The 56,771-nt window shown below is 44.9% G+C and overlaps 1 protein-coding gene across 1 annotated transcript; it reads right to left on the bottom strand.

Moving 5' to 3' along the window:
• Positions 1 to 18,392: 18,392 nt before the first annotated feature.
• Positions 18,393 to 52,675, bottom strand: Dct (dopachrome tautomerase). The gene is made up of 8 exons (XM_051195230.1): positions 52,366 to 52,675; positions 43,843 to 44,142; positions 41,492 to 41,592; positions 38,678 to 38,844; positions 35,639 to 35,818; positions 34,627 to 34,762; positions 22,409 to 22,610; positions 18,393 to 18,641 (listed from the first exon to the last, which is right to left on the bottom strand). Exons 1-8 carry the CDS (start codon positions 52,658 to 52,660, stop codon positions 18,469 to 18,471), a joined length of 1,554 nt encoding a protein of 517 aa, XP_051051187.1. The 5' UTR covers positions 52,661 to 52,675; the 3' UTR covers positions 18,393 to 18,468.
• Between the last annotated feature and the right edge of the window lie 4,096 nt (positions 52,676 to 56,771).

Below are 56,771 nucleotides of genomic sequence, written 5' to 3'. Positions count from 1 at the left end.
GCTGAGGTGGCCAGGAAACACCCAGAATCTCTAAAAGAGGCATTCACCCAATGCATAAATCACTGGGAAAAAAAATCCTTAGCATCTGTTAAATGTCTTTTGCCTCCTAAGCTGCTCAAAACTAATAGAGAGAAAATGCTGGGCATTTCTTAATTAAGCAGCGAGAGATATTGAAGGTGTTAGTATTCAGGCATCTGTACTGGCCTGTCCTTGGGGTCCTGGCAGGACACGCCCTCATCTGCAGCCACTAAGAGCATCAACTGTGCACATTCACTGCGTTCCCTTTTAAAAGTGCCCTGCTCGCCTCCACCCTTCCCCTCTGTGTCTCTCTGTCCCTCTCTCTGTCTTTCTTTCTCTTCTCTCTCCATCCCTCCCTCCCTTCCTCCCCGCCTCTCCTTTCTCCTGCTGCTCCTATCTCTGGAGGCAGGTCTCCCCTATCCCTTTCCCCCTTTTTATGATCCCTTTCCCTAAAAAAAGCAAAACAACAACAACAAAAACCCTCTGCTTGAACCCTGTCATGTGGCATCTTTCTCTTGCGAGCTGTTTTGTTTTGTTTTTATTACAACAGAAGGGGGATTTGACATCACCACCGTGGCAAAGCCAGAAAAAATGAAGATAAACTAAGTACCCCCGTGTCCTAAGACATCTGATAGCCCTTTGGATGGAACCAGTCAGCTTATCCAGCGATCTTTAAGAAGACCGCAGCCTCTAATTCATGTGTGTGAATGTGGGTAGGGGTGGAAGGGGTCCGTGGTAGGGGAGGAGGTGGGTAGTGGGTACACACTATCTGAAAGTGGGGAGAGGCAAGTTGGGGATGGGAGGGTACAGTAGGCGCAGAGGGATGGAAAACAGCGAGGAGGAGAGGGTCAACAGACAATGTAAATAGGAAAGGCCATGAGGAAGCCTGTCACTTGGTAACCCAACAGAAACACAGCAGTGAAGCGTGGGTGTGGGGGGGGGGCGCACATCTCCAGGCCCTTAACCCAATTTCCGATCTACACAGCAGCAAGGAGGAGATGAGAAACTGGGGGCCGTCAGCTGAACCATGCCAAGGGGCCCCTCCTCCTGCCCTTCATTCAAATTTGGAATCAACATTAAGGATGAATTCTAGAACCATCTTCTGCACTGTCAAATACCCCCCCCCCCAGTTTCCTGAAAACTGCATCCACATGGTGCCTTAGCTGTTTTCTTCTTCTCGAAGGATGTGCTAACGATCTATACTGGCCTTTTCTATCAGGCAGGCGGCTTCATGCTCTCCCAAACTGCAGCAACACTAACCTTTGCCCCCCCCCCCCAGCTCAAGGGTCGGTGAGGTTTCCCGTGCAGGAGATCGGAGTTCACCATCCCAAACCGTACCTGAAGGCAGCTAACCAAGGCACTCCAGACGTGGATGGGGCTGTGCTGCATCCATTTTCCCATTGTGTGACTTTGTCTGATGTGCCTTCTGAGAAACAGGCGCTCCTGTGTGTACAGCCTCACAAACAGCACATCTTCTCACAATTTACCTAAGAGCCCAAGTGTCTTCCTTCATTCACAGCCACCCTTCGGCGTTCTCTAGGAGCGCATCCAAGTTCTCTCTTCCAGGTGGAACTGTACTCTTTTCTTAGACCTTTTACACCCGCCCTTTGTCCCTTTAACTGCAAGTCTTGGTGACTGAACTAAACAAATAAAAGGGAGTTCCTCTTTGACATACTCTGGTGAGGATTCTCCTGCCATCCATCCATTCGTGTAATGTGTTGTTAATTTTCAGATCAAACTATGGTGGTCTGAAACAATGCATCAAGTGCTAGCATTAAGTGCAGATTTTTGTTTTGTACTTTTCTTCTTGGTATAATTCACATGAGGTATTCACAGATTCCATACATGAAAATTCGAGTACTTCTTGGAATGTATTTGGGAGATGTGGTACCTTCCCCGGCCCTCAGGCTTGCCCTACCTCCTAAGGTCTAAATCTGAGTGCAGAGCCATGCAGGGAAGCTCGGCTCTGTGAAAGACACATCTTTACAAAGAGATGAGCTCCAGCAGAATCCACGGTGCCCACAGGGAACGTCTGGAAGAAAAAAGAAAATCTCCCGTGAATAAGGTGGGGAGATGTTCAAAGCCAGAAGCAGGAAATGGGAGCAAACAGGATAAGAAAACAGAAGAAAGGGCCCCTCCCTCCCCCAGCTAGAAGCTGCGGGGTCGCCTTGGGGATGAGGAAGGCTGGGCGGTGCTGCTATGTGAACCCTGCAGGGGAGGCTGAGAGTTGAAACTTTAGGGGGAAAAAAGAAGGAAGAAGTCGCCAGGGTACCGATCCCCGGGAGAGCAGCCTGGAGGCACTGAAGCTTCAGCAGAAAGAAGACTCTGAAGGTTGACGTGGGGTAAAAGGAAGAGGCTGCAGCCGGGGCCCAGAAGCGGTTAGTAATTGATCGCTGGCCTCGCGGGCGGACTCGATGGTTACTCTCGGTTCACCCGGGCAAAAGCAATTTAAGGAAGAAAGGGTTGATATGGCATATGTCTCCGGAGTGACAGGGTACATCAGGACGGGGAGGCATGGTGACCGGGAAATCGTGGTTTGCAGGAGCAGGAGAGTGGCTGCTCACATTGTCATACACGCACCAAAGCTGAGAGGAAGAGAGGGTGGAAACTGAGGTGAGGATATCAATCCTCCGCCCGCACTCCCACTTACAGCAAGGCTCCGCCTCCTGAAGGCGGCCGATCCTTCCCAGGCAGCGCCACCAGTTGGGGACCAAGTGTCTTCTGTTTACAAAGGGCTGCAACTGGAAGGTGCGGGCGCTGGAGGACAGACTCTCAAGTCTGCCCAGGCACCCACCGCCACTCACGTGGTGGTAGAAACCCATAATTTGCTTTCAACCAATCGCAACCTGTGGAAGTAAAAAGCGCTGTGCCATTACAGACGTGAAATTGTGTCACATGAGATAGCCTGTCGCTCAAGTCTCTCTTCATCACTGGCTTGAAGTAAGCAAGTAGGCGTGTTGCTAAAAGCCAGTTCCTGAGGCAGTGAGGGCTATCGCCAGGGAATACAGGCGGGAAACTGCATCCCTGGGAGAGACAGGGCAAAGAAGCCTCGTGCTGCCAGTGAGCACGCGAACTCCCTGCGCTGACTCAGATAAGATGCCCCGGCTCCCTGAGACCTTGACTCGGCCTCAAGAAACCCTTATCCTATGCACGGGATGCGGAAAGTGTTTGTTTTTGTCTTGATTGCCCACAAGAACTCGATGGCAAGATGAAGCCGTCACAGGCCGGAGTTAACTGAGAAGCCTCCTCTCCTCTCCTGCACAGTGCCGATGCAGAGGCCAGAGAGACGCGATGCGGGCTGCTGGGGTGAGACGTCATCGGCTGTGAATACTCCTGACTGCAACGCTGACCCGCCAATCAAGATGAGGCCTGTCCTCAAAGCTGAGATCCATGAATTATTTAATATTTACTAGGTACCTTGTGTACTCCAGGCATCTTCGGCATGCTGGACATGTATAAAATTCCATCTTCACGCGGCGTGTGTCATTGCTCATCATCTGCCATCTCAAAAGGCAGAGGGGGCCAAGTGTGCATGGATCTTTCTGGAACAGAGCGAATCCACGCAGCCTGTTGAACTGTGTACGATCATTTCTCAACATCTGCACCTGTGCGCAATGGGAAGTGACGGCTAGAGTAGACTGATAAACCACTAGTGGTTTTATTTTAGTAGTGAGGATCACACTGAAGAGTACATGAACCCCGGGTGGCTAATTCAAGGGGAAAGCTAAGAACGACTTTCTAGGTTGCTTACTAATATAGCAAGTGGGTCATATATTAATTAACTGGGGGAAAAAGAGGAGATATTGTCTTTAGACCTCTTGGCTGCAGATTACTTTTGGAAGTGGGTTTTTAAGTTGGGGCGAGGAGCGTGGGTTCCAAGTGTTGGGTTGGAGATGGTGATGATGGGACACTTCCCACCTCCTTAGCTTTACTAAACTTTTGATACCAGTTGTTACCCGTGCTGGAGTAGGCTTCTGGTAACACCGCTGTCTTTGACTCATTTCTGTTCCAGTATACAACCCCTCACCTATATTCCAAAAGTGATCCTAGTAAAACTTCACCTGTGATGATACCTTGTTTGTACCCTAATAAATAAAGCTTGTCTGAGGATCAGAGTGCAGAGCTAGACACTCCTAACCATAGAGGTCTGGAGATTGTACAGACAGGAAGTGATGTAATGGGGCTGGCCAGTGAGAGGAAGTGATAAGGAGTGAGGAGACAGGCACTCACCTCTTTTTGGCTGGGAAGTTAGAGAGGTCAGGTATGGCTGTGGCTTGATCCTTCGTCCCTCTGATCCTTCAGCATTTCCCTCTGTATCTGACTCTGGGCTTTTATTATTGAGACCGATTAGAACTCGTGTGACATTCACAAAGTTGGACTCTAGAGGCATCTTCGCTTTTGCCTGTTGTTGGTCCCCTGTCTGAGGTGAGTAGACATTTTTCTACATCTCTCTGGAAACAGTACCATCCAGCAATCCCTTGGGCCAGATAGTTGAGCCTAACCTGCGGGTTCTAACACAGTGAGAGACGCAGTCCCCAAAGTAAGATGGATGATGTCCTGTGGAGTGACACCCATGACTGTCCTCTCCTCCACACATCCGTGTGCACACACACATACATGCACATTGGTGCTCAAGCCCCAAGCTCTTATCTTTCTCACACACACAAGTCTCAGTGTGTAACTTCCAGGAGAATATGTCTGACCATAACAACAAAATGTGTAAAAGGCAGCAGGAAACAAAAACACACAGAACAAGTAAATCGCCTCTGGAAGGTTCAAATTATACATGGAAATCTCATTTGGGCCCGTGGGTAAGTGGGGCGGAGATCTTCCTGTCACAGTCTCTCCCTCTGTGACCCAGGCTCTTTCTGCTTCATTCTAGTCATGGCAAAATAAAGACGGGCAAGCTAAGAAAATCCAGGCTCTGATTACCACACACAATCCTCCTACACCCCTGAGCCCAGCGTCAGGGTCCCTTATCAGAGAAGGAACCAGAAACTGGGGTTCTTTGGCTGAACCAGGAAAGTCAATGAAATTAGTAATAAAACAGATGTCGGGCTAAAGTCTGCTCCCACTGAACATGGTACACCCTCCTGATCAACCGCTGCTTAGTAAAAAAAAAAAAAAAAAAAAAAAAAAAACGGAGAAAGCAAGCCTGCTGGTCCCCGGAACTTGACTTTCCAGACACTCAAGAGTAAGAGGGAAGAAAAAAATCTGTCTATCTATATGCATGAATATGCACACACACACACACACACACACACGTTACTCTGTCATTGTTTACAGCTAATCTAATATGGGAGCAGCAGTCTATTAATAACTTTTTGCATGCAAAATAATAAAAACCCACAGCAGTTAGGAATAAAAGTTTTAAACTATGACACAGAAAGTGGCTGAGCTAGAATGTAATTCCCGAGCTCCGCCTGCCTCCCCAGGCAACAGGATGAACCCACCACGCACTCCTGTGCCTCTTCAGAAAAATCCCTCACGTTGTGTTCACTTACTGATTTATTGTTCTTCATATCGTTTTTGAGGAAAAAAAATAAAACCTTAGTATTTATTTCAAAGCAGGGATTACGGTGTCTGGAAATAAATAGGCAAGCAGGCCAAAACCTCTTTTCCCGCTATTCTTCAATAAGTGTCGTTTATGAGTCAGAATTCTCACGCCGTGGAAACAGCCCCACTCACACTAGCTTGAATTTTAGAAAACAAAGAAAATGGAAATTGAAGAGAAGAGTAACTAACCACTACCCCTCGCCCCTGGTTGTTTCGTTCTCTCTGGGGCAGAAAAAGAAGACTTTGTGTGATTTTCCCCAGGAGCCCCAGGCAACATCCCCCCACCCCAGCTTTCTGTCCCAGGCCAAGGGCACAGAACAGAATCCCAGGTCTGAGATGAGCAGTCTCAAGAGATAAGTAGCATCGTGGGCAATCTCAGAGCTCTGGGTCCCTAGGCGGAAGTGGGCGGGGCTTTCTAAAGCACTGTTAGAGGTTGCCTGCTGCTGCTAGAGGAGCTGGAGAGCTAGCTGTTAGTGCATGGTGAGGTGTAGGACTCCTGTTCGGAGGGTGAGACACATATGGGTATCAGAGCACTTCTGCAGCATGCCGGAGGCCACTGGGTACCCAGAATGAAAGAATGCAGAGCTCGTGTTGGGATGATGAGAACGCTCTGGAGCCAGGAGGTGGCGACAGCTATACAGCAGCGTAGGCATAGTTAATGCCACCGAATTGTTCGCTTGAAATGGTTCAAATGTCCTATTTTATATTATCATTGTTTTATCACAAAAGCTCTTTTGAAAAACTAAAAGAAAGATCTCAACATGTTTCACTTCCCCAGGAGCTGAAGTAATAGGGGTCTCCATCCTTCTGGAACAACGTGCCCCCTTGATGGTAGATCTGGGGAGACACCTGAAATACGGAAACGGTGCATATTCCGGGAGAGCGACAGACACCTGCCCACTGCCAGCAGCCAGCAAGGGCTACTCTTCATGCCGGATACTAATGTGACACAGGGTTCAGGACACTGTGTTCCTCTTCCTGGGAGCTCAGAACCCTGATCTTGCTAGAGAATTCATATGGGGAAATAATTAAGACCGAGTCACTTATTAGTAGTTTAGATGGGTTGGACAGGGTTAACCTCCTTACCTGCTGTGGGTTTCAGTTTGAGGGTTGAGAGAAAGGGATTAAGCCAAGTGGTGGGGAAGGGCGGTTGCTAAGAGACAGAAACGGAGTGGCTAGGGCTCCTACAGGAGGCTGTGTTCTGCAACTACACACAGCCGGGGACATACCCAACAGCCTCAGCAACACGGGAGAACACCAGATGTTTGCTTTCCATTGGTGACCACAGGAGCGGGCAGATCGTCCTGTGATGAGGACACTCAGTCACTTTACCATCCCAGCAAAGGGAAATTCCAAGTCCAAGGCAGCCACCTAGCTGTAAGGTGAGTCCGCTGGTGCTCAGGTGTTCTGAGAGACTGCCTGGGAAACAATGGCTTTACATCTCTTGCTGCAGAATGTCTTTTATCACACCAGCTTTTCTGCAGCTAAGCTGGGAAATGCCAACTGTGACAGCTTCTCAGAGAAAGGAACAAATTTGCATGTTCCTGGGTTGTAAGAGCCCTTTGGTTATGGAAGAGGCCTGATAATGCTGTCAAGAACCCCACAGACAGAGTGGCACCCAACTGCACCAGATCCTCTCTCGGTGTAGCTGACAGCAAACATCGCAGTCAGCAGGGGATCAAAGGGTTGGGAAGATCTCAAGTGAAAATGCTGAAAGCACAAAGAAGCCTGTATCGCGCTAAGAAGGCGGCGGGTTGAGGAGGGAAGCGTGCAGAAAGAAAGAAAATGACAGGGACAGCCCATGAAAAGTTACAGGTCTCGGGCTGTAAAACGACTGGGAGAAAAAGGAAATATGCAAGCTCAAATACAGGCTGTTGAACTAGAAGGAAGACCAAGGATTGGGCAATGGTTCTCTTGTTGGTGGATGGATAAAATTCTGACGGGCCAGGAGCCAGGCAGAAAGTATAGGCGGGAAAATAGATAAGGAGAATTCTGGGGAAAGGGGAGAGAGAAGCCATGGAGAGACGCCATGTAGAGGCAGAAGGAGTAACATTACCGGATGAGCCAAGAGCACGTGGGAATAGAAACGGGTTAATAATTAAGAGAGAGACAGCCAGTAGGAAGCCCTAGCCATTGGCCAACAGTTTAATAATTAATATAAGTCTCTGTGTGCTTATTTGGGGCTGATCGGCTGCAGGACCAGGCGGAACAGAAACTGTGTCTGTAGCAGAGCCGGCGGCAGGGACCTTCACAGTCACTAAGGGTGCCATTGCCTTGCTGTTTCGCCATTTGCTTCTATAAATAGCTCCGAAGACGCTGGTGATCATGCTAAGGAGAATAGAGACATTCTAAACACTCATGCCCCTCCCTTCCAAAAGCAGCTGAAGCAAGGGTTCCCAAGAGACTAGAGTTTCCCCAGGAGTATCATACTGAAAGAAGGGAAAGTCTGGAGCCCGGGACTGTCCCCCAGGAAGAGGTGCTGGATGGTTCCGACAACCCACAAGACGGCTTGCAGCAGAGTACCCTAAAGATAGACTTGGCTGTGGGGGTGAGGGCGTTGTCCACTGATCTCTTGGCTCCCCTTCTGGGTTGGGCCACACGGAATAAATTTTCTTTTCCAGGTTTTCACTGTGACTTTGTTTATTTACTGGCTTATTGAGGGCAGATGGCTGACCCTGGCTTGCTCGGGCAGGCAAGGCCCAACCTCTGACATTATTTATGACTCTGGTAACATCTCCAAAGCATGGATTATATTAGCAGAGCATTTTTCAGTGATGTGAAATGCAGCGGTATCTAAATAAGAAGGTAATCCAAAGGACAGCGGGATGTCGGGGCACACCCTGTAAGTACAGCTCTTAGAAGGCTGAGTCATGAGGCTGAGTCATGCATTCAAGGCTAGCCTGGGCTACGTGGCCAGACAGTGTTTCAAATAAAAATGAGTAGAAAGAAGGGGGGAGGGAGAGAGAGAATAGACATGGATAAAGAAGAGAAGAGAAGAGGAGGAAGAAAAGAAGGTGCCAGGTAATTATAATTAAAATAATTTCATAAATAATAGAAATTTACTTAGAAGTGCCACTAGTAAATGGTTGCCTTAGAAGTGAAGTGTTCATAAAATGTTCCAGATAATTCCACGTCTGTGCATCTTTGCAATATGGTATTGCTACAAGCTTTTTGGAGCCAGGGAGTAGAATGCGGTGATCTGAAAGAAAATGGCCCCCAAAGGAGTGCCACTATTAGGTGTGGCTTTGTTGGAGTAGGTGTGAGCTTGTTGAGGCAAGTGTGTCACTGTGGGGTCGGGCATGGCTCAAGCTATGCTCAACTGACGTTCAGTCTACTTCCTGTTGCCTGCTTATCAACATGTAGCAGCCCCTTCCCCAGCGCCACATCTGCCTGCAGACCGCCAGCTCCCACCATGATGATAATGGACTGGCCCTCTGAAACTGTAAGCCAGCCCCAATTAAATGTTTCCTTTACAACAGTCGCCATGGTCGTGGTTGTCTCTTCACAGCAATAGAAACTGTAGGTCTCTGTAAGCATGACCCTGTGAGCCTTCCCACATCACCCTTCCAAGTAACAGATGGCAGTATTTAATAGAAAAATAACTTCCTGGAATTGGACAGGGGCTCGGTGACTGAGTAGAGTGCTGATCTTGCAGAGAACCAGGTCTCAGTCTCCGGTGTCCAGATGGAGGATCCTAACTGTGACTCCAGGAGAGCCAACACCCTCTTCTGAGCTCTATGGGCACTGCATGCACGTGGTGCACATGCAAGCATGCAGGCCAAACACCAGTGCATATAAAACGTGGTGCACACGCTCCCCATGGAGGGATACTCCCTCAACCTAGAGGCAGGAGGGAGGGCCTAGTCCCTACCACAAATGACTTGACAGATTTAGGTGACCCCTCCAGGAAGGCTTCACCCTACATGTGGAGGGGGGGATGAGAGGGTGGGAGAGAGGGAAAGAGGGAGGGAGGGAGGGGGGACTGGGATCCATATGTAAAATAAGAAAAATTTTAAAAATGTGTTATGCATGCATGCATGCAGGCCAAACACCAGTACAAACAAAATGAAAATAAATAAGTCTCTAAAATTAAAAAAAAAGGAAAATTCATTTTCCAAATCTCCAGATTGGATGCACATATATAACTAAATCATGGCCCATAAATATTTTCAAGGAGTGAAAGAATTTTACCACAGCAGCCTGAACTATCGCCCCAAACTTTGGGGGTTTTCTAGCAAATATTTAACACTAAAAGAGATGAAAAATGAAGTTTGACCATAAAATGTATTAAATTCTTTTTTTAAAAGTTAATAAAAAATATTTTTAGAAAAATGGAGTTCTGGGCTGGAGAAATGACTCTGGTTAAGATCACTTCCCAACAACCTGAGTTGGATTACCAGCGCCCTCACGGTGACTCATAACCCTCTGTAATTCTCGTCACAGGGTATCTGAAGCCACCTTCTGACCCTGCCAGGCACCAGGGAAGCATGCGATACACAGACGGACATGCAGACAAAACAGCCATAGACGTCAAAATAGCTTTAAACCTGTTACCAAAATGAAGTTCTGAGAGCGTCCCAGGACGCTTTTCCCTTCGTAAAACTGTGTGTGCTCCATCCATTCCAGTTTCTGACTCCATATAGACTCTTCCAGCATTTCACAGATACCCTCTCCCAGGGTTAAGCAAGTCAGAGAGCAAAGGACCAGAACTGTAGGAACGTTGTGCAATTTCCGAGTCTACCACAAGAGGGCAGGCTTTGCTTTACTGTGAACATGCCCATCTGCTACTGATGTCTGGTCATTGCTGTAACTGCTAACTCAGAAACAGCCAATGGCGAGCAAAGTGAATGAGTCATGTGGTGGGCGACTTTGATGTTATCCTAATAAAGAAAGCCATGACATTGTTTACACGTTATGTCCCAAAGGTCAGACTTGAACTGCTGTGGCAAACTAAACAAAACACCACAAATGGTTGCTGGCTACTGGCTTCTCCCCAGTAACTAATCCTCATAGTAACGGAAAATATACACAACCGGATTGGGGAATTTTTTACCTTTTTGTTTTGTTTTAGGAAACCTTGACATCCACTCTGGCTCACAATTTTCCTGGGCATTTTTGTTTGTTTGTTGTTTTATTTCTTTTAATGACCTTCCAAATCATAATTAAGTTCATAGGAATTAAGTTCTGTTCCAACTGCGTGACATCCAAAGTCAAAGTAGTGTCAGCCTTCTTGTGGGTTACTCCTCAGTAAATTCAACCAATAGAGGATGAAAATTTTACAGGAAAAGAAAGCCCTGTGGTGACAATTATTTCTCTAGTTGTCATCATTACCTAACGAACACCATGCAACATTTACCTACATTTACACCGGGCTAAGAACCATCTAGAGGGGACAAGGCAAGTATGAGAATGTGTGCTCATTATATGACAGTGTGAGTCGTTTATATATAAGGGATTTGAGCATCCATGGATCTGCGGTACACTGAGGACTCAGGGTCATGGGACCCTGCCACAGTTGGTCAGGGACTCTTGTAATCTTTATGGGGTGACACCGCCCAGATTCACAGCATGACCACAGCACTGGGGTGCCTGAGTGAGTGGCATCCTGCGGCTCCGTCCACTGGAGCAAGGCTTCAGACAGTAGACACTGAAAGGCTCCACAGCAAAGTGTGAAGTCTTATAGGAGAGATAAGTGGAGATCTTAATTTTCTACCATGTCTCTGTCATCAGAGGGGTTGGAGAATTGCTGAGGGTAGGAAAACTCATCTAGAAGCCAAACATGGTCAAAGTGTCTTCTCCTGTCAGATTGCGTGGGACCAAATTCCATGTCATGCAGGCAACCTGAAGGGTGAGTTGTGAAACTTCATGGCAGGTTATCATGTTCAATCTAACACATGTTAAAACATACCCCAGGGCTCTGAATGGAAGACCCACTTTGAGGTTTTGCATGCATTCATTCACTCAATCAAAAATATTTACAGGGCACTCAAGATGAGCACAGCTCTGTAGAAATTGGAAGACTTTAAACACAGGTTTCCCCCATTGTGTTGAGCATGGTGATCATCCCCCATGGGACAGAGGCTCTTTTATGCACTTTTCTCAATTAACGGCCTGCATTTTCTGAGCAAGGCAAGATGCTTAGCTATGAAGGCAATGGAGTACTACCAAAGGGTGTACCACCTTACCTCTAACCAAATCAAAATGGGAACTGCATCCCCACCACCTCACAGCCTCTTCTTGGAGACTTGGAGGACTCTTAGCAACCTTGACCCTGACTCTGCCTGCAGAATCAGCAAGTAAACCCCTGCAGTATCTCCTCTCCTGGGACAGTGACGAAGGAGCCACACCACCCCAGGATGGAACTGTGAAGACGAGGCAGGAATACTTCACATGGGAAAAGCTAGACTCTCTCTTTCCACCTGTCCACCAGAGACCCAGAGTCCTACAAACTGACCCAAGAAGCCAACTGTCCGTTTAAGGGCAGGTTTTTTAGAAGTAACTATTATGTATATGATATGTGTCCAAATTTTAATATACTTGAATTGAGTACCCAAAAGATGGAAATTAATGCACACAATTTAGAAATCAGTAAACAACCCCTCCCCCAAGCAAAGCAATAAACTGGAAAACATTTATTTTAACTTTACTCCTTTAAAATCTTTCTACTTGTTTGTAAATATAAGATGATACATACAAGATTATTCATTTAAAGTATTGTAGGTAACTATTAAGTCCTGAGCAGGATAAATTGAGGTCAGAAAATTTTGGATCTGGAAGAGAACTGAATTCACAAAAGGTGTTTGCTACTGGATCTAATTTCACTTTGGAATGGCATCTTCGAAGAGGACTTCCATGGAAACTGGGATTCGGAAACACACGCCTTCCCTTATCCTGAGCCTGTAAGCATATGAAGTGATTTGTCCCTTTTCCATCACTGGGAAGAGTAGCCCTGAAATGCTCAGTGATACTTTCTGCATTAATTTGCATAATATTCAATATAAGTAAATACCAACTCTTGGCTGTGTAAATTTATTCTACCTTTAGAGTTGCTGAAAAGCTTTCCTAATTGATTTATTATGAGGTTAGAAAACTGTATTCCTTTTATAAGAAGTAGAAAATTAGAAAAATATTTCTGTTAGGAAAACACAAACCATAATATTTATTTTTTAAAAAGTTCTGCATACTCTAAATAAAAAGAACCTAAGTGTAAATGGTTTCTATTTATTTCTATATATGATACAAGCTGCTTTAATAAAATCTTATAATATGGCACATGAAAATTCTGATGTGCCTTAAAAGGTAAGATAGTGATGGTTATTTGCCTTATGGAATTATTTACAAATGTTCACCTTTAAAAACCTGATTTCACGTGGTGTTTTTATTATATAATTGATTTATATATAACCTTTCCAGATTGTATCCACCATGCACAATTTTAGTACTTTTCTTTCATTTCAAAAGTGGGAGAAAATGCGTAGGTAACAACCCTGAACGCATGGATGAACCTTGTTTGGGTTTCATAAACAGTGTAAACTGAACGGCAGGATGCCAGTGTGTCCCCGTGACCTTCACTCCACAGAGGATCACCTGGGCTGATTCTGCTGAGTCTCCTCTGGGATCCTCCTCTAACCTTGTGTGACCTGGACTGAATTCCATCCCAGCTGGGCACTGTCCCTTTGTACCATAGCTCCAAGGGTACTGTTTACCTCAAAGCCCTCACCCAAGGCGGCTCCAGAGAGCGCCTGACACGTTCTCTGCTTCCATGAACCCTGTAGAGGGGCCCCTTGGACTGCACATATGTCAAATATTAAACAGATAATTTTCACCTTAAATTTTGTTTTGTTTGGGCGGTGGTGGCGTACAGTTTTAATCACAGTACTGGGGAGGCAGAGGCAGGCAGAGATCTGAGTTCAAGGACGGCCTGATCTACAGAGCGAGTTCCAGGACAGAGAAACCAAAAAGAAAAAAAAGCAGGGGAAGGGGCCTGGAGAGATGGCTCAGTGGTTCAAAGAACTGGCTGCTCTTCCAGTGGTCCTGAGTCCAATTCCCAGCAACTACATGGTGGCTCAGAACTCCTGGGTTTGGGAATTATAGGCATAAGCTCCATGACACCTGGCTCTAACTCTTTTTAAATTTTATTATTCATTTATTTATCCTTATTTATTTGTGTGTAGGCCAGAGGATAACTTTTGAGAGTCAGCTCGTCCCTTCTACCTTGTGTTATGAGGCAGGGTCTCTCTTGATTCTGGCCTGCACTGCAGCTTAATTGGCCCATCAGCTTCTGGCAGCTCTCCATAAAAGAAAGATAAGTCTTAATTGAAATCTACAGACAATCCAGTGAATTGTAAGGGATTACTTTTCTTATATGAGCACCTAATTAAAAAAAAAAAATAGCTAGGCATCAGGGAATTAGACCTCAGGGTCAGATGGGCTCTTACTGAATTGTCTCGTGACAATTGTCGGAATACACAGTTGAGAAATTTTAAACTGTTTTGAGAAGAAATTTTGGAGTTTTCCAGAAAACTTAAATTTAAAAGTGGATCTTTTCAATGAACAACTTTTAATTTATCAATATTTATAACTTAAAAAATGTTTTATTGTAGTAGCAGCTTGCCTTGACAGTGAATTTTTGTGATCCATGACCAGCGAGAGAGAGAGAGAGAAAGAGAGAGACAGAGCCTGCCCAGCACTTCCCTAACTTCCCTTCAAGTCCACACCTGAAGCCACACCCAAAGGGGTGTGGCCACTAATACAAATTCCCTGGTAAGGTGAGATGCTACTTCATTTTATATTATTAGTATTTGGATTTAAACATAAATAAAAGGCTAAAAATTAAGGACACATCTCTGAGCACCAAATACGAAAATCCAGAAACCAGGGTGTTCCTGTCTTACGATTGAGCATGACAATGACCTAAGCAGTCTGACAAAAAAAGAAAAGAAAAAAAGAAGAAACTTGAAGCACTTTTTCAGCTTATAAGTCTCAGCAATCCGGGGGTTGAGAGGCCCAGGACCTCCCGCATGCCAGGAGTTGGCGTTGACATCCTCAGCAGTGGCAAGATTGCCCTTGCTGCAAAACTGCAACAGGAATGATTTGTGGTGGGGGTCACTGCAGCATGGGAACTGTGCTGGGGGTTGAAGCATTGAGGGAGTTGAACACCATTGGCTGGAGACTGCCTCTCCTTACCAAAGGTCTCTTCGTGCTTAGGAATGTATTTCTAGATGCTTTATCTTTGCTAACTTTGTTCGTCTTAAGCTACTTTAATAACCAGAGTCATATAAGAAATGGTTATATTCTGTAATGGTGGACTATAAAAGGACCAGGAAACTCCCCCAAAGTTTTATTCTGATACTAAAAGGAGTGTCAGTTGGGAAACTGTTGTTTTTAAGGCTCAACCCTAACAGAGATAAAGCCATGGTCAAGCGTTTAGACAAAAGCCCCTATTCACTCAGGGCTTCAAGAAAGTTCCTGCTTACCAAAAAGGGAGTCATTCCCCTTATCTCTAGCAAAAGGAACTCATGGCCCATCCGTTAACAAATGGCTATGGTGCCTAATACCTAGTCAAGGGCAATGCTAGCCTCTAGCCCCTGCTCACAAGCTGTACTGAAAGACTTAAACTAGCAAAGAAATGAAATGGAGCCCTAAATGAAATGAAGGGCAGTCTGACCCAGAAAGCTGGCCAAGGCCACTGTGACTTAGTTCCTGGAATTTGCTAACCACCAGCCCTGAGATAGCAGGATACCAAGAATTCACACTGCCCCTCCTTGCAGTGAGTCAGCAGGTGGTAAATAGGGTCCTTAAGAAACAAAGAGACAGCTGCAACTCTGGTTTGCCCAGACAAGATTAATTAGCACACCCTGAGGCCCTAAGGTCTAACAGCAAGACCATCTGGCCTCAAAGGGTCAAGTACTCAACCGACAGAGGGTCCCACCCCCTCCCTAAGCTTGTGGGTTTTGCCTTTAAAAATGCCTGTACCTGGAGAATGAGGCTTCTCTCTGGCCTGCATGCTGGAGGAGCCCGTTTGCGCAAACATTTCCTGTTCATTAAAGCCTCTTGCGTGTTGCATCAACTGGACTGGCCATTGAGTTCTTGGAGGTACGGACCAAAACTGGGAGACTCCTCATTCTGAGGGTCTTACAATACCCAGCAAGTCCTAGTCTTATGAAAGCTAATAATTTATCTTAAACTGTTAAGGCTGATTTAAAATTACAAGTTAATGGTCAGTCATCTTATAAGTGGTCAAATTCTTTAATGTGTTCAGAAATGTACTTGTAGTGATTCAAGGTATCATACTGATTAATTACCAGAAAGAGGTCTATCTAGCCTCATGTGTTTTCAAGATTAAACCTGGGCATGTTTAGCTCAGATATACTTAGTAGATAGTAGCCCTCAAACTTGTCAGAGATCTGATTAGTGGGAAAGAAAGGCTTACTATGACAGAGACCCCTCTACCCCCAGCTCCTAGTAGTTACAGAAGAGAGTATGTTGCCCTTTGTCCCCCAACAGGCTAGAATGTTAGCTCAAAAGGAATCTTCCTGGCACAGGGGATAAAACAGATACCTATAGTGGCTATTGGCTACCAAGGAAGTTCCCTGTTAGAACCAAATAGAACCAGATCTATCAACAGGAAGATTCATTAGCTGAAGGGTTGCACAGTATGATAGGGCACTTAACCAGCTCTTTGTAAAACAGAGGTTACTGTATAGCTTTAAGAGAAAATTGTTCTTATATAAACCACTTAGGAACTATTAGAGATAGTCTGGAGATATATATATATATATTTGCAAAAAAAGAGACCCTGAAATGAAGTAATGAAGTGAATAACTTCTTCTCATTCTCCTTTCCAAGTTCCTTGTAGATAGTAACTGATGTCAGCCATCAGCCATTGGCCTTCTTCTGCTAATTGCTGTTGGTTCTTACATCACTGATGCCTTAACTAATCGATAATTCCTGTCTGGGTACCATTAAGCTGATGGTTCTTAGATCCCAATATAAACAGGTACCCATCACAGAATCAGGGATTTGACTCAGGATACAACTCAAGGGGAGAATGTGAGAACCAAAGGTGCATTTTAAGTTTTAATGACTATGCTTAAGAGATCTATGAGACAAAAATGCCTCTGACCTGTAAGTTCCTTGCCCAAGAACAGACCGCTCCTGAAATGCAGGAGGCTGTTGCTTATGAGAGATAACAAGGCACATGTTTTGTTCTCCCCTAAACAAGTTTGATCTATCTGTACCAGATTTGCTTGATCACAGGTAGGTGGGAAGTGCATAGGCAGGAAGTACATCAGGATTGGACTTGATGGGAAATACTTAAGCCACTGCAAAATTTGATTTGGGGTCATCTTTCTGGGAAACCAGAGATGGACCTGGCCAGAGCCTATCTACCTGGCCAATATTTAATTAAAGCTTGCTTCAAATTTGACTTTAAACTGTGGTGATGATCTCATTCTTGACCAGTGGGGTTAACAGGACATGGTCTGAGTGTACTCCACACCTCCCCAGACTGGGTGTAAGTGTACACCACTCCCTCCCTCCTCTCCCAAAGGCTGGACACATGGTCTGAGTGTAGCCCCACCCCCAGCTTCATGAATTAAAACTAACCCCCATTATGAGGAATTAAGACATCAAAACTTAAACTCTTGTTTTAGAGGTGGGGAAGTAATTAGTGTTAAATAAGGCCATCAGAATGGAGCCCCTGACTGAATTCTGGCGGATTCTATAAAAAGAGGGGCAGAGAGCAGGCAGGCAAACACACACACACACACACACACACACACACACACACACACACACACACACTTCTTCATTCTTGCCTTGTGATTCTCTACAAACAAAACCACCAAATTCAGCACCTTGTCACCTACAGAACAGTGATTGAAAAAAAACAAAAACAAAAAGCTCTTCCTTTCATGAAGGTAACTTGCTTTGTGTGTTTCAATATAGTAGTGAAATGCTGACAAATGTACTCCCCACAATTCATATTACATACATGCAAAGATATTTTGACTGATCTTACCTTGATTTCAAAATATACTTATCTGCAAATTTAAAGGAATTTCACTCAGTGTTTGTGCTGTTGGTGGCGATGATTATGGATGGTGATGGTGTGATAACAATGGTGATGGTGATAATTATGATGGTGATGGTGAGATGATTATGGATGATGATGGTGATAATTATGATGGCGATGGTGTGATAATTATGATGGTGATGGTGATAATTATGATGGTGATGGTGAGATGATTATGGATGGTGATGGTGTGATAACAATGGTGATGGTGATAATTATGATGGTGATGGTGAGATGATTATGGACGGTGATGGTGTGATAATTATGATGGTGATGGTGTGATAATTATGATGGTGATGGTGATAATTATGATGGTGATGGTGTGATGATTATGAATGGTGATGGTGATAATTATGATGGTGATGGTGTGATGATTATGGATGGTGATGGTGTGATGATTATGGATGGTGATGGTGAGATGATTATGGATGGTGATGGTGATAAGTATGATGGTGATGGTGTGATGATTATGGATGGTGATGGTGATAATTATGATGGTGATGGTGTGATGATTATGGGCGGTGATGGGCGGTGATGGTGGTGGCGACAGTGCTTTCAGAACAGGAAGAGCTTCGATCAATATAAGGACTTTTAATCAAAGTCACAGATAACTCATCCCATCACACTTTGGTGATGGTGATAGGCCCAAGCATTAAGCAAAGCAGCAACTACATGTAAGCATCTTTGTCAGGGGTCATCCTCACTACCGAAGAGCACATGCTGGAGACATTCACCCAAAGCAAGATCAGTGAGGGTGACTGCCGAGGTCAGCACTATGGCTTGGCCAACCTCTTGCTAGGGTAGGTGAGGAGAGCACCCTAGGGCTCTTCCGTGTATCTCTTGCTGCCTAGGTGTGTCTCCATTAAGGGTGCATAGCCCTTGCGAAGCCTTCTGTATTGAAGGAAAGCCAGCAGCCCCAAGAGACCGATGAAAGCTCCCAGTGTTCCCGTGACCACTGAGAGGGTTGTGGTCCAAACAGGAGCTTTTTCCACTGAAATAAGAACAGACAAGAAGATTCTTTGATTATAATCCCATCAGCCAAACACTCCTAGTGAAGGGAAAAATATTTGACTTTAACATGCACATTTGTTTGCAAAGCAAAACTGCCCATGCTACCATTTTATCTTCTTGCTGCTCATCATATCCACAACTGTTCCTCGAGGAAGATGGAAGTGTTATCCCATTATTGAAATAAAGCTTGTTAGATTTTGTAAATCTGTTCCAGTAAATGTTTGGATGCAGAACAAAACCTCTAAGGAAATACAGAACTGCTTCTGTGAGTTAGAGATTCATTTGCAGACAAAGAAGCTAAGATGGTCTTTGGGGAACTAACTGTTACATGAACAGCCCTCAGTAGGAAATCCTGCTAATGTCTCTACCCTTGTGATGGATGACAAACGCATGTAAGAGATCAGATGGGCTCTCCTGACAGGGACACTCACCAGCAGAAGCAGAACTCTCTGAATCCACTTGAAGAGTGGTGAATAACATCTAAGCCTCTCCTATGATAGATCTAGTCTTCTACTCGTATGTCATAGCACTGTCCCATGATGTTAACACATTTTCCAGATATACTTAAGGCTGCGTGTCATTTCTTTACAACTCATCAGATGCCATAGAAGCTCATCCCAGCCAGGCCATCTTGTCTTTCCATGCCTGACCCTCATGGGGAGGATAGATTACATTTCTCCTCCTTCTCCAGCCCCACCAAGGGACATGTTCTATGTTGACTGCATCCCTCCGAAAGGAATTTCACTGTCCCAACAGCACTTGTCACTAGTTATAACTTCTTTTCCTTTTCACAGTGTAATGTTTTTATTAATTATTCTGGTGGTACTTCATGCACTGGGTTTTGATATTTACCTTCCACCATTTCTCCTAACTCTTTCTAGGTCGATCTCTCTTTTTACTTAGCCAACCCCAAGTTCTTCTATTATTATTATGATAACCCAAAGCCCAATTTGTGTTATTCATACTCTCCAGCCCAGAGTCATCTACTGGAGCATGATGGACCTATCAGGGTTCACACTCTTGAAGAAAGCTGACTCCCCACCCAGAGCCATCAACTGTGAACAGTGTCTCAGGCACAGGTGAGGACTCATGAAGCTGCCCGTGCAGTGGTAAACTGTAGACTGCCTTGATCTTGTGTGGGTGATTGTGTATGAGCTGGTGACAGATTCTTAAAACAGGAAGTTTTGTCTGTTTGGCGAATGCTTTTAATCCCAGCATTTAGGAGACAGAGGCAGGCAGATCCCGGTGAGTTTGAAGGCAGCCTGATCTACAAAGCACATAGCAAATTCCAGGCCAGCCAGGAACACAATGGGGATCCTGTCTCCAAAGCAAACCACCAAATCACATATTTTTATTCTGCCATTTCTGTAATGAGACAACAAAAAAGATTGTCTCTTACTGTCCAACTACTGCTTGCCATTTAAAACTTATTTTTAAATCGTGGCAACATACATATTGTTGTAATTTAAGAAAAGCAGAAAAGCTGACCTCAAGAGAAAGTTGCCGTGTGACAGGGATCAAGCAGAGGGGTTTTTTTAATTAGGGAAAGGGATCATAAAAGGGGAAAGGGGAGGAGGGAGACCAGCCTCTGGAGACCAGCAGCAGGAGAGAGGAGAAAGGAAAGAGGAGGGGGAGGGGAAGAGAATGGGAGAGGGAGAGGGAGGATGGAGGTGGGCGGGGCCCTTTAAAAGGGGCTCTTAGTGGCTGCAGCTGGGGGCGTATCCTGTCAGAACCCAAGGACACATGCCTGAATACTAACACATATAATATAGACTACCATCATAGCTTTTTTTTTTTATGTAGTTTGGTGGTATTAAAATGCCGTCACCTTTGTATATGACTGTCATCGCCATTGTCTATAAAACATTTCTTGTTTTATGAAACTGAGGTGTTGTAGTCAGCACACGAGTATTCTCACTCCTATAATGCCTGCTGACTCTCTGCCTAGGCCCTGCTGGTGTGGCAAGGTGTGCAAGCAAAAGAACTTCCAATCCACTCTCCGAAGTTACCATTATTTGAACCCGTAGAAGAAACAGACCAACCATAGGCATGCTCTGACAGAAGAAAAGGCATCCAAATCCATGAATTCGTAAGTGCGTGGGAGTTCCACGAAGTGTAAAACTCTAAGACCCATCTGGCTGGAATTGAAGAGTGGTTGTAGGGAAAGACTTAGTGGGTTTTTCAGGGGAAATTAATGGTATTCTGGGGACACGCTCTCTGGCTTCTGAGTGTACCATCGAATCTAGTCTGTTGTGTTGATGCTCTGGAGCATCTGGCTTTTAGGCCAATGGAAACTTCAGAGAAAGCCCCTCCCTGAAGCCTGGAAGAATGGGCAATAAAGATGGCAGGAAGTGTGTACGAGGCATCGGGACACATCCCAGTTCCCCTGTAGTTGGAAGTACTCAGCCTTCCAGCATGCCACACACTCGGGGAAATCACCTGAGGGAAACCAGCGTTCGTTAAGCCACCTGCGCCCTTCCCGGCCATCCTTTTCCTCCTTAGTCTAAAACACCTGCTCAGCTGTTTGGCGTCTACTGGTCCTCTCAAATCCAGCTTTACATCCGTCTCCACAGTCTTTCCCAAGTCCCACACTGCTTTAGGAGGGGATCAGACTGTTTCTCTCCACGACATGCCCGTGGGTACAGATTCATTTGGGGATGGAAGCATTTGTCATTCGGCAGACCTAGAGCTTCTAAATGAAGAAAACTCACAAGAAGGAGCTACTGCCAAAAAGCCCTCCAGGGGAAAGTGTCAGCTACGAAGCTGCACAAACTTGCAAAATAGTCCTAGCTCCCATTACTTCCCCCAAGATTTCCTTCCCATAGTTCACCGCTCCTCAGTGACTGAGCTCTTTGTTCTTTGTCTCTCTCAACGCCATGGTTTCTTGCTCTTGGTTTGAGGCCACTGGCCTCTTTAAGTCTTCCCTTCTGTTCTAGAAAGATATCCTTCTCTACTTTCAACCGGTTGAAATCAGTTTTTCAAATATCTACAGTTTAAAAGCAAGATTAAGAAGGCATGGACTTGACACCTAGCCGCAGCCTCCACTCATCCCAGTCTGAAATGAGACCCAGTGCCGTCCTGGACAGACCCGTCCCTACAGCATTGGCGAGTCGGGGCTCACTGAAAATGCCTGGTGCAGTTGCAAAGTAATTCCACAGTACCAATCAGATAAACAACAGCTGGCCTTCAAAACCATGGTAGTGAATCTTCATGGAGGCTTTGCATTAGTAATAATAATCCTTTAGAATGCAGCATTCTACTACTTCCCACAATGGCTGAGTTTTTGCTACTTTCTGGTCTTTGAATCCTGCAACAAGCTTAAGCTTGTCTCAATAATCGCAACTCTGCCTGTAGATGAGCGCGCCAGTCCCTCCCTACCCATGGGTGAGTAAAAGTCACTTTGATTTTATCAGGTACACATTTCAATGGCTGTGGGGCAGTTTTATGGATCTGATTAGTTCAGATAAAACTGTCAAATTGGGCAGAAGAGTAAGACAGTGTCTCTGTAGAATAAGATCTTTTAGTTTTCCCAAATGATCTGCAGCTAGTCCCTTTCTGATGTTTAATTGGTAGCTTAATGTCTTACCTTGTTAAATCCAAGGTATTCTCGAAAATAGCCAATAAACTTAACTCGGCCTGAATGCTTCAATTAACAGTCTTGCTTGACATTAAAAAGAAAAAGAGAGAGAGAAAGAAAGCACCCTTAGAAGCTGAGTGAGTCACCCACTTAGAAGCTGTATTCCTTACCTGGTAGATCAATGGCATAATCATAGCCAAGTTGGTCTGCAGTTAAGAAGAGTTCCTCGTTAGTCACTGGTGGGAAGAAGGGAACCATATTATACATCCGATTGTGACCAATGGGTGCCAGCTCCTGAGGCCAGGCATCCGTGGGAGGGTTGTTTCTTTTCAGCCACTCATCAAAGATGGCGTCTGTAAAGGAGTGGAGAACCTGCGAGACAGTTGAACATAGCGTTAATCAGCTAACCCTACCGGAGCCTTCCTGACGATGGAGTGTAGTTCTTCACACGGGACCCAACCTAGCCCTGATGATGTGCACTGAAAACACATCTCCCCAAAGGAGACTGTAAATCCTTTGATCAAAACAACAAATGTGAGTTCACCTTGCCGATTTCACACTGATTTGGAGACACCTGAGCTCTTCAGCATGTTGTGCTAATTATTTCAGGAGAAAGGCAAATATGATAAATACAGATTTTACTCAGTGTTCAGATGTCTTAGTTTAGCAAAAAAAAAAAAAAAAAAAAAAAAAAAAGAGGTAGAATTTATCATTATTGTAAAATAAATGAACAATAAAAACATTGCAAATGGGTTTGCAGATATTGCTCAACCTTCACCTACTCATTTTACAAACCTTTCCCTTTAGTTCTTAGTATTGCATAGCAATAAAGAGTCTAAATCTGCTTGAATACACAGAATGCTCTTTTTTATTTTCTCAAAGAAACTGTAAAATCCTTTTCAAACACTGCAATCATTATATGCTTCAAAACATCCCCAGTGCAATCCCCATATGCACAGCCCTGACTTTTTGACAGGGTGTAAAATCAAGAGTTCAGACGATTTTTTAACCAGGTGTAAAAGCAAGAGCTCAGCTGAGACCTCACATCTAGCAGTGAGGCTTTCTCTTCTGCTCCTAGACTGTGAGTTCAGAGAAGGATCAAGGGTAGCACCTGCTCTAGCATCTAGAGATGGTCAAGCTCTGCCTCTGTGAAGAAGAGAGATAGCTGGGAAGAAGCCCAGCTCAGTCACACAGAGACGCCACACAGAGAAGCCAAAGAGAACAAAAGGCTAGCCAGACTACAGCTGTTCCAGTACCTACTGCCGTCACACCAATACATTTGAGATCCTGGCACATACTGGGTTAGTAAAGCCATTCCAGAGTCTCTGTCCAAACTCATAAGAAATCATGAGAAACTAAATGGTCTTGGAAGCTTCAGGCCTACGTGCTGGGTCATCTATAACACCACAGTAGATAGCCAGGGGAGAGAGGAAAGGTCTACACAGCCTGGGACAGACTTAAACTTACTCCAACATGCAGAAAGAAAGCTGTTTTCTGGACCCTAATGTTGGTGTTGGGGGTTGGGGGAGTCAGTAAGATTTAAGACAAGGAGGATGTGGCCATAGAAAGAAATAACTGCCAACATCCCAGGGGACCCCCGTGGGACATCCATCACCACATGTGGCAGTCGGGAGATGGAGATAACGACACGACAACTCTAATAGCTCCCTTTGTGTGGGAAGTTAGTAAATGGTGGCTGTCACTTCAACTAAAGCATCAGTGCTGTTTCTGGTTTCTTGAAACAAAGAATTATGGAGGAAGAATGAAGGGATTTATATTTTATGACTATATGCTGGCTACTATCCTTCTGGCATCATAACTTTGGAGATCTAGTTAATAAAAAGATGAGCATTTAGGAAGGCATATGGCACATAATTAGCACTTAACAAATATACTAATTAACATTGTTAGTGCTCGTTCTATGACAAACACTGCCCTAAGAACTTTACATATAGTAACATATTGAAGCCTCAAAACAGCCGGATTTAATTGATGCTGTTTTCATTAAATGCTCAGGCTACTGTAAAGAAGGACCAAAGCCTGGCTGCCTCAAACACTACAAATGTCCAGTTCTAGAAGACAGAGCTCCAAAATAAGTAGAATAGGTTCCCTCCAGTGATCTGTGTCACTACTTAATTGTGGGTCTCTGCCTTTATCTCCACATAATGTATACTGGTCATATCCAGACTCCTTCTGTTTTTAGAGGCATCAATTACCACTGTTTGAATGTCCCTCTGAAAGTCATGCTGAAATTCTGTTGGCACTGAAGGTAAATAGTCATGAGGGCTCTCCTGGGTTAACACTGTGATTGTGAGGGTGGTTACCATGGAAGCCATTTCCTCATAAAGGAAATGATTTCTGCCTCTTGTCACTCCTTCGTCACATACAGCCTTTCCACAGCCATCATGCTGTGATACAGCACAAAGGCCCATGCCAGGTGCCTGTGCCAAGCTCTTGGACTTTCCAGCCTTCAGAACCATAAACAAAATAAAAATATATTGTTTATAATTCATGCTGACTATAGAATTATGTTACACCAGCGGGAAGTGGACTAAGGCCCCTTGCATATTTAGATTAGGGGCCTACAGTCCTCTAATATGACCTTATCTGAGCTAATTACATGGAAGCAAAGTCATTTGCTGAGTGAATAGGATTTCAGTATTTCAGTGAGGTGTGGGTACAATCTAACCAGGATGTAAGGGGCAGAAGCATGAAGAGATTTGTCCAAAAGTACACAGCATATGAAGAAGTAAGAGTTTGGACCCAGGAAGCCCAGCTATAAAGCCAGAGTCCGTTTTGCAATAAAACACTTACTTTATTTTAAATTCAATGCATGCATCTGTACCTGAGGACCAGTGGTATGAGCATGTGTGCTAGGGTGCCTACAGAGATATGAGAGCCACTGGAGCTGGGACTACAGGGCGATTTGGACCTCGTGACATGGGAGTTTGGGTCTTCTGAGAGAGCAGTATAATCTAGTCACCGTGCATCTCTACATCCCATCCTCGAGCTACAAGGCAATTGTGGACCACTGACATGGGAGTCAGTTACCTTAGTTCTTCTGGGAGAGCAGTATAGTCTAGTCGCCATGCATCACTACATCTCATCCTCATACCTTAAAAGATAAAGCCAGAGTTCTTAAACTACATATTTATCTTTACGTACAATACACTACACTGTTTCAACCACTAATCTAACTCTCAGGACCAACCACAGTAAGAAATTAGTTTTAAGGTATATTCTCGAGTTAGACAAGAAGGAAGAAGTATAGATTTTGACTTAGGTGTTCCTAAGCCAACTATGAGATTTTGTGACCTCTGAGTCCAACTCAAAGAAAACATCGTGATTAGGAAAAAGACAAGAGACTCCCAAGACACAAGGAAGATGAAGTTGTCTGTGCTGTAAGAGTCTAGTAGCTTGGAGACATATGGTAGAACCCTCCCAGTGCGAAGCATATAATTAAAAAAGCAGACAAAACTCCAAAGCAATTTATAATCGGCAGAGATAAAAGAAAGGAGGAAAATAATGAAAGACAATAGGTCCCATAAGGACCATAAAACGTGCAATAAATGCTCTAGTACGAACTACATACAGAGTGCCCAATTTACAGAATGCAATAAAAGATGGAGAGCAGTGCGCTCTGAAAAGATGCAAAGAATATAATAAATGCACTGTGAGTAATAACTTATCCAAGGCTACCAAGAGATGCAGAGTAACTCATACTACGAGTGGTTTTGCTAAAGCCGTGGGCATAGTTCCTCAGCAGGAAGCCTTGTGCTGTTCTTGGAACATTAATTGTATCTTTGTTAGACACAAGTTGAAAATTAACTTGGGCATTATTTCTGTAATGGCCAAATGTTGTTTCAGGGTCAGATATGAGGAACAAAAGTCAAGTAAATATACATTATTACGGACCTCTATCCACTACCTAGGGACATGACAGTATTTTGGTATTAAAAATTTAACAGTTAAGAAATAATATAGCAAACAATTGCACAGCTCTATTCTGCTTTGTTCAAGCAAAATAAGGATGAGCCCAAGTCTCATCTCAGAGGCACTGTTGGAGAGAATGTGAGCACATGGCTGAAGAGCTTTTTAATGTAACCCTTACAGGAGAAAGCAATCAATCAACACATATCCTTCTCACTGGCAAGGAGAATGCATATAAGGGTAAGGCTACTACCGAAGGGGCTGAACTCGGGTGGCTGTAAATTCAGATTCCTGCCATAGTACACAAACCAGAAGACTTTTTGCACTTGGGAAAAGAAGCTATAAACAGCAGAGCTCAGCTGCAAAAGGATGCATACTTTATCAAAGACCAGCACACTGAAGCTTTGCTAACTCCCCGGAAGACATCCTTTGCAATTAGAGAGGCTCTCGTGGTGGAAAGATGTTACTGTTATAGGATCTAGACTCTGAGAAGAGGGGTGAGTTCAGACTGAAACTTGAGACGAGAGGCACAAATAAACAGAAAGCTGTGCCAACCTGATCCAGTGAAGGAATTCCTAAGGGCGCTGCCTTTTCACAGCTATTAAAGGTAGGTATGGCGGGCATGTGCCTTTAGTTCCTGCCCTGGGGAGGCAGAGGCAGGTAGATCTCTGAGTTCTGGGCCAGCCTATTCTACACAGTGAGTTTCAGGTCAGTCAGAGCAACATGAGACGTGTCTCAAAAACAAAAACCATATTTAATCAAACTTGCTATTTCATGGTGGTTTTTTTTTAATCCTTGCCTTGTTCTCACAAGGATTTGAAGCAATATGTAGTAAGGATGCTGTTTTAACATTTCCCTAAATAAGCATAGAATATGCATGAAAGGTTAGCTAGCACCCAGGCTTGTACCGGCATGGTTGAGCTATGCCCCAGGAAATACATGTTAGTGACAGATAAGAAACAGCTTTGTACAGACTGAATCATATGTTCCCTCCCTGGCTCATGGGCTGAATCCCTGTGACTGATTGTGATGGTAGGAAGCTGTAGGTCTTTGCAAGATGGCAGGCCATAAGGGTGGAGTACTTATGAAGGAGACCGTTATAAAGGGAGCGTTTCCTCACTTTCATCCACGTGAAGACACAGCGATGGCAACAGACAGCCTTATGTGAACCCTCACTACAGTCTGATGCTTTGATCTTGGGCTTCCTAGCTTCCAGAGCTATGAGAAATACACGTTGATTGGCTGGACCTGGTCTCTGGTATTTTTGTTATGTCATCCTAAGTGGACTAATGAACAACTGCAGTTTTTAAAAGGACACTAGAGCGTTAAAAGGGTAGGTAAGAGGGCTCGGTGGGTAAGTTCAAAGCCTGTGACCCACATTGTGGAAGGAGAGATCTGACTCCAGCAAGCTGTCATCTGACTACCACACACTACAGGACATGAGCCTGTGGACACACAAAGGAGATAAATAAAATTTAAGGCATACAATGACCGAGGAAGGCATCCACTGCCATCCTATGACCTCCACATGCATGAGCACACACAGAGAAGGAGAGAGGAAGAGAGAGAGAGATTTTCTCTGTCATTTTGAAGAAGTTTTATCAGATAAAAATTAACATTCTCCTGCTTAAATCTGCATAGTGATGAGACTGGAGAGATGGCTCAGTGGTTAAGGACCTTTACAGAGGCCCTTGGTTCATCACCCAGCACCCACATAGCAGCCCACGAGTGCCTGCAACTCCAGCTCCACGTACTCTGGCACCATCTCTTGACCTCCAGGAACACCAAACATGCACATGGTGCACAGACATGCATGCAAATACCCACACGCATACATAAAGAGTGAAAGAGGGAAATCATTATTAAATTGAATGAACATAATAGTTCTATATATAAAATCTATGTATGCATATATACCTATGAATATATTGTATATCATATGTGTAACATACAAGGTAACATAGCATCGTGTAAAGGACACTATAACACTGGAAATTCAGTTGGGAATTCCTGGAGGGGGGAAATGTAAATGTTTATAATTTTGAGAATTTTGAGCAAACAGAAAGGTTAGGTGTAACTGGATTCTGCTATTAATGTATCAGCTTTCAAAGGGGTGGCCATTTCAGCATGCGCCCTAAGTAAAGGCTGAGGAGAGAGAACTATGGTGGTATTAGGATAGAGTCTGACCATTGCTACCCTGGGGCCATTTATTTATTATTTATTTATTTTGCAAAATCATCAAATCCCTAGGAGATGGGAACTGAAGTTGATGTTAGACCATCCCAGATTTTCACATACATTATGGTTTGCCACTAGAGTCACGCATTATCTGGTCAATAAGGAAGTGCATTTAATTCAGTTCTTGGTACCGACTTAGTTCTCAACAGTATGTGTTTATGCTCATAAAAACCGAGTGTTGCAAAGGAATTTAGCATCTGCCAAAATTACAATTTTGCCAGTCGTGGTCAGCCATCCTCCCTGGCACCTCAGCTCTTCCAGAACTTACTCAAACATGATGCGACTTAGCAGGCAGTGACTGAATGTCTGTTACATGAAAGCTACACATTAAATAAGTCGACACCACATTTATGAAATGTAAATACAGTAAAACTAATGGCCCCATCTTTTCAAAAGCCATGAAAAATTATTCAGACATGCCCATCACCAATTAGCCTTCACCATGCTTAGCATGACGTAACAACACTAAATTAGCTCAGCTATAATGAAAGCAAGTGTGATGGAGTCAAGTGAACAATCATTGCAACTGACAAAGGCAACGTTGTTGGAAGAATAACAGAGGGAATCTGTGAGTGGGAAACTCTGCTCAGACACTTTCTACCTGCTGGGCACGCTCCTCAGCTTCACCGCATTGCAAGCCAGGAGTGTAGTTTAGCACAGAGAGCCTTGTGAAGTTAAAATACGATGCATCCACACCTCTAGAAGAAGAGCTGTCACTAAGTAAATGCTTAATAAGAAAACAGCTTCTTAACAGAAAATAAACTGGAGGAAATAAAGGTTTAAAGGGCTGAGCCCAGGACCCCACACCAGGTAGGCATGCACTCTACCAACCTATACCTCCTATCCTTAAAAAATAAAAAGTCACTGAGCATGTGAGGGCCAGGCTAGATGTGGTGTCAGTGACCACACAAGATTTTCATAAGCTAAAAATAAATAAAATGAAAATTGTATAACATGAACATGTTAGATTTCCCATTAAAAACATCAACACAAAGACTCTTGCAATTTGTTGGTCACATAGAGAACAAGTCACTCTCACTAATTCTGATTCTATTGGCTATCTGCGATTTAAAAATACACAGAAGTCATGGTGAAATGGGCATGCAGGTCATATAAAAGCAAATGTAAAGCCGGGTGTGGATGGCACACGCCTTTAATCCCAGCACTCCGGAGGCAGAGGCAGGGAGATCTCTGTGAGTTCGAGGCCAGCCTGATCTACAGAGCTAGCTCCAGGACAGGCTCCAAAGCCACAGAGAAACCCTGACTCAAAACAAAACAAAACAAAAAACAAATGTAAGCAAGATTTTTAAATGCATGGAAAAGATGCTGAGGTTCACTTATAGGAGAAATTCAAGTTAAAACTTCTTCGCCTCCCAAATTAGCAAAGAAGAAAAGGAAAGACAGCGTAGGAACGAAGAACATAAAGACACAGAGAGAGGCCAGTGCAAGGGTGTCTCTAGCACTAGGACTTAGGAGGGACTTGCCTTCTGGGGGCAACTTGGGATTTTTATAAATGTCAACTGCTTTCTTTATCTACTCTTCATCTCTAGAATTCTATCCTGTCTGTTCCCTGTGCCTGTTCTATGTTATTTATCCTAGGATTATTTGTAAAAGCAAGAGATTAGAAACTATTAAATGCCCGCTGTGACTTCAGTGTGTTTTGTCCCCCTTCAAGTTTCGTGTTGACTTTTAATTCCCAATGTAAAAGCATGAGGATATGTTGGGAGCCTTCAGCGGGGGACCTGTGAGCGACCTGCCTGCCTCCCGCGTGGATACCCCTCTCTTCCTGGTACTCAGAGAGTGACCAGCGCCTAGCTCCTAAAGTAAGCTGTTGTTGACGGTGTGCCCCTCAGCTCTCTGCCTCCTCTCTTGAGGAACGCTTTCTTGATGACTGTCTTTGCCATGAGTCGACTCTACACAAGACCCTCAAGTCTAGGAGATATCTGTGCCGTGTTCTCAGACCTCCAGAATATGAGCTAATAAATCTGCCTTGTAGAACCCACCCAGCCAAAGCCTTTCTGGTACTGTCACACACAGCGGACTAAAGCAGTGCCCATCTCTGGGAGACAGATTAAAGTCTGGTAGACAGCAGATCGCCAAGCATCCAGAATAAAGGGGAAAGAGAATCAATCACCCTTCATGAAAGGGTGGGCGCTGGCATGGAACGGAATGAAAAGGGAAGGGAAAGAGGAAGGAGAGAGGAAAGGAAGGGATGAGATGGGGAGAAGAAAAGGTCTACATTTCCATTTAGTTAAATATGTAACCTATTTGCTTCTATATTTGTAAAAGGTATCTAGGAAAACAAACAACAACAAAAACCAGTAACAAGTGGCCGAAAGGTGGTAATGATACCAAAGCTTCGGCTTAGACATTTTAGGGCTCATGACTGCATGTAAACCTGGATTCCATTCCCCCAAAGCACATAAACTGTGTCTTGAAATATAACATTAAATTAGATTTAAAAGTGGTGTACATATACAGTGGAAGACTGTTTAGTTACTTCCTTTTTAACATGGAGTCTCATATAGGCCAGGTTGGCTGTAAAACTAGCCAATGCGTAGCCAGTGATGGCCTAGAACTCCGGACCCTCCTGCCTCTGCCTCCCCAGTACTGAGACTGTGGGCATGCAGCACCACTCATGGCCCATGCTCAATTCTTGAGGGTGATTGTGATCTTTTGTGACAACCTAGGTGATTGGGAACACACGGTGTGAGGCAGCATGAGCTAGGTACAGAGACAAGCCACACCACCCTGTTTAAAGAGCATCCTAGGGCTCTAGCACAGCACTTTCTCAGCAGTTAACTATCATTTAACTTCACAGCGTACCGCCCCACCCTGCCCCGCCCACTTTTCATAATCATTATCCTCATGATGGGACACTGCAGCATGCGGGCAGACATAGTGCTGGAGAGATAGCTGAGATTCCTGCATCTTGAAGGCAACAGGAAGTGAACTGACACACTGGGTGATAGCTAGATCATGTATGAATCCTCAAAGCCGGCCTCCACAGTAACACTTCCTCCAGCAAAACCACACCGCCTTCCTAATAGTGACACTCCCTTTGGGGGCCATTTTCTTTCAAGCTACCACAGCCAGCATGACGGAGATGGCATAAATGGCTGCAGAATTCTCACAGATGAATCCCCACCCGATCAGAAACAGAGACCAGCAGTTCACACTCCTGAAAAACCCATCAGGTATTATCGGTACACACACAAGACAGGAGAAGCAATTTCTAGAAGGAATAATCAACCCATCACCTTTGATCCCAGGATCTCCTAAAGCTGACCCTTGGCCATTCCTGAATCCATCCAGGAGCCCCAGTAATCTATTTAATCCTGGGAGCCTGCATACTTCACACACCGGGCAAGCTGAACAATCGTCGGAAACTTTCACTCACATCTTCTTGTTTGTATAACAGGTCCAGTAAAAGACCATGAGCCACCTTGAAGTCCCTGGGACTTTGAGAACCAGTTGCCTCGCGACATGACTGTCTACACTAGGCTAGAAGACTAGAACAAGATAAGGAATTTCAGTTGAGGTTTGGAAACTCGAACCCAACGAACGCATAATTCTCTAATCCTCTCCCATAGACTACCACAAAATCATTATTATTTTTAATGACAACATTCAAATTATCTCTGGCGTGTCTACAGCAACATCACATGATCCTGAGGTAAAGTTACTTTAATAATTAATAAGTACAGTGTTTTTTTTCCCACTACAAGATCGAGACATGTGACCTGCGGGATGAGAAACAGAGGACCCGTGATGTCCAGCCATACTCTCCAGATTGAACAAGTTGGAGCCAAATCAGGTCAACTTGACGTAAACTCCAATGTCCTTCTACTAATGTCGCATCCCCCCCCCCGCCCCGCCCCAGCTGTCTATGCAGACAAACTTCTAAAAACTGATGAAGCTATGAGTTGATGACTTCACTCAAGTTCGTGTGTTGAAAATCACCCTCACTGATGTGCCTACATTTAGAGATGAGGCCTAAAAGGGGGTAACTAAGGTTTGCTGAGGTCTTAAGGGTGGGATCCTGCTGGGACAGGATTAGCGCCACTCAAGGTTACAGCCACAAGACTCACAAGGAGAGCTTTTGTGGCTTGGATGTGAAATTTCCCCTATAGGGTCTTATGTTTGAGTGCCTAGTTTGCACCTAATGGCACTGTTTAGGAAGATACCATGGAACATTTAGGGGGTGGACCCTTGCTGGAGGAAGTGGCTCACTGGGGTAGGACTTGAGAGTTTATAGGCAGGTTCCACTTCCTGTTTACTATGCTTCCTGTCTGTTGGTGCAGCGTGATTGGAGACCTCTCTTCCTTCCCACCATGCGTTTGCCACCTTGATCATCTGTTCCCCTTGCACTGTAAGCCAAAGTAAACACTTCCTCCCTTCCGGTTGCTTCCGTTTAAGCTAACAACTCAGTAGTGGATTCGTACAAAAACCTGAGCAAGCTACGGTTAATTAATAAAGTTCAACAAATGAATGAAAACTTCAGGAAGAATCTAAATCCCAAATGCTACCAAAAGTTAAAGCACAGAAGGAGACATCTGTTTTCATGATGGATCCTGAATCATCTACCTAAGACACACAGCTCTGAAGAGAGCCCACAAGTATGTAGTGTGAGTTGAGGGCAGCCAGTGTTGCTGTTCTATAAATCTTCTCGGCCAACTTTAACGAGCTGTGCTTGAGAATGAAGAAGCAACCTCAATATCCAGGAGCTGTCCTGCCTGGTACTGTCAGCGAGGCCCGGATGCGCTCTGTCAGACATAAGCATCAGACAGGGCCCTCTGTGGCTGTAATAGATCAGGACCCAGCCAATATAACCCTATAGGCATGTCTGAGCACAGACAAACTACCCAGTGTCTGCTACAAATGACTGCTGCTGATTTACCAATAAACAGTGTCTAGTCTGCCTCCCCTATGCATAAGTGCTTTGAGTACCCAATGATAGAATCACCCTTTCTTCGTGACAGGATTGACCCAGAGTGAAACTCCCATACTCGTTTCCACAAATCATCTGGCACAAACCCAAAGCTTAACAGCCTTTTCCAGTGCCCATTGGCCATGAGTTTCCACCATCCTCCATCCTTTCCCTGTACAGAGCTATAATAATCCAACCCCGTTCATCTGTTGTAAAAGGAAACAGACACCGTATGTTGCAAGCCCTCAGTGGATGCCTGAACCTAGGTAATAGTCAACCTCATATACACTGTATATGCATTCCTATGATGAAATGTAACTTATCACTCAGGAGTAGTAAGAGATTGACAAAACAAATGAAATAAGAGAGCCATAACAACATATTGTAATAAAATTGATATGGCTTTGGACTCTCTCAAAACATCTTGTACCATATTCATCTTTCCTCCTTCTCCAGACCTTGCTTGACCATAGGTAACTAAGCCTATGTTCTGATGCACAGCTATGTGACCAGAGGGCCATCATGATGAGCAGCTGCACACTGTGGCCCCAGCTGGCACCGTCTCCATTTAAGTTGTCTCAGGAGAACTCCTTGGAAGACTAACTTTAAGAACTAGTGTAGCTTGAAATGTTAAAATTGACAACCCCTTGCCAAGTACTCTCAAAATCCCTCTGTTTTAAAGTGAGGCTAAAATTAGATTTCTCAAAGAAATGCATTGCGCTTGGGGTGTCAAGGAGCCAGCAAGTCCCTGAGTAGATGGTGCCAACTCTCTCTAATTGTCTCTTCTCAGGGAAGGATGAAGCCCAAACAAAGTACGTGACACAAAATCTGGCTTTTCTGTCACCACCATGGTGGTGCATTTGTAATTCTCATCCAGCCACATCCCTCTCCCTACCTTCTTCTGGCTAACCAAGCCCTTGTTTCTTACAGGCAACGCTCTGTGAGGGCGGTTTGTGTGCAGTTAACACTCTTCAACACCACTCATTTACCAGTGAAAATAATTCACATCGGTGCTTATGTAAGGCATACACCTTGTTGGATTATTGACAGAATTCTGCTAGCTTGTAAACTACCCTCTAGACTGCAAACTCCTGGTTAAGTTTATCTAAATCCAACCCATCGCCAAAGGATTGGCTTCTGAGTAGGGGCTTCATATGCTACCTACCATTTGCAGAGATCATATTAATGACATAGAATGGAATATCACCAACCCTTCACTGCACCAAAAACCCAATGATCCCGATAGATTACGTGGAGACAGTTTCGTATGATCTGAGTCTCTGAACGTACCACAAACACAGGATCGTTGGCAGCCGAGTGTGGCAAAGCATTTGTTCCATTCAGGAAGGAGTGAACCAAATTGTGGAGGTTCATAACTTGAGAGTCCAGTGTGCCATCTGCCTTGTCAAAACCTTCCAGAGCATTCCTGGGAGAAACCAGAGTGTCAGTGACTTCAGTACAGATTGGCAAGAGTCTCTGAGGTATCCGGCCATCTTCTTCTAGTCTAACACTGGATAAGGATGGGAGAGGCTCAGCTGCTAACTGGCTGAGCTTTCTTTCACTTCACCCCTTCGCAATGATCTTCTAGAAGGGGAAGGAACTCAACAGTGCTGCTCTGCGCCTGCTAGGTTGCATTGTTCTCTTCTGTGCACAGAATAGCTGTTCCGCTTTATTCTTGTTTTCTACTGTTTTCTGTTGAAAGTCAGGGACTGGTTCCCTTCATATTTTTATTGCCGGGACTTTTTGTCCTGCCCAAAATATAGAATTGTATGTTCATACATTTCAGTGAAAGAGCCCGTTGGCTTCGTGGGAAGACACTTATCCTTCTACACACACCCCAGTATTTCCCTTACTCGCCTCTCTTCCCTGTCTGAATTTTCAGTAAATTCTAAATGTCTGTCTACACCTTGACACGGTGATACTCAGAAGTAAGATGACCTTGGAATCACTGAAGAAAATTTTCATGAACTTTTCTTAGTGTTTCCCACCCAGTAAGGATAGATGGGGTCCTAACAATGTACATTCCTTACCAAATGCTAAACATGCCAGTGGTTATGATCCCAGAATCGCATTTTAGAAACCACACTCAGCTCAGATCCCAGGAGAATGCAGTCTGGCAAACCTCCCTCTCCAAAAGTATCTACATTTCAGTTCATAAAAGCAACAAAATTGCAGCTATGAAGCAGCAACAAAAATAATTTTATGGCTGGGGTGGGGGGTCACCACAACATGAGAAACTGTATTAAATTTAGGGTCATAGCAACGGGTGGTTGAGAACCGCTGTAGAAGAGTCAGTGCCTACCTGAAGCTGAAAGTGGAGTTCTGGAAGAATGGTGGGTTGTCAAACGTCTGCAGAGATAGGCAATCTTGCACATTTTTTAAGGTTGGCAATCTCTCACTATTTCTTCCTACTTGGTTTCTTCTTAACAAACCCTCATAGGTTCCATTGCACAGGGTTACCCGGCGATTGTAGTCATCCAAGCTAAGATTTGTAGAATGAGAAGCAATATGCCTTAACTTTGTGGACGGTATCGGAACAAATAGTAAGGGCCATGGTGATTAGTCACTTTACACGGTCAAAACTGGGTGTAAAATTATTACCCTGGAAACTAACCATGGAGAGACATTTCAAAAATGCGGATGCCCAAAACATGACTGCAGGGGTAAATGTGACAATGATTACCATTCCGTTCAAAAAGACAGGGACAGGGTTTACAAGCAGGATGGCAGCCACTGTAATTGTCATTGAGTGTGAAAAGAATTGAAGGGGCGGTATGGTAGTCTCTGCTAAACTGAACCAAGCCAGTTTGGGAGCAATATCTCTAGAGCTGGGAAAAACATTTTAGGTCAACTGGAGACAAACAGGAAGCCAGAAAAGCAGATAAAATTATACAGATAAAATGCAGCACAAAAACACTTTTTAATATTTAAAATGATAAAAGTCTCAAGCCCCTCGGTTTTATAGTCCTACATTGAATCCATACATGTACACACCCGTGCCCACGCACACACATACAAAGTTGTCAATATTATACCCCATAATTCATATAATTACAATAGCTGTGATAATTATTAAATAATTACAATTTAAAAGTCATTAATGTGTAACATATTTATAAATAAATTATGATGTGTAAATAGCAACATTTTTAGTTCTCATACTCATTATGCGAGTACATGCACACATGTGTATAGAAGTATGCAAACCTGAGGGTTATGTTTCCTTGGCAAGGAGCCAACAAACACCATCAACTCTCTTAAGTTGTAACCTCCGTGAGTCTGGGTTTACAGTCTTGCCTGGGATTCCCAGCTTACTATGTGAGTACCAGGATTGGAACTTCGGTTTTTGTGATTTTTCATCAAGTACCCTTAGCTACTATGTCTCCTCTGTAGGGCCATGAAATAAAATGTTTCAACGTGAAAAATGAAAACCATATCTGGGAATTGTGTGAACACAGGTGGGTATTAGTAGTTAGGTGGCAGATTCGAGGCTGAGAGAGAGGGTTCACAACACGTGCTGCTGGTAGCCTGAAGTCTCAGCATCAGAAGATTAATGCATGGACAGAGGTAGATTTTTCAAGACGTTATTGCATGGGCTTCAAAGAGTGAGGGAAAGCAGCTGGCAGGCGAGAGAGTGAGCACACATGCAAAGATGGAGGATGTCAGGACCCAAACACCAGCTAATAAAAGACCTCCAAGGCATCATTTCCAAAGTTTGTTACGGGGAGGCAGTCTGTGAAATGAGTTCTAGATGTCCAAAGTAGTTTTTTTCAAAACACATTTTGAACCCGTATTCTCTAGACTTATGTGATCACAGAAACCTCTTTTCATATCACTTACGAGTAGACAAAGGCATGATGGGAAGTGGTGTTCTATGGTACTGAGTGAAATTGAGCAAAGGTGTCTACAACATCCTACCAGCAGAGGCCTGACCCGAGAGCTTCAGGGTGTGCAGAATAGAGAAGACAGTTTCCTGTGACAGGGCTGGACCCTCAGAACAGCAAATGCCCAGGGACATCACTGGCCAGGGAGGTAGCCCTAGAGTCACTAAACAGTGGAGGATAAGGAGTCAAGGTTGTACAAGTTAAAGCACAGGGATTTGAGAGAGAAGAAATAAATGAAGGAATGCAGAGGAGCCTCTTGGGCAATCTTTTTCAGAGACACAGTTGTTATTCCTTATCCACAATTTTCCTTCCCACAGCTGGTTACCTGCAGTCAGCTCTTGTCTCAAATAACCCTGCAGGGCCCTGAGAAACTAAAGTATTTTGAAAGGAAAAGAGAGACTATGTTCGCATCGCTCTTACTTTAGAACACTATTTTAATCGTACTATTTTATTATTAGTTGTTGTTGTTGATTTCTTACTGTGCCTAATTCATAAATTCGATTTGACCATAAGTAGGAAAAATCAGAGTGCATAGGGTTTGGTACTATCTGTGCTGTCAAGTACCCCATGGGAATCTTGGAATAGATCCCCAAAAGTCAGAGGGGTTAGTGAACTGCACCTGGAAAGGACAACTTTGAAGGAAGAATTCTTCCAGGCCTCTGGGCCACCGATTTGCTCATGTAGCTTAACACTTGAGCCTCCCACATCCAGGAGTCTGTGCTTCTGTCCTGCACAGCTCCTCAGGAACCTGTGAGACAGACACCAACTTTCTTCCAGAGGCCTTGGGAGAGTCATGTGTGGTGCTCCCTCATCTAGAACCTTCCATCTACACACACCCTCCTTGCCTCCCCCACATCTAACCAGGGTCTGTAGCACCCTCTGTCTCAGAACCATCAGCTCCACACCCTGTGGACTTGTCCTGACTCTCTTTTTGGCTTCATGAACACACACACACACACACACACACACACACGCAGGCACACACACATACTTACACACACATGCTTGCACACATACACACACACACACATGCTTGCACACATACACACACCTCTTATAGAACTTCTCAGACTGCTTTGTAACTCATTTACCACAAATTGATCTCTGTAAATGCAGACAGGCTGGATCTTATTCATCCTTGTGTGCCCAGCAAGGTTGCATCACCAAGAATGTGCTTGATGCCCAGCAAGTGTTGGCTGAATGCCAGAACTGCTCCCAAGGGTAAACGCATGTTTCTGGTGTCAACATGATGCCTAAGCACACCAATATCATTTCCGTGAGTCTACTTTTTCACTTGAGAGCTTTGTGAGTTTAAATTCCTGCCTCCCATGAAAAGAAAAAAAAATTTCATGAACATGTAAACATAACTCCATGTACCACAGAGAGAAATATAAAGAAATGTAGTGTCTATCACCCAGAACTGGGGGAAAACGGTCTGGAGAGCTCGGTGGTGTTACCTGTCACACACGATCTCCCAGGTGGAGAATCTTGAATTCTGACTAATCAGGGTTGGGTCATCTTGCCTCGATGCTCCCAGCAGCTCATCTGTGCACACATCACACTCGGTCTTCCCGGTTGCGAAGTTCCAGTAGGGCAAAGCGAAGGACTCATTGCCCAGGAGTCTCTAAAAGCAAGGTATGTGTCACATGCTACACAAACATGAGTAACACAAAGGCTGGCACGCGAATCAGATGGATTTCAAAAGTCAATGTATCTCTGAGAGTTTGGGTTCTAAAGTCAGACAAAAGCATTTGCTGCCACGTTATCAACTGGTGCTACATATTGAATTCCAATATTCAAAAAGGTCAGTTCACTTAGAACATCGGCATGTGTATAATTCCCCAATGATGTTAGTGCTAATGAATTTCTCTGTTTTGGTAACGGTGACAGTTCTTTTGCCCGCTCCACGGACTCCACGTCCACAGCAATGCTATACTAGGTTCGAAAGTTTAGGGGACAAGTTTAGTGTTGCCGTGCATTCTCATTGTTTGGGGAAACAAACTCATTTTCACCTAAAAGCAAAACCTTTTCCCTGTTCTTACTGCGTCAAGGCAGAGAAGACAGTCTCAGATGGTCACATGGCTGGGGCACAAAGCTAATAGGTCGCACTTTGGAAGGCGGCTTTGTACAGCATCTTCATATGAAGGAGATGGTCCATAGAACCACAGCGCTCACCATCCCATATACAACCAGCAAGTTAATGCACTCCAAAAGATAGCATGCGTAAAACAGTAGACTGTAGAAGATTTCCATATAATCAAATAGGCTAAAACATACAAATATTTCTGAAACCAAGTAATTAAAAAAAAAAAACACAGTACAAAAAACAAAAACAAAACAAAATCAAAGAAGTCCCAAAGGCGCCGTAAGAAATATTTCACTGGGGGTGAGGGACTTCGGCAGCTCTCAAAAGAAGGTTTCTTCAAGACTCAGACGTCCATTGTGTCTGCTGTTTCAGTCTGGGGTCTGAAAGACTCTCCACTTAGTGTCTGACTTATTTTCCTGTTAAACAGGAACTGGAATGTGAACTTTGCTCTGTGGTACACTGAGGGCTAGGTGACTGGCGAATAAGATTCACTGAGATTTTAGGATTAGATCGTTACCTGCCATAGAATAGCAAAGTATTAGTGCAATTCTATTGCAGGTATGTAACCTTGGTCTGAAGATTCATCAGTGAACAAGACAGATGTGTTCTCTTGCTCCAATCACAATCGACGGAGAAGCTGGAACTAGGAAGGAGCCTGCAGAGTGCTAATTAGAACAGCTCCCATCAGTCAAACGCTAACTCTGTGTCAAGCCTTCCATGTTTCACCTGCCTTTAATCATGCAGTCTTCCCTAAGTTACAGTAGCCTAGACATGCCACCCCTGAGGTCTCCCGGCTCCTCTCGACTGTCTCCTTTCCTCTGCCCAGAGGGACAGTGCCTCTCTGCTTGGAAAGATCGTATTTCACATGTTATCCAGCCCCCTCCCTTCTTTATTGCTCTGTGTTGGGGAACATGCATGGGATGATCCCAGGCTACCGGCAGAGGACATTTGCTCAGAGCTCTGTGGGGCAAAGGACCTGGAGGAGAGGCCTCTTCAGGGTTTGTGGTTGCACAGCCCAGTATCCTACTAGGGTTTAAAATTAGGAAGCTGATTTCTGCATGGATATCAGCTTTCTCATTAATCAGTCAGGGACTGTGTGTATTTCCTTAAGAAAAAAAAACATTTTATAAAAATCAAAGAAGCAAATGTATACTATCAAAAGTGAACCATCTAAAACCAGTCACGTCCTATCCACTCCGCATGACTGAGCCCACATTTGCCTGTCACATCACCTAGGAAACAGAGTCTCAAGGTAACGTTGACACCTCCTTCACAGTTTTGCCTCCACTCCTACAATTTGTAAAACTGTGAGGTCCAACCATTGGGCTTTTTTGAGAGGGAGATAAGTTGTGAGATGAATGTTACACGGCCATGTATGGAACTGGAAAGCCCAGAGTTGAGTCCATTCTGAGGAAGTCTTTAAAGTTGTGAGCCTCTTGTCTGTCTGTTTAACTAAGCTCACAGGGTTGTTGAAGGACTAGAGACTGATAGAACTACACGATCCAGTAAGACGGTCTCATGGATAACAGCGCCTGTAGCCAAACCTGATAGCCTGAATTCGAAGCTGTGCCTACAAGTTGTCCTCTGACCTGCACACGTATACTCATGCTCAAACACACATAACACACACACACTAAGTGTGATAAACAACTTTGGTTTTTCAAAAGGTAAAAAAAAAGAAGTCAATATATGAAAATACATTCACATATGATCCATATAAATGTGTAAATCTCACATATGCATTTTTGCATATGTGTAAATAAGCACAATGCAATTGTCCTGATTTAACAGAGAGGGAAATCCTACCATTTGCAAAGTAGATGAACCTAGAGGGACATTATTGCCAAGTGAAATGAACCAGGTTTAAAAGAAAAATGCTGCATAATTGCATGCATGTGATATCTGAAAAAGTATTAAATTCATAGGAGGTAGGTCGAATTGGAAAGACAAAAAGCCTGGAGATCTAACGCACAGCAGGAGGGCAAAACTCACAGCACCATCATCCACGGGTAATTTGTCAAAAGAGCATACTTTAGATTCTCGACGCTCACGGAAAGCAAAGCTGTCTGGGCTGCTGAGTGAGGTCGTTTTCTTCACTAGTCATGACTGAAATAAGTATATTACACAGCGTGTATTCCCTACATGCAAACGCTTTGTAGACACTGAATGCAAGGCTTGTACCAACCTGGAGATCTCTTTCCAGCCACAACAAATGGTACCTGTGCCAGGTGACAAACGCAGGCCCTTGGTGTGAGAAATCTATGGCCTTATAGGGGCGTCCTGGACCTAGAACCATTGGGAAACAGAGGTCACAGAAGATTTGAGATGTTAAACCTTGCTGGGGGTGTGTCCACAGTGTTTTAGCTTAAAAACAATATGTCTATTAAAAAGCAACAGTAAGAACGATAATAAAAAAAGGCTTCAAAAGCAATTAACACTTTCACAAAACAGTCTTTCATTTCTCAAAAGTTTGACTTTTTAGCAGAGAACCAGAAACCCAAGTCGTTTTCAGTAGTCAGTGTCCTGTTACCTACTTTAATTTTTTTTCACAATGGTGAATTAAAAATATAATGCTGTCTAAAAATGCCCTTCACTGGGACCTAAATGAAATGGATTTTAAAGATATTTTCTGGCTTGTTCTTTGAAATTGCATAAACTTTTAACAGACACATTACTTAATAATGTAGCAGCTTCAGCCACACTCCATGCTAATGCAGCCTTTATACAACCAAAAAGAACTTGCAAACGAGTTCTGCCTCAGGCATCCACCAGCAGGAACCACCAGTTGACATGCATGGTCACCAAGAGCAGAAGAAAAAAAAACATATGCTGGAAGCAATTTGGTTGGCCACCGGAGCTGCCGATTTTAGCGAGGAGCTTTGAGCAATTAACCCTCCTTGGTGTGTGCTCCATCCTTTCTTAGCAGCTTACGGTGACAGGCGGGAACATCATCTCTCTTTAGTTCTTTCAAAGGTATCTGTGTTAACTCCAGAGAGCCGCATGAATATAAATTGAGTTCCCAGAGAAGACCAGACACTACAGTTTCCCTTTCCTCCTGAGAGGCTACAGTCTCATAAAACAAAAATTCCTTGGAGTAATGACAGGAAAGCGATAAAGGCTCACAGCTGGAGGAGTCGTCCCCCCCCCATCTATCGATAAAGGAAGATGGATGCTTACCTGGAAGGCAGGTTCTAAAAACACTAAAAGCAGAGCTCCTGCTGCTGCTGCTGTCGGCCACTGAGCCTTTTTAGAAAATGTTTTTTGACTATAAAAAAGTTCCAAGTTTTCTATCCCAAAATTATGAGTGACACAATACCAAAAAAACGGGACCCAGTGAGGGGCCCAGTGAGGACTGCACCAGACCAAGTCCACCCTGACCCCAGGGAGGGGACCCAGAGGCAGGGACAGCAGCCAAGTGTGCAGACTGTTACCAGAACTCTCCAGGAACAAAACAATGCCTTCTCCCCAACCCACCAGTAACGGGGGAATGAAGGTGTAGCTGTTTGACTGATGGCATGCATGTCCATCGGCCTCCTGAGCCATATGCCACCCGGTCCCCACGTTTTAGCTTGGGGGGGGGGAGTCCTCAATATTTCACAAGCGTCACTTTTTGTTTCTGTTGTGTGTGTGGGCTGGAGTCACAGGCACTACAGCACATGCCCAAGGGGAGTTCAAGGACAACTTTGTGGGATCCGAGGAGCCGCCCAACATTTTGGAATTGTGCTGTAAAGGAAAGGTTTACGCCAAGCCATAGCAACGTAGAGTTCCCCTCGCCTAGCCTTGTGGGTAATTGTGCCTGAGTTAGATGCTCAAGAAAAGAAAAGTGGTGATATGAGCCCGGTGCTTGTGGCCAGCGAGAAGGTAAAGACACTTGTCATCCATCGTAAGCCTGGACACCTGAGCTCCACCCACGAGACCCGCCTCCAAGTGCAAGGAGAGAGCTGTGGTCATCAGGAGGCGCCTGTCCTTCTGGGAAGCAAACTCAAGTGAACTTCCAGCGCGGAGGACAGTGCGGTGATGGTGTGTGGGTGTGTGTGTGTGTGTGTGTGTGTGTGTGTGTGTGTGTGTGTGTGTAAGGAGCCCGGCATTTCCAGTGCAGACACTGAATTTCTGAACAAGGAAATGCTTGTGCTCCTGGCCAACGTTCAGTGAAATCTCTAATTTGAACAAAAGGCCAGAAGAGCCAGCTTTCAAGCCGAAGCTGAGTCCCCCCATCGCTCCCCCCTGGATTCAAAAGGAGTTTGCCTGCACCTCACCAGCTCATGCCTTTGAGGATTAAGTTTCACACAGGGCTAGGATTAGGCTGTGGACCAGGAATATAAACTAGGAGAGTTTAGAAGTGTCTGCGGAACAGGAAGGAACGGCCCCATTTGAACTACAGGTGGTGTTCGGTGATTCTGCCAGTCCAAAAAGTAACCTCGATTGAGGTTGCTTCCCGGTTAATTAACCTGTATCAAATGGCTTCTACCCCACCCCCACCCCCCAACACATACCCAAGCTTCTAATAATGGATGTTAGGCCAATAGGGGAACCCACCTAATAACGTGTCTCGAACAGAGTAATAATGGAGCCAGACAAAGAAGTCATACACGCTGCAGTTGGCGATCTGTGGCTGGGTTCCGTTGGGTCCGAGCAGCCCCAGCCAGTGCTGCGTGGTGATGACATAGTCTGGGTGCACGGTCTTCTTGGCCAGGTCTAAGGCGGCCAGGAACTGCTCCCTCTCCTGGGCAGTCAGGGAATGGATATTCCGCCGCAGCACACGGGGCTTCTGCTCATCACATTTGGGACCGGTCCAGCCAAACTTGCAGCCTCCGCAATTATAACCAGCAAAGTTTCCTGGGATGTAGAAACGGGGGGGAGTGGGTGTGGGGTTATACACTCAAAAAGGAAATTCTCAGTGGGACAGATGTTACAAGGGGCCAAGAAGGGCCCTGACAGGTGAGGGAAGACCATGCAGACACACACACACACACACACACACACACACACACACACACACACACACACACACGGGAAGCACAGGACAGGACAGGGGGAGGGAGGACCTCAGGAAGAGCATCAGGAAGCCAAGGGCAGAGATCTCAGGAGGCAGCGGCCCTGCTCACGCCTTGTTCTCAGGCTTCCACCTCCAGAACTAGCAGAAAATAACTTGTGTTCCTTCTGTGAAGGCTTCCTGCAGCAGCCCTCGCAAAGGAACTCTCTTCTCACACCCTCTCATCCCAACCCAATGTGATCTTGCTAATCTCCGTACACTGTGACCCGCACAGGCTGACCCATTGATTTAATGATTCCAACACACAGGAAGCAGGGGCAGGTGGACCTGTGTGTGTTCCAGGCCAGCCCGTTCTACCAGCACAACACAGCCAGGATTACACTGAGAAACCCTATCTTAAAAATAATAATAATAATAATAATAATAATAATAATAATAATAATAGCAAAGAAGCTGACTCCCAGCACTTGGGTGACATCTAACTCTAAAACTGCTGGTTTCTTTCACAAAGGAGACAGCATTAGACAAAAATCAATGGTGCCTGGCAGATCATAAAAGTGAATCAGAGACCACAGTGGCAAGAAGCACAAATCCTTTAGAATGCGCTGCCTGCAACAAAATGACTCTGCTTTCCCACACCCAGGGGACAAGAACTAGTGAGCAAACTCAAGGCGTCTGTCCCTGCTGTCCCTGAGATCTGGTACCTAAGCCTGAGTTCTTTGCCTGCCTTTGCACCTGGTACCTGTGGGTTTCCTTTGGGCACAGCTATTATTCCCACGAGAAGACAAAGGTGCTGATCTCCAGAACATTAAAGTGATTCCATGTACGTAATGCCGATGACCAGCTCCCTGTCGGCCTCTCGTGACCCCAAGATGATTACCTGTACCTACACGTGCCTGGAACACCTTCTTATCTTCCTAAATCCCTGCCTGCTGGAGCGAACGACCTGCCTGCCTTTTAACGTCATGATCGATCCTCTCTATGCCATGCTCTGGATGTGTGGAACCTGGAGCTTTGTAAATGCTACTCTTGTGCTCTATCACTGAACTGCACCCCCGGCTGGGTCCCTGCAAGACAGAAGGGCCTGGGCTGCCTTCCCTTGGCCACTTGGGGTCCCATTTACTTATTCATTTGTAAGCAGCAAGGAGAGCTGGCTCAGTGGTGGAGCTCTGGGTTTCTACTCCCAGCATCATCGGGACAAAACGAAAGAGAAAGAAAATACGAAGTCATTGAACAAAATTTTACGTTCAAAGAATACATACGTCCTAGTCCATTGAGCACTCAGTCAGACGGGATAATTTCAGTGGGAAAGGAAACAAGACCAGCATCAGGCAGGATGGGCAAAGGATATGTGTGCCTTTTGCTTTCAGCGTGTGTGTGTGTGTGTGTGTGTGTGTGTGTGTGTGTGTGTGTGTGTGTGTGGCTACAGTAGGATGTTCGGCTGTCTTAGTCTAAATAACAACAGACCTGAATCTGAGGTGTGGCTAATCCTGACCTCAAGGCTAGGGAAGGAGAAGTTGGAGCTAAGGTGTGGTTACTGAACCCTCAGGATAAGTGAGGAAGAAAAGTCTCTTTGTTCCATATACCGTGGATACTGTGTTCCCCTTTTTGGATAAGGTACATAAGAGTGGTGAAAAATAAACTAGTGGCATTTCAGTATTGACTGATCTGCCCTCCTGGCCTTTATTCTGTTCTTCTTTATCATCTACAGCTAGCCTTTCCCTCATCCACGCTCCCCCACTACTCAGGTATGGACGTGGGGCCGCTCAGCTGGCTCCAATTGTAGCCCCACAAAGACCACACCCGACACTCGAGTGTGCATGTGTGTTGTGGTTGTTACTGCTGCTGTTGTTGTCCATACATGTCTAAGTGGGTTCGTGTGTGCATGTATGTATGTATGTGCATATGCGCATGCCAGAGGTCATCATCAAGTCTCTTCTACTACTCTCGCTCATTTGTGAAACCACTCTCTCACTGAACCTGGGGCTCACCAACTCAGCTAGTTGTCTGTCTGGACAACAGGCTCCAGGGACTTGTCCGCCTCAGCCCCCAGCTCTGGGATTACATGTGCACATGGAGAACTGAAGGGTTGGTTCCGAGAACCCAGGGTTAATTCCCAGCATGCACATGGTAGTTCACACCTTGAAGAAACTCACTCCTGTTCCAAGGGATCTGATGTCCTCCTCTGGCTTCCACAATCTTCCTAGAACCAGGCATGAACATACCTGGTGCATGTATATGCACGCAAGCAAACACTCATAGACATGAATTGAAAATAAATAATAAAGTTTTGGAAGGTTAGTTGGGTCGTCTGAAGACAATACCTAGCTCATCATGCTGTCCAGACCTTAATGAAAGACCTTCAGTCACAAAGACCCAAGTAAAATATACGTATATGCACTTATAGAGATATCGTTTTTTTAAGTACACGTTGAGACTCACTTTCTGCACGGTCCCTGGGGAATCCCAACTCAGACCCCCCTGAATGAATGGCAAATGCTTTGCCCGTTGAGCTGTCTCCTCTGTCTCCTCAATTCTTTCTGCTCAGTTTTTCTGTGGATTAGAAACAGTCCTAAAAATGTTTTTAAATAGTAAGAAGAACAAAAAAAAAAAAAAAAAACACTTCATAGCAGTGACTTTGAAACATCCTTACATTAAAAGACATGAAACTACTTTTGACTGCTGAGGCCTGAAGTTGAGTCATTCACGGCTTATGCTGTAATTTCTGCACAACACTGCACATCACGATTCTTGTGTTGGAAATACTGGCACCCCAACAGTCTTCCCCGTTTGTTTATGCAGCAAATAATGCACCGAACATCTACCACCTACTACCATCAAGACTAAACAAGGGAGCATGGCAGTGAGGTGGGGGGGGTCAGCCATGGCAGGGGCTTCATGACAGTGAGGTGGGGGGGTCAGCCATGGCAGGGGCTTCATGACAGTGAGGTGGGGGGGGTCAGCCATGGCAGGGGCTTCATGGCAGTGAGGTGGGTGGGGTCAGCCATGGCAGGGGCTTCATGGCAGTGAGGTGGGGGGGGTCAGCCATGGCAGGGGCTTCATGGCAGTGAGGTAGGTGGGGTCAGCCATGGCAGAGGCTTCATGGGAAACCTCTGTACTTTTGACTTAATTTTTACCTGAACTTAGAGTTGCTCTAAAGGTCAGAAAGGGAGAGTTGGGGTCTCTGGAAGTTGGGGTCTCTGGAAGTTGGGGTACATGAGATTAACAAGCATTGTTTACTTGTGTGATGTTGCCAAAGGGAAAAAAAATAAAAGATATTCTACTTTTAAAAATAGTCTTAAAACAACTTTCAATATGCCTTCCTCCGTTCCCACAGCTTTTTATATTTTTAAACAAATTTCCACTGCCAGTGGCTTTCAACTAGACCTCTCATAAGAGTTCTGCTGCACAGAGCTCTTGTAAATACACACACACACACATACATACATACTTAGATACATAGACCCCAGAGCACAGTGTCCCGGGCACAGGCTCCACATGTATTCTGTTGAAAGTCTTAGAAAACCCCACTTCCCAAATGTCAGAGCAATGCCTTGTCTTCACTTATCTCTACGGCACACCCCAGAACATTAAATCCATTGCCCCCTTTCTACATAACATGGTATGGACACGGTGCTAAGCAAATGTCACTTAAGTGAGTGATGGAGGGAACACTGAACATTAGGAAAGGACACATTTTAGACACCAGGGAATACAGACATAAATAAGGCACCATTGTAGAGGAAATGGGAGGGCACCTGTGCACGATGAGACATCAACACATCTGTGACTGCAGAAGTAAAAACATAAAGAACCAGAGGTTTGTGATCTGACAAAAGAGAAAACAAGCACTCCTGCTTCATAACTAAGATGAGCACAGAATTGTAATGGAAGCAGAGTCACACATCACACACACACGCACAAGCTCACACACATGTACATATGCATACACATGCACACATACACAAGCACACACATATGCACACATGCACACATACAAATACGCACACACGCACATGCATGCATGAATACATGCACACACAAGCACTCACATGCACATACACACATGCACAAACACACACATGCGCAAGCATATGCACACACACTAGCATGCTCACACACACAGTCAGCCACTCACCAGGTAGTGGTTGCTACTTGTCATGTGTAATCTTGACATTTTCTAAATGTACATTGGGTCCCTTCTATTTTTTACCTTACAGACCTGGCCTATAGAATTTATCAAAATACTAAAAATGTGACAGCCTGGCACACAGGCTGCATATTTCTTCCAGTTTCCTGGTTGCATTTTGCACCAGCTTAGTATGAGTTACCCCTCCCTCCCCTTCATGCATCAATGTTAGGAAATACAAGCGGAACACATTTTTTTAAAGATTAAGTTTTGTTTTTGTTGGGAAAACAGGCAAAGGTGGGAAGATGATTCCAATCTAACTCACACCCAGTGTGTTCTTAAGCAAACATTAGATTTAAAAGTGAAAATCCTCTCCTGACTTAAGACTAGGACGAGGAGAGAGAAAACATCTACACACCACATGTCCCTACATGCACTCCAAGGCCCAAACTCAAAAACGCTATTAGCCTAACTAAGCTTAACGACCACCGATTAGAGAGTTTACAAGGAAGCCTAAATGGCCTATTCCTTTTAATTAGAGATTCTATTATTTTAATAACAATACTTTATACTTGAGCCGATTCTTTCATCTGCAGAGCTCAAAAGGACTTTTCCAGTGTGGTTCCGTCATTATGCCCATTTCAGAGATTGGAAAATGAGGCACTTAGTCGCTTGTACAAACAAGAAGCTCTCAGCCAACTGCTCAAAAACTATTTGGTGCCCAAGGATTTCAAAAGCCCAAAGACACAGCTGCAGCTGGCATCGGCTCATAAATGCTAACTGTCGGGTGAGCCTCAGGGTGAGCCTTAGAATGTGACGGCCAACACCAAAGTCTCCTGACTTTCACGCTCCATTCCTGACAACTGCATTCGGCAATTGTGTTCCCAGTTTATCCCAACAGAGAGGAAAGAGAAACACTCGACGGAGAATTGGGCCACAGGATTTGTTTATTTTACTTTAGTTTTCCTTGTCTTCCTTTATGGGGTTAAAGGTTCTCTTACAAGCCTATAGTACAAAACCTGGACTCATTATTTTCCTCAAGGAATCAGCAAAGGTCACCAGCACTCTGTTGGTCAGATGCTAATTTCCATCTCTGCCTTAGAAACATCAGGGTGGCCAGGAGGGTCCCAGGTGTTCTTTTTGCAAGTGATTTTTGAAGGCTCCTGGAGCCAAGGGATGCTCAGCCGAGTATAAACTCCACAGAGTAACAAGGCAAATCACTCACTCTTTAAGCAGGAAAAATAGAACATCATATGCCTGTCTGCCTTTGAAACATTTGACATGTCACAGAATGGTGACAACTACACACACACAAAGCAAAACATCCCATTGCAAGTCTCTATAAAGACAGTTTTGTGTCTCGGGGAAACAAACTTAGTTTTGTGTCTCAAGGCTCGGGGAAACAGACATCCAGCCAACAAAGATGGACCCAAAGGGGACTGAGGGTGTGAGCTCTCGGTTCAGTTTCCACAATCTCAAAAGCAAAGCCCTTTTCACAGTAAGTTGGGAAAAGAGGAGGAAGCGGTGGAAGGACCAGCATCTACCTCTTCCAGCCTGTGGATGGGCCTGAAAGACGCTATGCTCGTGAGACAAATCCCCCCACATGTAGAATGCCGCCTGGCTCCTCCCAAGTAAGGCATCTAAAGTGGCCAGCTAACCAGAAAGGACAGGAGCGTGGTGGTTAGCAGGGACGAGGGCAGAGGAGGAAACTCTCCTTTGAATGAACACAGAGTTAAGGGACACAAGGTGACTAAGTTTTGAGTATCCGTCCACCCTACAGCTCTGTGAAAGATAACTTATTGTCCATGAAGAATGTGCTACCAGGCTAAAGCTCATGTTGAGTGTTCCTGCAAAACCAGGACAGGGAAGTGAGGCTATACATGTATACACAACTTTTTAAATGTGTTGGTTGTGTGCAGAACTTTGTATGGCAACCCAGCTTTTAAAAACCTTTGTTTATGCACGTATTTGGGTGTTTCATCTGCATGTACACCTACACACCTCTAGAGGGCATCAGATCCCACTCAACTCGGTAACGTGTTACAGATGGCTGAGAGCCACCTTGTGGGTGCTGGGGTTTGAACTCAGTATCTCTGGTAGAACTCTTAACCGCTGAGCCATTTCTTCTGCCCCCCGGGCAATTATACTTCTTAAAGCTGAATAAAAGGACTAATTTATCAAACGAAGTTTTAGGAGCAGCAGATCTTAAGCAAACTTAACACATGTGTGGGCGCAGTTCACAATGAGCAATGGTCCTGAGGGAGTCGGAGGCAGATGAATCACAGAGAGGGGGTCAACCACGGGCAGGCAGAGGATGGCCCTCAAGGGCAGGCAAGTGTGGTCAGTGGTGGGAGATGCATTCCGAACACCCGGAGGAAGCCCCTCTTCTAGGAATTGGCCTCTGGAAATGTGATGTCTTTACATGTGGAACTTGCAGACAGGCCCTACCCCTGACCCACTGCCTCGGGGAACAGCGGCTCCCGAGTCAATCTGAAAGTATATAACTCTGACCCAAGTTGCTGAGTATTCAGAATACTTCCTCAACAAAGACACATCGCAAGCATGCCTTCTGTTCTGCTGTGACCTGTGGCTTACACGTGCACTTTATTTTAAAAGCAAATGTGCTTTCAGTATCCGAGTGGAAATTGTACTGGTGGGGTAAGACGAGCTAACTGCTTCATTCTAACCCTCGAAAACAGAGATGATCAGCTTTTGAAAGACAGTCTTTTGCCACCCATTGCCATGGAAATAACTACCATAGACGGCTGTGGAGGTTCAGAGCAAAAGTCAGCCATGTTAGTGTGGTTTCCAATAGCACAAGTGTGGAATGTAATGCCCCCTGTGGGACTGAAAATCCTATGACCTGACCATTAAAGCAAATGCTTCAATGGCTCAAAAGCAGGCAATACACATTCAATACGCCATCATAACTTTTGTGACAACTGACGTGTAGAGCAAAACTGGGACCTGAAAATTCCAAATCATTACGAGGACTTGCCTGGCGTACACCAGGTCCTAGGGTCCATCTCTCGGGACTTCTAACGTGGTAGCGATTACATCAATACAAAATTGTAAGGGCAGGACTTTTGGATTGCCTGTGCTCTCCTACGTTTCTGCAGCATGTGAGAAGGCAGAAATATTGCAGGAGGGGAGGCTGCAGGCACCTGGCTGCTGAGTGACAATGTCTGCTGCTTGCAGACTTTGGCTATTTCAGATGCCCTGGCATACTTTGCGTGGTCATCACAGTTGTGCGTGGTTTCTGGAAGCCAGAAGTGGGATACAGGAAGATGGTTTCAAGGAAACACGGGTTGAGAGAGACAGGACTGTGCAGGAAGGACCGTGAGCAGGTCAGAGAACTCAGACAACGGTAGACAGAAGCCACTGATCCCTCACAACACCCCAGTGAGGAAGCTGCTCCCACTCTCATCTCCCCAACTTTGACAGTTACAGTCCAGTCCTGGCTTGAACAAGTCGGCCGGACCCTGCCCTGCTCTATTCAGATCCTGGGAAATGCTGAGGTCAGGACTCGGCAGCACCTGCCTCCTCTCCTGCTGCCGGATGCCAAGCCGCACCCAACGCCTCAGCAAGTGTGAACCCATTGCAAGAGGGGCCCCGACCCATCTTGAAAGGACTTGTTGTAGTTTCAAAGCAGCCTCCCCATCTCTGCAGCCTCCCCTCTCAACAAACAAGCCAAAGGTATGTTGGCATGTGTTCAGAAACTCGGGCTCAGCCCACATAATGTTGGCTTCGTTTTCATAAGTACATGTACAGGGCGTGAAAGATGTAACCAGCCCATCCATCAGCCTTACTGAGTACAGCTGGCCTAACCGTTTGTCGTCATCACTCTCCTCTCTGCCTCCGGAGGGATCGCTTCCCCAGGGAGGATTCTCCTCCAAGGTCGATTCAGAGAGGGGCAGCATCTGCCCCAGACCCTCACCTGTGCACTTGCATGTCCGGTTGAAGAATTTCCTTGGCCATTGCTCACGGTCATCCTGGTTTCGAAGGACATAAGGTCCGCTCCAGGGCCTCACGTCTGTCTGCACCTCTGTGCACTGCCCACGGCCCTCTTGAGATCCACAGATATTGGCCGGCTCAGGGCCCAGGGGCGGGCAGCATTCTTTGTTCAGCACGCCTTCCAGGGTCATGCAGACCCGGGGAAACTGAGCCCGAACTCCGAGCAGAATTCCGCAGCCCAGGCAACCCAGCAGAAGCCCGCATTGCACGAGGCCCATGGCTTCTTAATTGGGAGACCTGGTCAGGCTTCGCACCTGTTTTCTGCCTGGATTTCCGCCTTGCCCTCCACTCCTGGGTTCTGGGGCATTCGCTCACTCAAATCTTCTTTTCTATTCCTTTGTTGTCTTTTTTGGCGCTGGCCCTTTCCTCTCCCCTCTCAAAATTCCCACCCAAATCACAGAACCTGCACGTGTGCACACGCGTGCATGCCCGTGCACATGCTATTTTACGTGACTCAGACAGCTAACACAAATTTAATTTCAGCAGAAGCTCCTCTAACATCAAATTTAATGAGGGGAGCGCTTCTCGCCAGCCCTCCCCGTTAAACCGGGCTCTGTCTAATTGAGTTAATTTAGAGTGCTCCAGCCATACTGCTTATTATGAAGCTGTTCCTAAGCCCCCTCCTTCTCTCCTTAGCCCTTGACTTTAATTGCCTTGAACTCAGTTCAAAAGCCAAGCACCATGCTGCCTTTATTCTCTCGGGCTTGCCAAGCCACGGGGCCTGGTGGGGTTTGGGGGGAGGCTGGGAGAAGCCATCATTAGGGGGATTATAACCAGAGAAATCCTCTTTGTTAGCACATGACCCCAAGTGCACAATGAAGCTGATAGTGTCTGGCTTTGTGTCAGGAGGGCAAAACCAGCCTCTTTATTGGGCTCATGTGTCCCAGCCAAGCTTGTGACCTCAGACTTCCCAGTGCGTCAATGGATGCAGTGAGCATTCCGTCAAAGGCCCTTCACACACCGGTGCATCGCTAAGCGCGCCTCCCTCATGACTGCTTACTGACATGGGAGAGAGCCCGCCACGGGAGATCATGCAGCCCCTGAAAATAAAGGAACGATTATTTAAGGCAGTGTACAAGGAAATGCTTTGTTGCACAATTAGGAATCCTCTTGCCTCCAGATAACAACCTCCTCTTCTCTTGCATAGCACACCCATACAACAGATTTGTTTTCACTTACATGGAAGAGTATGCTACTGGTGACTCACAACTGCCATCGCCTTCCTGGAATGAAGGCAATGGGACAAGCTGAAGTGAGGTTTGCAAGGAAAGCTTTTGATTGCAGTGAAATGTGGCATAATCAAGCTTCAACCCAGGAAGCAATGGCCCTATGTGTTAGCACGGGAGTGTGCAGATGGGCAGTGGTGGCCATTTGTCAGAGCATCTGTTCCTTCATGGTGGAAACAGGACTGTCGCGGTGCTGTAAGAAAGACCTACATAAACTGCTTCAGCTGGAGTCTAAGGATCCCTGAAATGTGGACATAAAGTACCTAGTATTAAATAAACTTCAAAGGAGTTCTTAAGGTTGAGAAAAGTACTCGGGAGCAGAGTGTAGTGGCCCATGAGTTTAATTCCAGCATTCAGGAAGCAGAGGCAGGTGGATCTGGGTGAGTTCAAGGCCAGCCTGGTCTACATAGTGAGTTTCAAGACAGCCATGGCTATGTAGAGAGACACTGTCTTTAAAAAGAAGAAGAGAGAGGAAGGAATCGTGCACAGGCTTCCCTATGGGTGTGTTCTATTCTCCCCTGTGATATTAAACAGTGACTAACTCAGTGGCAGCTCTGGACATTAAGTCAGACTCTTGAGGATACTGCAGGGCTTCAACAGTGTCAGGATGTGAGTGTACACATGTATATTTGCATGCACGTGTGTGCACTTACAATATATATGCTTTTGAAGGTATGCATTTGTACATGTTTGTATGTGCAAGTAGAGGCCAAAGATTAACATGTTTTCCCCCAACCACTTTCTACTTAGTTTTTTGAGACAGAGTCCCCACAGAACCATTTGATAAGAGTATCTGACCAGAAAGCCTCAGGGATCTGCCAACGACCTACAGTCCTGTGAGAACATGGCTAGCTGCTGGCAGTCCTTGGTTAGCTAGCTGCTGGCAGTCCTTGGTGTCTGACTCTGACTGAGTATGCCACACTGCCACTCCTCCTGCCAGAGTCACCAAGCCCTTCCTTCTTCATTTCCGTATCTGCTCCGAGTCTATCTCTCAAGGACAACAGTTACGGAATAATGAGCCAATGGAATAGTCCAGAATGCTCCCAGCTTGGGATAATTACACCCAGAAAGAACAGGGTTTCTTTTCCCAAACCGGACCATATTTGCAGAGATAAAAATCTTTTGAAGGGTGATAAGTCAACTCTGGACACCACTGACAGAAAAAGCAATTGATTATACTAGAATCATAACACTTAGGAGTTGGAAAGGCTTGAAGGTTTCTGGACCCCATTCATTCCATCCCTCTGTCTACCGCCTTCCATATTATGCCCCCATTGTGAAGCCCAGGGATTTTAGTTCGTGTGTGGTGCAGTGGATGCTCTGTGGATGTCAGAGTCAAAGTCCTAGGAACCTGAGACTGACAGACTTTCAACATTTCTCCTATCAGATTGTCTCTGTTTCATCTGCAGCTTTACATGATGGTTGTCATGGCAACCCATATCACTTCCCTGGCCCTGCTCTGAATTGTGAACTCAGACCCATATCCAGCTTCCTGCCAGACCAGTCCTCTCGAAGATCTAGACCCCTTCAAAGCAAAATTTTGCTGTCGCATCACATTTTTCCTCGTCTGGACTTAGGTCCAGAACCTACCACAGCCCTCAAATCTTTGATTCCCCTTTCTTACTTCCCCGTCAATGTTTTCTGAAGTGCATGATCAGTCAGGCAGGAGAGTGGAGGGTCGCTTGCACAGAGAGCACCTGCATTCATGTGACCTTAAGAGTGTTTTTCAGAACTCCCATACCATAGAAAGCTTGGGAAGAGCTCTACTAGAAGACCCTGCTGGACCTGGCCCTGCCTGCCTCTCTTCCTCCGCTGGGATAGAGCACTGTAGCAACTGTTACACAGAAAGACCATTCCTTTCCATCTTGGCCATTGTACTGCTGTTTAGTTATAAGCAGTTTTTCCACCAGCCTGGTCTCACCCAGAGTCACATTAGCCCCAAATAACACACAGAGATGCTATATTCGATATAAATCTGTTGGCCTATTTCTACTAGTGTTTCTTATTGACTAGCTCTGCCTTAAATATTAACCCATTTCTATTAATCTAAGTGTTTCCATGTGGCCTTATCTTACCAGAAAGACAGTCCTCTTCTCTCAAGTCTCTATATCTTGAATCTCCTCTATTACATCTCCCAGAATCCTCCTTGTCTCCTAGACCTGCCTGTCTTGCTTTCCTGGTGGTCAACAGGGCTTTATTCATTAAAACATATTTACAGAATGACATCTCCCATCATCTCCTCTTTTCTGTCTGAAATAAAAAGAAGGGTTTTAACTTTAACATGGTAAAATATATAACAAAAGAGTTATCAAATAAGACCACAGTTAACAATATTTAGTCCATTAACATTTAGCAAGATTTAAAGAAAATATTCCATCATCTGTCCTATCTTTGTGAGTCTAAAGTCTTATATGTAACTTATCTTTAATCCTAACTAAGAAAAACTATAACCATACCTATCTGTCTTCAACTCCCTTAAAGACCACAGGAGGGTAGTATATAAACTCTAGAAATGACAGAGACATCTCGCCTGGTCAGTCACCTGAAGTTCTTCTGTAATCTTCCATCTTCAGCCCATAGGCCATAGTGTGTCTAGCAGACTCCTCAGCAAAGCAGGAAACTTTAAACTGTCTTCTGTATTGGCAGTTTGTCAATCACTTTTCTTTGTGTTCTGCAGACTGTCTGGCAGACTTTTCCATGAAGCAGGAACTCTGTAGCAATGTTCATCTTGTATCATCAGTCACTTTTCTGTCCTGCATGTCCAGTTTATACAGCACAAAGTCAAACAGTCCAGACAAGAGCAGTATCTTGCCCAAATGGCTAGTCTTGCCATATTGGAAGTAAACTCCATAAAGAGTTTCTTGGATGTCCATTTTCCTTTCTGACACAGGTGGTGTTGCCAGGAGCAGTTGTGCCTCACTGTTAAGAAAAACCCTAAACCATTTTAAATGCCATATTCTGTAGGTCTTTGAAAGGTTTGAAGAATATTTATCTATCTCAAATATATCTCTGTCTATCTAGAAATCTTAACATAATTATAAGTTTTGACTACTATAGGTAACTATAATCTGTACTAAATTATACATTGTATTTTTAAATGAGC

The sequence above is a fragment of the Phodopus roborovskii genome, unplaced genomic scaffold (genome assembly GCF_943737965.1).
Source record: "Phodopus roborovskii unplaced genomic scaffold, PHOROB, whole genome shotgun sequence".
NCBI classification, from domain to species: Eukaryota; Metazoa; Chordata; class Mammalia; order Rodentia; family Cricetidae; genus Phodopus; species Phodopus roborovskii.
Note: the sequence above shows the minus strand (reverse complement) of the source record. Positions and strands in the feature narration are given on the sequence as shown.

Bases quoted from the DNA above. Each gene is read 5' to 3' on its own strand.
- Dct (XM_051195230.1), bottom strand. From the start codon at position 52,660: ATGGGCCTCGTGCAATGCGGGCTTCTGCTGGGTTGCCTGGGCTGCGGA. The intron at 41,593-43,842 runs GTGGGTTCCCCT...CAATGGTTCTAG, and splicing joins TGTTCGAGACACGTTATTAG to GTCCAGGACGCCCCTATAAG. The intron at 38,845-41,491 runs GTTGGTACAAGC...CCTTGCTTTTAG, and splicing joins GGCTGGAAAGAGATCTCCAG to AGACTCCTGGGCAATGAGTC.